This window comes from Ascaphus truei, unplaced genomic scaffold, assembly GCF_040206685.1.
Source record: "Ascaphus truei isolate aAscTru1 unplaced genomic scaffold, aAscTru1.hap1 HAP1_SCAFFOLD_1864, whole genome shotgun sequence".
Taxonomy (NCBI): Eukaryota; Metazoa; Chordata; class Amphibia; order Anura; family Ascaphidae; genus Ascaphus; species Ascaphus truei.
Window position 1 is genome coordinate 1 of NW_027454767.1, and position 60,943 is coordinate 60,943.

At 51.5% G+C, this 60,943-nt stretch overlaps 2 protein-coding genes across 2 annotated transcripts; both read right to left on the reverse strand.

Moving 5' to 3' along the window:
- Window positions 1-1,298: 1,298 nt before the first annotated feature.
- LOC142477015 (integrator complex subunit 3-like) lies at window positions 1,299-20,261 on the reverse strand. Its single transcript, XM_075582075.1, has 6 exons — window positions 20,115-20,261; window positions 17,366-17,449; window positions 11,268-11,351; window positions 10,725-10,808; window positions 1,656-1,769; window positions 1,299-1,410 (listed from the first exon to the last, which is right to left on the reverse strand). Exons 2-6 carry the CDS (start codon window positions 17,432-17,434, stop codon window positions 1,321-1,323), a joined length of 441 nt encoding a protein of 146 aa, XP_075438190.1. The 5' UTR covers window positions 17,435-17,449; window positions 20,115-20,261; the 3' UTR covers window positions 1,299-1,320.
- Window positions 20,262-37,377: 17,116 nt separating this feature from the next.
- On the reverse strand, window positions 37,378-60,336 carry LOC142477014 (atrial natriuretic peptide receptor 1-like). The gene is given in 12 exon segments (XM_075582074.1): window positions 37,378-38,061; window positions 38,200-38,291; window positions 40,428-40,526; window positions 40,930-41,104; window positions 41,974-42,042; window positions 42,846-42,969; window positions 46,353-46,499; window positions 48,397-48,565; window positions 55,132-55,239; window positions 55,242-55,286; window positions 59,016-59,175; window positions 60,238-60,336. Coding segments are annotated over 12 exon segments (1,350 nt in total). The 3' UTR covers window positions 37,378-37,998.
- Between the last annotated feature and the right edge of the window lie 607 nt (window positions 60,337-60,943).

A 60,943-nucleotide genomic window follows, 5' to 3' on the forward strand; every position in this document is an offset into this window, starting at 1 on the left:
TTGTGTGTGTGTGTGTTGTCGGTTCTCTGTGTGTGTGTGTGTGTGTGTGTGTTGTCGGTTCTCGGTGTGTGTGTGTTCTGTCGGGTCTTGGTGTGTGTGTTCTGTCGGATCTCTCTCTGTGTGTGTGTGTTCTGTGGGTTCTCTGTGTGTGTGTGTTCTGTGGGTTCTCTCTCTGTGTGTGTATGTGTGTTCTGTCGGTTCTCTGTGTGTGTGTTCTGTCGGTTCTCAGTGTGTGTGTGTGTTCTGTCGGTTCTCAGTGTGTGTGTGTGTGTGTGTGTGTGTGTGTGTTCTGTCGGTTCTCGGTGTGTGTGTGTTCTGTCGGTTCTCAGTGTGTGTTCTGTCGGTTCTCTGTGTGTGTGTTCTGTAGGTTCTCTGTGTGTGTGTTCTGTCGGTTCTCTGTGTGTGTGTGTGTTCTGTCGGTTCTCGGTGTTTGTGATCTGTCGGTTCTCGTGTGTGTGTTCTGTCGGTTCTCGGTGTGTGTGTTCTGTCGGTTCTCGGTGTGTGTGTTCTGTCGGTTCTCGGTGTGTGTGTTCTGTCAGTTCTCGGTGTGTGTGTTCTGTCGGTTCTCGGTGTGTGTGTTCTGTCGGTTCTCGGTGTGTGTGTGTTCTGTCGGTTCTCGTGTGTGTGTTCTGTCGGTTCTCGGTGTGTGTGTGCGTTTTCTGTCGGTTCTCGGTGTGTGTGTGCGTTTTCTGTCGGTTCTCGGTGTGTGTGTTCTGTCGGTTCTCGGTGTGTGTGTTCTGTCGGTTCTCGGTGTGTGTGTGCGTTTTCTGTCGGTTCTCGGTGTGTGTTCTGTCGGTTCTCGGTCTGTGTGTTCTGTCGGTTCTCGGTGTGTGTGCTCTGCTGGTTCTCGGTGTGTGTGCTCTGCTGGTTCACGGTGTGTGTTCTGTCGGTTCGTGTGTGTGCTCTGCTGGTTCTCGGTGTGTGTGTGCTCTGCTGGTTCTCGTGTGTGTGTGCGTGTGTGCTCTGCTGGTTCTCGGTGTGTGTGTGCACTGCTGGTTCTCGGTGTGTGTGTGCTCTGCTGGTTCTCGGTGTGTGTGTGCTCTGCTGGTTCTCGGGTGTGTGTGTGCTCTGCTGGTTCTCGGTGTGTGTGTGTTCTGTCGGTTCTCAGTGTGTGTGTGTGTGCTCTGCTTGTTCTCGGTGTGTGTGTGCGCTCTGCTGGTTCTCGGTGTTGTGTGTGTGTTCTGTCGCGCAGACAGCGAGTCGTTCCCAATAAATCACGTCCGCTTCCCATGTATTGTGCAGGAAGTGATTCCCTTATTGGACCTGCACGACACATCAGCAGCAGAACCGCACATCACACCAACTCCCCTGGTCCCAAACTCACCTGCGATCTGCTTCATGAAGGTCATACACACGCCGTCCACTCCCAGCACCCCCGCTCTTCACCAGCTCCCGCACCAACCACACCAGCTGCAAGGATGGGCAAGGCACAGGGTGGGCACAGGTTATACTGGTGAATAAGGTGCCTATGTATGTAATAGGGGGTGGTGGGGGGGACACAGACACACAATAATCCACATCACGTCATCAGAGGCAGGCGTCATTAATCCTGATAATGATACATCCATGTGTGGGATTAACCCTATGTTTGCTGCTGCCAGACCAGCCATAAGTGGGCGTGACTGTGCGACACACCCAGGGGGTCCTTTGCCTACCTGTGTCCGGCAGGTATCCTGCAGCCTTAAGTACTTCTCCATCAGGAGCTGGTTGATTTTGTTTAGGACGATGTTCATCCCGTCTCTGCTCACCAGAGCCAGATCCCGATAGCACTACGAGGGACGGGGAGAAAGAGAGAGAGAGGTAGGTATATACACACACAAATATAGATATGTACATATACATATTATACACACATACAGATATATTATAAATATGATCATACTCGCAGTGTATAAGGAGAAACAGAGAAACAAGTCATTAAATCAGCCTGAGAAAGCCGCCCCCCCCCCCGTGTACTCAGCCCATGCTCACGTGTGGATGTGACCCGTGTATCCTGCCTGTGCTCATGTGTGGATGTGACCCGTGTATTCAGCCGCGCACACATGTGGATGTGACCGTGCTCACGTACGGATGTGATCCGTGTATCCTGCCCCGTGCTCACGTACGGATGTGATCCGTGTATCCTGCCCGGTGCTCACGTATGGATGTGATCCGTGTATCCCTGCCCTTGCTCACGTGTGGATGTGACCCGTGTATTCAGCCAGTCCTCACGTGTGGATGTGACCCATGTATCCTGCCCTTGCTCACGTGTGGATGTGACCCGTGTATTCAGGCCAGTCCTCACGTGTGGATGTGACCCATGTATCCTGCCCTTGCTCACGTGTGGATGTGACGTGTGGATGTAACCCGTGTATCCTGCCCCGTGGTCACGTGTGGATGTTACCCGTGTATTCAGCCCGTGCTCACGTGTGGGATGTGACCCGTGTATTCAGCCCGTGCTCACGTGTGGATGTGACCCGTGTATTCAGCGCGTTCTCACGTGTGGATGTGACCCGTGTATCCTGCCCGTGCTCACGTGGATGTGACCCGTGTATTCAGCCTGTGCTCACGTGTGGATGTGAAACTTGGACATTAAATGCAAGGAAAGCAAAGAAGTATGGAGAGATGCATGCTGGGGTATTAACCAGAATATAGAGAAATGCATGCTGGGTATTACCTGAAGTATGGAGAGATGCATGCTGGGTACTACCCAAAGAGACAGGAAATAGAATGAATGGGTTGGAAACCAAACACAAAACATCATGACACGGGAGAAGAAACTGAAATGGCGGTGGAGCAGACATAGCACAAAAAGAAATTACCATCACTGGATAAAGATGGAGCTCGACTCAATTCAAAGCCAGATTCAAATATGTTTTGGCCAAAAGATTGAACTAAATGACCAGATACTTATGAGAAGAATAAACAGAGACAATGATATTAATGAACGACATCATTTGTCATTGTATGTAGTGTTGGGGCTTCTATGTCTATTGTTGAGAGATTAAAGGACCAAGAGAGAGAAAAGAGACAAGAGAGAGGTGAGGGAAAAAAAGAGACAGATGAGAGAGAAAAGAGAGAGAGAGAGAGAGAGAGAGGAGAAAGAAAAGAGAGAGAGAGGAGAGAGAAAAGAGAGAGAGGAGAGAGAAAAGAGAGAGAGAGGGAGAGAGAAAGAGAGAGAGAGAGAGAGAAAAGAGAGAGAGAGAGGAGAGAGAAAAGAGAGAGAGAGAGGAGAGAGAAAAGATGAGAGAGAGAGGAGAGAGAAAAGAGAGAGAGGAGAGAGAAAAGAGAGGGAGAGGAGAGAGAAAAGAGAGAGAGAGAGGAGAGGAGAGAGAAAAGAGAGAGGAGAGAGAAAAGAGAGAGAGAGAGAGGAGAGAGAAAAGAGAGAGAGAGAGAGAGGAGAGAGAAAAGAGAGAGAGAGAGAGAGAGAGAGGAGAGAGAAAAGAGAGAGGAGAGTGAGAAAAGAGAAAAGAGAGAGAGGAGAGCAAAGAGAGAAGAGAGGAAAGAGAGAGAGAAGAGAGGAGAGAGGAAAGAGAGGAGAGAGGAAAGAGAGGAGAGATGAAAGAGAGAGGAGAGAGAAAGAGAGGAAAGAGGAAAGAGAGAGGAAAGAGAGAGAGGAAAGAGAGAGAGGAAAGAGAGAGAGGAAAGAGAGAGGAGAGAGAGAGAGAGAGGAGAGAGATAGAGGAGAGGAAAGAGAGAGGAAGGAGAGAGAGATAGAGAGGAAAGAGAGAGGAAAGAGAGAGAGGAAAGAGAGGAGAGAGAAAAGAGAGGAGAGAAAAGAGAGGAGAGAAAAGAGAGGAGAGAGAAAAGAGAGGAGAGACAGAGAGAAAAGAGAGAAAGCAAGGAGAGAGAGGAGAGAGAGAGGAGAGAGAGAGGAGAGAGAGACACGCATTTCTGTCCCAGGAGGGAGATGTCCGGCTAATCCTCAGCCGGAAAGTGTGAAGATCTCCCGGTGTGGCGACAGGCCCTAAATTCCGGTTCTCCGTCTGGAAAACTGCCACGACTTCCGAAAACACGTCCGGGAGCCAGAGACCTCTCCAAATTATTAGCGCGCTTATAGGAGAGCAATAACATTATTTCACGTGGCTTTATATGTAAATGACGTCATTAACATGTTTTTCTGACCCAGCGCTGAGAAAGTAGCACTATAGGTAGGGTTTCCTAATCCGGAGAGCTAACCATCTAATTTGTGGTGACTGACGCACAGCGAGATACATCAACTTGCCAAAGGAGAACTGACATTGGGGTTCAAACCGGGTTCCCCCACTTCAGCGGCAGTGACATCACTGTGCAGGTATACAGCGCTTTGCTACATCTAGTATATATGCCTAACATATGATTGTGGGTTCAGACACATCTGGCTGTTCCCAGCTAGACATAGCCGCGACTGATACAGATATACCCGCTCCAGCACTGAGCGGGTTAATGTGAGGAGTGGCGCGTGGAGACTGGAAGACAGGGTAACAGCCATTTAACGTGTGAGATCCGGCTTCAAAGTGACAGATCTAATTATCCCGAGTCCAGGAACCTAACAGCAATCCTCAGCCTGGGATCAGTCACGTCAGGAAGAACGGCTGAGACGGGCTAATGAGAGCGAGAGGCGGAGAGGCGGCCGCCAGGGGGCCATCACTGTTCTGATTGGTTCGGGTCTCACTAGTGACAGACGCGGGATAACGGGCGCTCCATGTATCATTCTTCTTCAATGCATCCCACTCACTTAGCCCAGGTTATGGGGGGCTCGGGTTGGGGCTCTCTGGCAGTGAATGGGATCACTGGAGAAGGGATGAGATGGGTACCCACAGAATTATTCTCTGCCCCACCCCTCCTCCTCCTCTACGCACAGTTGGAGCTGTGATGTGATGGCTCTGCGCTCATTAGGGCTCCTGATCAATAACATGTCCCGCCCGCCCCCTTTCATGTCATTTCTTCTGTGTGCAGGACACGCATGGCAGCGCCTTCAGAGTGAGCATCGTCAGCGCTAACGAACCTCCCCATACGGAGGCACTCGCATAAAGACACAATTGCAAAGTGGGACATGGGGGCGGACACACACACGGACACACGGACACACACACCTCCAAAACAAATCTTCTACTCCTCAGGACTAACTCAGCACTATGTATACATTACTCCAGGCCAAAAACTGACATGGCCTGCGTACACTGCCAACCTGCCAACCGCTCCAGCATCCTAGGGGTTAAGGGCCGTATTAACTAAGCAGTGCTTGGACGTAAGGCACCTTAGGTCCCGTTTACCTGCAGACCAATAACTAAATATGGCCCTAAAGTAATCCCTGGCAGGGCGTGCTGCGATCTCTCTGCATCCTCTGGGGAACGCGGCAGCACACGGGTCAGGCCCACGGGTCAGGCCCACGGCCCACGGGTCAGGCCCACGGGTCAGGCCCACGCCGGGGAGAAGGCTCGGTCTCCAGTGACACCCAGCGTTCTGCCCACACGGCAGCAGCTTTCCCAGGGATAGTCACTGCTTGGTTAGCAGCAGAACAGACCCGCGGCTCCGCTCATTCACGGTTATTGATCACAAACTAATGTGCTACTTTAAGAGACCCTGATCCCCTTAGAATCACTGAGTGTGCGTGTCTGGTCCCCCCGCCTAACGTGTGTCCAACGATCGGGAACACGCTGGGCTTCTTCCAACTCTGGCCCTTAACACAGGGGGCTCAACTCCAGTCCAAGACCCCCCAACAGGACAGGTTTAAGGATATCCCAGCTTCAGCACAGCTGGCTCAATCAGTGGCTCAGTCGACTGAGCCACCTGTGCTGAAGCAGGGATATCCTAAAAACTTGACATGTTGGGGGTTTGAGTGGGGGGGGGGGGGATCGTGAAGATTGGAGTGCCCACCTCTGCCTTAACAGATCTAACAAGCAGCACATGTAGAACAGTGCCCCGGACATGCCACGCAGTATCATTTTAGTATAATGCCAGTCATTTTGAAAACTCCCCGCAGAAAATGAAATGATTATCCTTTGTTTGTACAGCACCAACCCAGCGACCCAGAGAATAAAATGCTGTTACAGCCGATTATCCAGATAACAATGCTGCTGGAGGACCAGGGTAAAAATAGGATACTAGAGGAACAGAAACGCTTACAATGTGTATCCGTCTGACCTAAAATCAACAGCGTGTGTTCGCAGGGAAAAGGAATGTATACGGATCTCGCTGCAGACCTGCACGCTATGATGACACCGAGTACCTCTACATATTGCCAGCGCCACAAACTACCTTCTCAGGGTCAAAGCCATGAAGTGACTGTCTCGCGCAGACCCTTGCCAGATCTACCATGTTAATTCTATGTGCTGCTTCAGCACGGTATCTAGCTTGCAATAAAATAACAAACACGAGAAGCCTCCCCGTGCAAATCTGCAGCAGGATGCTGTAAGGCAGGGAACGCCAGTCCTCAAGGGCCACCAACAGGTTGGGATTTCAGGAAATCCCTGCTTCAGCACAGGAGCTCAGTCAGTCCCTGCTTCAGCACAGGTGGCTCAACCAGTCCCTGCTTCAGCACAGGTGGTGCAGTCTTTGACTGACCCTGAGCCACCTGTGCTGAAGCAGGGATATCCTGAAAACCTGACCTGTTGGTGGCCCTTGAGGACTGGAGTTGCCTGCCCTTGTTGTAGGGTATTATGGGTAATTATTAGCAAAAGTCAGTAATGTTTGAGTTTCTAATAGAAGAGACATTAAATGGATAAAAGTCGGGCGCTGGGACTCAGTAGCAATGAGAAGACAGCATATAGTTTTGATATAGTGCTGATAAGGTACTCAGCACTACATATAGTTTTGATATAGTGCTGATAAGGTACTCAGCACTACATATAGTTTTGATATAGTGCTGATAAGGTACTCAGCGCTGCATATAGTTTTGATATAGTGCTGATACGGTACTCAGCGCTGCATATAGTTTTGATATAGTGCTGATAAGGTACTCAGCGCTGCATATAGTTTTGATATAGTGCTGATAAGGTACTCAGCGCTGCATATAGTTTTGATATAGTGCTGATACTGTACTCTGCGCTACATATAGTTTTGATATAATGCTGATACGGTACTCAGCGCTGCATATAGTTTTGATATAGTGCTGATAAGGTACTCAGCGCTGCATATAGTTTTGATATAGTGCTGATAAGGTACTCAGCGCTGCATATAGTTTTGATATAGTGCTGATACGGTACTCAGCGCTGCATATAGTTTTGATATAGTGCTGATACGGTACTCTGCGCTACATATAGATTTGATATAGTGCTGATAAGGTACTCAGCGCTGCATATAGTTTTGATATAGTGCTGATAAGGTACTCAGCGCTGCATATAGTTTTGATATAGTGCTGATAAGGTACTCAGCGCTGCATATAGTTTTGATATAGTGCTGATAAGGTACTCAGCGCTGCATATAGTTTTGATATAGTGCTGATACGGTACTCAGCGCTGCATATAGTTTTGATATAGTGCTGATACGGTACTCTGCACTGCATATAGTTTTGATATAGTGCTGATAAGGTACTCAGCGCTGCATATAGTTTTGATATAGTGCTGATACGGTACTCTGCGCTGCATATAGTTTTGATATAGTGCTGATACGGTACTCAGCGCTGCATATAGTTTTGATATAGTGCTGATACGGTACTCTGCGCTGCATATAGTTTTGATATAGTGCTGATACGGTACTCTGCACTGCATATAGTTTTGATATAGTGCTGATAAGGTACTCAGTGCTGCATATAGTTTTGCTATAGTGCTGATAAGGTACTCGGCGCTGCATATAGTTTTGATATAGTGCTGATAAGATACTCAGCGCTGCATATTGTTCTGATATAGTGCTGATACGGTACTCAGCGCTGCATATAGTTTTGATATAGTGCTGATAAGATACTCAGCGCTGCATATTGTTCTGATATAGTGCTGATACGGTACTCAGCGCTGCATATAGTTTTGATATAGTGCTGATAAGGTACTCAGCGCTGCATATTGTTCTGATATAGTGCTGATAAGGTACTCAGCGCTGCATATAGTTTTGATATAGTGCTGATAAGGTACTCAGCGCTGCATATAGTTTTGATATAGTGCTGATAAGGTACTCAGCGCTGCATATAGTTTTGATATAGTGCTGATAAGGTACTCAGCGCTGCATATTGTTCTGATATAGTGCTGATACGGTACTCTGCGCTGCATATAGAATTTTGCAGGTGGAAGAGCCTGCCCTGTAGAGTTTACAATGTAATGTTGGTGCCTGACGCACACGGAGATTAAGTGACCTGCCCAGCGGTCAGAAGGCCGTGACATTACCCCCGGGACACGACTGCAGCACTTGCAGCACGGCCTCTGACTGCAGCACGGCCTCTGACTGCAGCACGGCCTCTGACTGCAGCACGGCCTCTGACTGCAGCACGGCCTCTGACTGCAGCACGCTCATTTCAATGGGAACTGCGGCTTTAAGTGCAATTACCCACAAAAATGCCAACTACACAGTATCAAAACAAAGGCCTCGCTGGAGGTCGCGCCCTCTCCCAGGGTGAACGTGTTTGCTTAAAGTTTCCCGAAATATCGGTGCGTGCCTCCTCGCCTGCCCGCATATCTCCGAATGTTACAATAATAATCCTGCTCAGCACGGGGGAGGGGGCAGTGCTGGGAACTATTCTGCTTTTATTTCACTCGCTTTCTCCACCGCAGCGCCGTGAAACGAGCGCGGGAGGGGTTAGTCCCCCATCAGCCCCGGCACCATCATATTGTTCTCCCTGATGGGGAGGGATGTTCGTAAACGTGACGGCACATACACAATGTCCCGAGAAGCTCGCAATCTATTCTTTGGTGTACACCGGTCTCAAAAGGCGGCCATCTTGCACGCGTGATGTCACCTCTGACAGCGGAAGCAGCGGCTCACTCTCAGCACAGTGCACTGCCGGGGCAGCCCTCCCCGTCCCCTGGGGGCAGCCCTCCCCATCCCCAGGGGCTGCCCTCCCCGACCCCGGGGGCAGCCCAAGCAGCCAATTTCTCTGACACTTTAACACCGCTTCCCGTGATGGAGATTATATCACAGATTCACGATGCAATCACACTTAACTACCGCTGAAGTTACCCGTGTTACTTTGTATATTTGGAATGTAAAGGGCCTTCCAATGAGAAGCTGTTCTGTCATCACATGGTCTATCGACTCGCGGAACCCGCAAAACTTGGAGGACATTTTTTATTTCCCTGAAGCGAGCACAGACTTCAGTAACTTTACCGGTAAAAAAAACGGTTTCGTGCCACTGGACCCCTGGCTCCCACGTTGTGGAAATAGCAATATAAATATACATACATACATACATACATACATACATAATTCTGCTTACAAGATGGCTGCCTCCCGCGGCACATGTCTGCCTTCCAGTCCTATTAATCCTGGCAACCAGGTCGTGAAATCCTACAAAAGGTATTTCCCTGAAGATGAATAATTGCGAACCTCATAAGTAAAGACTTTAAGGAACGGAGATCTGTACTTTCTGCCTTTATAAGACTATGTGAGGCATGAAACCACCTAATCTCACATCAGATCAGGCGCTCGGTGACGGGGGGTTTTGGCTTGTGCACCATGTTTTTATGGCGCAGTGAGCAAAACGGGGCTTTAAATACAAGCTAAATAAGGAGATGGCTTCTTCCCATGAGGAATGCACAGAGTCCGACCTCAGGGGGCAGGGAAACCGGGAACTAATATCTCTGGACTTCCAATAAATATGTGGAGCTCGTGGCTGGGAAGGAACCTATACTGTCTGCTCCCAGTATACATACTCTGCTCAAACCTGGGAAGGAACCTATACCTTCTGCTCCCAGTATAGATCCTCCGCTCATACCTGGGAAGGAACCTATACCGTCTGCTCCCAGTATAGATCCTCCGCTCATACCTGGGAAGGAACCTATACCTTCTGCTCCCAGTATAGATCCTCCGCTTATACCTGGGAAGGAACCTATACCTTCTGCTCCCAGTATAGATCCTCCGCTCATACCTGGGAAGGAACCTATACCGTCTGCTCCCAGTATAGATCCTCTGCTCATACCTGGGACGGAACCTATACCTTCTGCTCCCAGTATAGATCCTCTGCTCATACCTGGGATGGAACCTATACCTTCTGCTCCCAGTATAGATCCTCCGCTCATACCTGGGACGGAACCTATACCTTCTGCTCCCAGTATAGATCCTCTGCTCATACCTGGGAAGTAACCTATACCTTCTGCTCCCAGTATAGATCCTCTGCTCATACCTGGGATGGAACCTATACCTTCTGCTCCCAGTATAGATCCTCTGCTCATACCTGGGATGGAACTTATACCTTCTGCTCCCAGTATAGATCCTCCGCTTATACCTGAGAAGGAACCTATACCTTCTGCTCCCAGTATAGATCCTCTGCTCATACCTGGGACGGAACCTATACCTTCTGCTCCCAGTATAGATCCTCCGCTCATACCTGGGAAGTAACCTATACCTTCTGCTCCCAGTATAGATCCTCTGCTCATACCTGGGACGGAACCTATACCGTCTGCTCCCAGTATAGATCCTCTGCTCATACCTGGGAAGTAACCTATACCTTCTGCTCCCAGTATAGATCCTCCGCTCATACCTGGGAAGTAACCTATACCTTCTGCTCCCAGTATAGATCCTCTGCTCATACCTGGGACGGAACCTATACCTTCTGCTCATGGCTGAGGAATGACCCCCGGATTTGTGTGCTAGGACACACCTGGCCTATCGCATCTTACCTTCTGTGCTTGCGCAGGCTCCGAGAGGACCAGAGTGAACAGGCCAAGGCAGATCTCTTCGTGCTGTGTGGCTCCTTTACAAACCTAGAGCAGGAAACCACAAACATCTCTCAGGTTACATTGTTCGTTACGGTTTTCAACCTGACACTAAATCAAACCCTGTGTACACGGCTGCCTTTTATCAGTGACGTGGTTCCAGAGACACGCAGAGCCATGATATTCCATGATGTACCTTCCAGATCACTTGAGCGAGCCAGGTGTCTTCCATTGCTAGAAGGTGCTTTATGGAGTAGCACTGCTTAGATAACATGTGCTCAGTGTCCTGCACATTACATTGGAGTGTCGTACCCTAACTACGCTCTCTTTTATTTATGAGCTTGGTATATGGTCGGGGCAGAGTTGGTTCCTCTTACCATATTTGTATTACTCCTAAACCGGCCATACTGGGCCCGTCGGAGTCAATGCTACACTGCAGTCGGCAGGTTACCCTGTGAAGTGTCACCTCCCACTGCTGACAATACGCGGGTTCATGGAGACACTTACGTAGGCGTTGAGCGCGTCGTTGGCCTCTCTCTCCGACACGCCGTTAGTCATGGAGTTGACAAGCCCCACGCATCTCTCCAACTTCTGAAACACACCACAGAACAGTGAACTGTCCGCCGGCAGCTACAGGCAAAGACATGGCAAGCAGACTCGGTGCCCCGTGTTATCCCAATGCCCGGGCTCTGTATGCACTGATCATGGGGGTGCGGATATACTGGGGAGCTGCAGCACAGAACTGCACTAGTGTGTCCTGGGTCCTATTACAGACATTCTGTGCAACACAAACACTACCAGGGCGGGGGGGGGGGGGGGGGGGGACGACTGGAGCTGGGGGGGCCAAAGCCGGGGGGGAGGCACTGACACTTGGAGCTGGGGGCGGGGGGGGGGGGGGGGGGGCAGGAGCGAAATCAGTGAAAGGGACAGGGAAAGAGAGGGGAAATTGGAAAACCATGTAGTGTATTACAGCCCCAAACAGAAATAATAACAGCAGAAGTGTCCATGGAGAAAGGCAGCTTCTGCATTAACCCCTCGGCTGCCAGAGGGGCCACGGTTTCTAGCCTCACAGGCAGATCTTCAATGGGACAGAATGATTATCCTGCTCAGGTTCCTTTTTCAGACAAGACTCTGCCCTGCAAAGCTTACAATCTAATTTGTGGTGTGTGTATAGTGCCACAGGGTTCATTTTCATGCAAGGGAGGCAGCACCACACATATGCTATAGGGTCTGTAACCCCTTTGCTGATGGAGAGGACAGCAATGCTTTCATTTAGGGTTAATAGTGAGCCTGCTCTGCACTGGCACTTACGAGGTTAACTGAATCTAGGTTAATACTTCAAAGAAACCCTTAGCAGGCAGGGCTGACAGCTTCAGCAGCACAGATAACATCGTGTGGAATAACACAGAGCCCCTGCGTGTACGGGGGTGCTTACGGAGGCACAGAGCGGTAATAAGCACCAATTACAGATTCCCTTTGAGCTGCATCCAGTCTAAAGATTAGCGGATCCTTTGGGCCGGTGAGAGAGTACAAAGAGACTTCCTGATTCCTCCGGCATCACAGGAGAAGCCGTCCAACCTCTGCCGAGGAACATCATGTTCTAATAGGGACTCCTACCACCCAGGGCCACCTGTCCCCAGGATAACGGGCACCGCGCCGGCCACGGCTCAAAGGGGCACCGCGCCGGCCAAGGCTCAAAGGGGCACCGCGCCGGCCAAGGCTCAAACGGGCATGCGTTGGCCAAGGCTCAAAGGGGCATGCGCCGGCCAAGGCTCAAAGGGGCACCGCGCCGGCCAAGGCTCAAAGGCCACCTAACCTAAGGATACTCTAAGTATGACATGGGCCGAAACGCACAGGGGCCCGGCCCAGTGATAGGGGCCCGGCCCAGTGATAGGGGCCCGGCCCAGTGATAGGGGCCAGGCCCAGTGATAGGGGCCAGGCCCAGTGATAGGGGCCCGGCCCAGTGATAGGGGCCCGGCCCAGTGATAGGGGCCCGGCCCAGTGATAGGGGCCCGGCCCAGTGATAGGGGCCCGGCCCAGTGATAGGGGCCCGGCCCAGTGATAGTGGCCCGGCCCAGTGATAGGGGCCCGGCCCAGTGATAGGGGCCCGGCCCAGTGATAGGGGCTTTCTATTATAGATCCCAAGCTTTCGGCTAAGAATTGCATCCTGAAAACGTCTCGCGGATGTGACGGGGTACCGGGATATAGATACAGGTTGCATACAGGTCGTGTAAACCGCTCTGAAGGAGGAATCTGCTTCTCAGGAAAAAAATTCAAATTCAATCATTAACAATGTATTTAAAATGACTTAGACCATCTGACTCTTTAAAAATGAAAAGTATTTAATGTATTTAAAATGACTTAGACCATCTGACTCTTTTCCCATGAAAAACGATCGCTGAAATGACCTCATGGGGCTATTAAACTGCACATCCATCGTTACCCTCCCCAAGAATTAAGTAAAGGCAGTGTGGGTCATCTAGATCGGGGGGCTCAGCTGCAGTCCTTAAGACCCCCTCAACAGGTTAGGTTTTCACGATATATCCCTGCTTCAGCACAGGTGGCTCAATCAGTGGCTCAGTCCCTGTGCTGAAGCTGGGATATCCTTAAAATCTGACCTGTTGGGGGGGTCTTGCAGACTGCAGCTGAGCCCCCCGATCTAGATCACTGTACTAAAACAATAAAATGCCTGGAACCCGTTCGGACAATTTTCAGAGTTGCGTCTTAATGGAACGTAACCGCGGCAATGAAAATACCCATTATACAAAACACATGAAACGCTCGACACAATGTCCCCTCCAGAGCAATTTGCTGCCGCTCCGCCACTAAACGAAATAACATTAAAATAAACGAGACAAACAAATAACCCCGAAATCAGGGCCAGGGAAAGTGCTCGGAGAAGGCAGAACGTCTCGTGGATACGGAATGGAAAAACCCAATCTCGGACACAGGCGGCCCGCCGCACGAGGGAAGCAAGAGCCAGGCGCCAAAACATGGAAGCAGGCGCCAAAACATGGAAGCAGGCGCCAAAACGTGGAAGCAAGAGCCAGGCGCCAAAACGTGGAAGCAAGAGCCAGGCGCCAAAACATAAAAGCAAGAGCCAGGCGCCAAAACATGGAAGCAAGAGCCAGGCGCCAAAACGTGGAAGCAAGAGCCAGGCGCCAAAACGTAAAAGCAAGAGCCAGGCGCCAAAACGTGGAAGCAAGAGCCAGGCGCCAAAACGTGGAAGCAAGAGCCAGGCGCCAAAACGTAAAAGCAAGAGCCAGGCGCCAAAACGTGGAAGCAAGAGCCAGGCGCCAAAACGTGGAAGCAAGAGCCAGGCGCCAAAACGTGGAAGCAAGAGCCAGGCGCCAAAACGTGGAAGCAAGAGCCAGGCGCCAAAACGTAAAAGCAAGAGCCAGGCGCCAAAACGTGGAAGCAAGAGCCAGGCGCCAAAACGTGGAAGCAAGAGCCAGGCGCCAAAACGTGGAAGCAAGAGCCAGGCGCCAAAACGTGGAAGCAAGAGCCAGGCGCCAAAACGTGGAAGCAAGAGCCAGGCGCCAAAACGTAAAAGCAAGAGCCAGGCGCCAAAACGTGGAAGCAAGAGCCAGGCGCCAAAACGTGGAAGCAAGAGCCAGGCGCCAAAACGTGGAAGCAAGAGCCAGCCGCCAAAACGTGGAAGCAAGAGCCAGGCGCTAAAACATGGAAGCAAGAGCCAGGCGCCAAAACGTGGAAGCAAGAGCCAGGCGCCAAAACGTGGAAGCAAGAGCCAGCCGCCAAAACGTGGAAGCAAGAGCCAGGCGCTAAAACATGGAAGCAAGAGCCAGGCGCCAAAACATGGAAGCAAGAGCCACGCGCCAAAACATGGAAGCAAGAGCCACGCGCCAAAACATGGAAGCAAGAGCCACGCGCCAAAACATGGAAGCCATACACTGCGCCTTCTTGTTTAAGAGGTTTTACAGGCTTTTTACACCCAAAACCTGACGCATACCAGACATTACAAAATACACGCGGCTTCTGTTAGTGGCTCAGACCAACTAGATCAAATAAAAGGTAGCAGTACCGATCCCAAGGCGGAAACCACTGTGTATGTACCCACGCCATACACAGGTTTTATTTAGATAAATATATGCAAGTACACAGGTTTTTATTTAGATAAATATATGTAAGTACACAGGTTTTTATTTAGATTAATATATGTAAGTATACAGGTTTTTATTTAGATAAATATATGTAAGTACACAGGTTTTTATTTAGATTAATATATGTAAGTATACAGGTTTTTATTTAGATTAAAATATGTAAGTATACAGGTTTTTATTTAGATTAAAATATGTAAGTATACAGGTTTTTATTTAGATAAATATATGTAAGTATACAGGTTTTTATTTAGATTAATATATGTAAGTATACAGGTTTTTATTTAGATTAATATATGTAAGTATACAGGTTTTTATTTAGATTAATATATGTAAGTATACAGGTTTGTATTTAGATAAATATATGTAAGTATACAGGTTTTTATTTAGATTAAAATATGTAAGTATACAGGTTTTTATTTAGATTAATATATGTAAGTATACAGGTTTTTATTTAGATTAAAATATGTAAGTATACAGGTTTTAATTTAGATAAATATATGCAAGTATACAGGTTTTTATTTAGATTAATATATGTAAGTATACAGGTTTTTATTTAGATTAATATATGTAAGTATACAGGTTTTTATTTAGATTAATATATGTAAGTATACAGGTTTTTATTTAGATAAATATATGCAAGTATACAGGTTTTTATTTAGATTAATATATGTAAGTATACAGGTTTTTATTTAGATTAATATATGTAAGTATACAGGTTTTTATTTAGATAAATATATGTAAGTACACAGGTTTTTATTTAGATTAAAATATGTAAGTATACAGGTTTTTATTTAGATTAATATATGTAAGTATACAGGTTTTTATTTAGATTAATATATGTAAGTATACAGGTTTTTATTTAGATTAATATATGTAAGTATACAGGTTTTTATTTAGATACACAAATATATTGCTTCCTTCCTATACATTTGTATCTTTGTCTCGATTTCATACTTCCTCCTATATGAGATGAACAATTATTATCCTTGTGAGCAACTCCAGTCCTCAATGATCACCTTTTCAGGATATCCCTGCTTCAGCACAGGTGGCTCAGTCAGGAGCCACTGATTGAGCAGTCTGTGCTGAAGGAGGGATATCCTGAAAACCTGACCTGTAGGCTGTAATGCTTTGCTATGCGCAACAAGAAAGGGCTTAGAGAGAGGTCACTGAGCAATGACAGCCTGATGCCAAACATTTGGGGTGACAGAAGTCCCGTGTGCGCCGTCACTCTGCCTCCGGTCTCTGTGTACCTGGAGTGTCCCACTGGCACATAGCAGCAGAATATAACTGGAAGCCAAACCTCTGCTCTCTGGTCAGCCCGATGCCCGCTACCTGCACCCCCTCCAAAAACATACACTGCAGAGACATTACCAGAACAGGAACCCCCTGCAGTCAGACTCCAACAGACAGTGTACTGGGGGGTAACTCGGGGGAGATGCCTGCTAAATAGTGAGAGGACACCTAATATTTACCCAGCAAAGAGACAGCGCGATACAGGATGGCTGTCAGAGTGCAGAAAACGTGATCAGGATATTATAAGAGTGCAAAAAAGGAATAACTACGACGCTCCCCAGCAATGTAATAGACAATGTCTTGGCCAGAAATCAGGGCACAAACACCAAGGGGGAAGTAAATGCAAAGAAAAACCATCTAAAAATACCAAATCGTAGTATTTATACTAGCCCTTAGTTGGATCTGCTGCTCAACCCGAGGAGGATCATCCCTTGATCCTCAGATAATGATGGAAAGGTAGAGGTGGTGAGCGCACATATAAGACAAAATATACAAAATCTGTTACAAACAAAGCCTTGAGAGGTCAATCAAACGTAAGCAGAATACTCCACAGTAAACACTTAATCAGGGTGTCAGGTACACTGGAGAAGGTACACAGAAGGCTTCCCTAGCCGCCCGCGTTCTCCCGTCGCGGTCCTGTTGTCGGACGCGACAGTAGGAAGACACTGCGGCGGAGTCCACCGGACGGCTGTCGGAGCCAGAGTGTGTACCTATATGTAAGTGCACACCTATATGTAAGTGCACACTTGCTTTGTTATTTGGAATAAAGTTTATGTATTTGTTACTCCCTGCCTGTACTATCCTTTCCTGGGACGGTTTGTGGGACTCTGGATGTCCCATAGTACTGGCATCAAGTGACTGTTTCCCCAGGACGGTGAAAAGATACCATCTGTTGTGATAAGGCTCACACACGGCGGCCGTGTGAGTACGGATAGCATTGATCTTATATTGCATCCCCTGACCCTCTGATTAAGTGTTTACTCTGGAGTATTCTGCTTACGTTTGATTGACCTCTCAAGGCTTTGTTTGTAACAGATTTGGAATATTTTATCTCACCACCTCTACCTTTCCATCAGGATATTATAGGATGACAGCTGTCAGCAGCTTGCCCCTGAGAGAGCGCACAGATCCCCACAGAGCTGCTCTGACAGTGGGGAATCCCAGAGGAAATAGGGACCATCGCAACGTTACCTCTTCCAGCTCATCCTTCGCATCTAGACTAGTGGAGACAAGCAGCTTTGCTTTGAATTTCTGCTCCATTGCCGGGGTTGGGATCTGAGGAGAGTCAGGGGGAATAATGGGAATTGAGGGAAGCTTCAGGGAATATGATCGGAGGAGTGAGGGGATGTGAGGTTCAGGAATCTGAAGGGATGACAGGTGGGCGACTGTGAAATGTAGAACGGTTCTGGGCAGGGTCATAAAGACCGTACAGGGATAATAGCGTTACAGGGTATGAGCGGAGCGTTACAGGGAGATAACAGGCAATTTCAGGGTGCTGGGCCCAATTTTTTTATGGAGAGAAAGTGGAGCCGATTTAAAATAGGGGTTTTAAGATATTTAGGGTACTCAAATTGAAGGATAGTAATCGGCTTGATTTATGAAGGTACTGGACAGAGTTAGGGATATAAATTGTGGGATGGATATATAAGGAAAGTGTTGCTATTGTTTATAGTTATATGGTGCTGGGGATACAAAGACAGAGACTGTGACGGTTTAAAAGCTATTGAATGCGGGTTTAAAAGATATAGGGTGGGATATGGTGGGGGTTACAGGATATACGGTTTAATACGTTGTAAAGGCATAGGGTTATAGGGAGTTGGGGTTAAAGTTTATAGGGTGTGATACAGTATTGAGGTTAAAGTTTACAGGATATCATAAGGCATTGGGGTCAAATGCTACAGGGTTTAATAGGTTGTAGGAAATTAATGATATAGGGTTAATAGAGTGTAATAGGATTCTGGGGATATAGTAGAGTATAGTAATAGGATTCTGTGGTTATAGGATATAGTATAGTAATAGGATGCTGGGGTTATCGTATAGTAATAGGATGCTGGGTTATAGGATGCTGGGGCTATAGGCTATAGTAGAGTATAGTAATAGGATGCTGGAGTTATAAGATATAGCAGAGTATATTAATAGGGTGTAATAGGATGCTGGAGTTATAGGGTAGAGTATAGTAATAGGATGCTGGGGATATAGTAGAGTATAGTAATAGGATGCTGGGGATATAGGATATAGTAGAGCAATAGGATGCTGGGGATATAGTAGAGTATAGTTATAGGATGATGGAGTTATAGGATATAGTAGAGTAATAGGATGCTGGGGATATAGTAGAGTATAGTAATAGGATGCTGAGGTTATAGGGTAGAGTATAGTAATAGGGTGTAATAGGATGGTGGGGTTGTAGGATATAGCAGAGTATAGTAATAGAGTGTAATAGGATGCTGAGGTTATAGGGTAGAGTATAGTAATAGGATGCTGGGGATATAGTAGAGTATAGTAATAGGATGCTGGGGTTATAGGATATAGTATAGCAATAGGATGCTGGGGATATAGTACAGTATAGTTATAGGATGATGGGGTTATAGGATACAGTAGAGTAATAGGATGCTGGGGATATAGTAGAGTATAGTTATAGGATATAGTAGAGTAATAGGATGCTGGGGATATAGTAGAGTATAGTTATAGGATGATGGGTTATAGGATATAGTAGAGTAATAGGATGCTGGGGATATAGTAGAGTATAGTTATAGGATGATGGGGTTATAGGATATAGTAGAGTAATAGGATGCTGGGGATATAGTAGAGTATAGTAATAAGATGCTGGGGTTATAGGGTATAGGATATAGTATAGTAATATGATGCTGGGGTTATCATATAGTAATAGGATGCTGGGGTTATAGGATATAGGAGAGTATTGTAATAGGATCCTGAGGTTATAGGGTATAGTAGAGTATAATAATAGGATGCTGGGGATATAGGATATAGTCGAGTAATAGGATGCTGGGGATATAGGATATAGTCGAGTAATAGGATGCCGGGGCTATAGGGTATAGTATAGCAATGGGATGCTGAGGTTATAGGGTATAGCAGAGTAGAGTAAGAGGATGCTGGGATTATAGGGTATAGTATAGTAATATGATGCTGGGGTTATATGATATGTGGTATAAGATATAGCAGAGCATAGTAATAGGATGCTGAGGTTATAGGATATAGTAGAGTAATAGGTTGCTGGGGATATAGTATAGTAATAGGATGATGGGGTTATAGGATATAGTAATAGGATGCTGGGGTTATAGGGTATAGTAATAGGATGCTGGGGTTATAGGGTATAGTATAGTAATAGGATGCTGGAGTTATAGGATATAATAGAGTAATAGGATCCTGGGGTTATAGGATATAGTAGAGTAACAGGATGCTGGGGCTATAGGGTATAGTAGAGTATAGTAATTGGATACTGAGGTTATAGGGTATAGGATATAGTATAGCAATAGGATGCTGGGGTTATAGTATAGCAATAGGATGCTGGGGTTATAGTATAGCAATAGGATGCTGGGGTTATAGTATAGTAATAGGATGCTGAGGGTATAGGATATAGTAGAGTTATAGGATGCTGGGGTTATATGGTATAGGATACAGTAGAGTATAGTAATAGGATGCTGGGGCTACAGGATATAGTATAGTAATAGGATACTGGGGCTATAGGATATAGTATAGTAATATGATGCTGGGGCTATAGGGTACAGTAGAGTAATAGGATGCTGGGGCTATAGGATAGAAGAGTATAGTAATAGGATGCTGGGGGTATAGGATATAGTAGAAGAGTATAGTGATAGGGTATAGCAGAGCACTGGGGATAGCGGCTATGGGGTTAATAGGCTGTGTGGCTGTAGGGTGCAAAGGGGTGTGAGGGTTATAGGGTTAAAGGCCAGAGGGTGACCTGGTCCCGGGGGGCGGGGTTTGTCGGTTGAGGCCCCGCCTCGCTGTGCCGGCGGAGGGTAACGGGAGGGCGCAGCCAGCAGGCCCCACCAGCCCGCTTCTAGCACACACAGGAAGCCATACCGAGGCTAGCAACCGGCCGGAAGCTTCCGCCTCTCCCACGCGGCCAACCAATCACAGAGCGCAGCCGCGCGTGATTGACTGCCAGCGAGCCCGCCCAGGGCTTCGTTCCACCAATGGCAGCGCGCATCGGCTGACGAGCAAAGGAAGCGCGTGCTTCTCACGTCACAAGAAGGCGAAAGCTGGGCCGCCATCTTGGTTGAGGGAAGATACCCTTGGTTTCCATACTGATGGACTTTTTTGGGCCATTGTGGAAACTCCTATTGGGGGGAATGCTGGGTATTATGGGTATGGGTATTACGGGGTCTCATTGTCTTTACTATATTAAGGGGACGGTTATCAGGGAGAAGATATAACACATTGAAATCAATGTTAAGTATATAAAACATTAAAGTAATGTCAGAGATGTAATTTTTGGTTTGGTAGACTGTCTCACTCATTGGGAGACTGTCCCACTCATTGGAAGATTATCTAACTCATTGGGGGACTCTCACTCAAAGAGAGACTGTCTCACTCATTGGGGGACTGTCTCACTCATTGGGGGACTGCCCCACTCATTGGAAGATTATCTAACTCATTGGGGGACTCTCACTCAAAGAGAGACTGTCTCACTCATTGGGGGACTGTCTCACTCATTGGGGGACTGTGTCACGTAAAGGGAGATTCTCCCACTCAAAGGGCGACTGTCCCACTCAAAGGGGGACTGTCTCACTCATTGTGGGACTGTCTCACACATTTGAGGACTGTCTCGCATTGGACGGGTTCTCATTTGGGAGAGTCATCTCACTCATTGGCAAACTGCCTACTCATTCAGAATGACTCTCAGTAAACTGATTACAGTCTCGCTCATTGGAAAGAAAAGTTTGCGAGACACAGCCACTCAGTGTGAGTTAGTCTTGGGCACGGCAAGTCATTGAGAGGGCAGGTTCACCTAAGTGAAGACTGTCACTCATTCTTACCATCACAAGCCATATAGTCTTGCATAAAATATCACCCACAGAAGTCATAATAATTATATTGAAACTATGGTAATTATCAGAATCATGGCCTATTGATATAATATCTGTACTGGTTCATTGGAGAAGTTACAATTGTAAGGTGCTGTATTTATCTTGAGTACAGTGGGAGGGTAATATATATATTGAATGGATTGTTTATGTAAAAATGATTTTCCAAGAAAAATCCATTGCGTTACCGCTCGTTTAGAAGCGTGTCCTGGGAATGTCACTATAAAGAATGTATCCCATGGGCACAGAAATCTGGAACTGCTTTATTCTCTTTCAGTTCACAGAGACAATATATCTGCGAGGGTTTGTGTTGTAAAAATAAGAAACAATAACGTTTTAACCACTTCCCTGTTAGTCAGGACAGGAATGATTTGCTTCAGTACAATCTCCAGGCCCTTTTGGCAGGCAAGAGGTTAACTCTAAAGGCGCCTGCTTTGCCTAAAAATATAACGATGTCTGTACAGTACATGCCCATAAAGATTTGACCTTGGGAAAGCCACTCGTGCCTGAAACACTAACAATGTCATTATAAGCAGCACAGGGCAGGGACCTGTATCTGTACGTTTTAGGTGCAGCTAGCTGAACGCACTTAAGAAATATCATCTTCAGCCCTGACGATTTCAGTGCTGGATAAAGGCCCTCCTAATGATGTGCCAGGTACTGCGGTTGCAAACCTCTCTTCCACATTGCTGTTATATATCACAGAAATGTGTATATACAGCATAGATATATATATCTATGCTGACACACAAATTTACCTTTTTAACTCTGACCTTACGCCTGCGTCCAGACCAAAGCCTCTGAATGTCTCTCCACTATATTATCCTGGTTAGGGTGGCCAGGCAGCTTGTCCAAAAATACTGGACACAATGGTGCAAACACACACACATTCCATGCTGTTTCCTCCTCTCCTTTGCCCCACCCACAGGCTCTTGACACCTCCTCCTGATTGGCTGCATTACCCAGCGGCAGCCAGTAGGATGGAGGAAGCTGCCCAGCCCCCTAACAGACCCGCTCTCTCCCTGCTCGGGGAAATCCTGTGCCCCCCAAGCCGGTCAGATCACTATGTCCAGAGAGGTAATACCGGTATACACATACACGCCCAGAGAGGAAATACCGGTATACACATACACGCCCAGAGAGGTAATACCGGTATACACATACACGCCCAGAGAGGTAATACCGGTATATACATACACGCCCAGAGAGGTAATACCGGTACACACATACCCAGAGAGGTAATACCGGTATACACATACATGCCCAGAGAGGTAATACCGGTATACACATACACGCCCAGAGAGGTAATACCGGTATACACATACACGCCCAGAGAGGTAATACCGGTATACACATACACACCCAGAGAGGTAATACCGGTATACACATACACGCCCAGAGAGGTAATACCGGTATACACATACACACCCAGAGAGGTAATACCGGTATACACATACACACCCAGAGAGGTAATACCGGTATGCACAAACACACCCAGAGAGGTAATAACGGTATACACATACACGCCCAGAGAGGTAATACCGGTATACACATACACGCCCAGAGAGGTAATACCGGTATACACATACACACCCAGAGAGGTAATACCGGTATGCACAAACACACCCAGAGAGGTAATACCGGTATACACATACACGCCCAGACATCCAGAGAGGTAATACCAGTATACACATACAGGTCCAGAGAGGTAATACCGGTATACACATACACGCCCAGAGAAGTAATACCGGTATACACATACACGCCCAGAGAGGTAATACCGGTATACACATACACGCCCAGAGAGGTAATACCGGTATATACATACACACCTAGAGAGGTAATACCGGTATTCACATACATGTACAGAGAGGTAATACCGGTATACACGTACACGCCCAGAGAGGTAATACCTGTATACACATACACGCCCAGAGAGGTAATACCGATATACACATACACGCCCAGAGAGGTAATACCGGTATACACATACACGCCCAGAGAGGTAATACCGGTATACACATACACGCCCAGAGAGGTAATACCGGTATACACATACACGCCCAGAGAGGTAATACCGGTATACACATACACGCCCAGAGAGGTAATACCGGTATACACATACACGCCCAGAGAGGTAATACCGGTATACACATACACGCCCAGGGAGGTAATACCGGTATACACATACACGCCCAGAGAGGTAATACCGGTATATACATACATGTCCAGTATTTCCGCTAATTTTTTTACTGGACAGTTCGGTTCAATACCGGACACTTGGTAACAATATCCTGGATGTCCCTCGGAGCTCCTCATACTTCTTCCCAAACTTGGCCCTACTGCCCCCTTCTACATCTTTTTAGGAAGTATAGTCATACATCCAGTATCACAAGCACGCTGCCTGGGGTCACATTTGACTCCTCCCCCACATTCACAATGTAGTTAAAACCTGTCGCTTTTTCCTCCGAACATTGCAAAGATTCGCCCTTTTCTGTCCCTCTACTGCTAAAACTCTGACTCAGGCCCTCATTCTCTCCCGTCTTGATTACTGTAACCTCCTGCTGTCCGGCCTTCCTACCTCTCACCTGTCTCCCCTACAATCTATCCTAAACGCTGCTGCCAGAATCACTCTACTCTTTCCTAAATCTGTCTCAGCGTCGCCCTTGCTGAAATCACTCTCCCGGCTTCCTATCAAATCCTGTATCACTTACAACAGGGATGCGCAAACTGGGGGGCGCAGCAGTTATAGAGGTCCCGCACTCTCCCCCCAGGCATTTAAATTAAATGCCGGGGGACCGCGCGAGGCCTCTATAACACACTTACCTTCTCTTCCAGTGATGTGTCGTCATGGTAACCCGGCATGAAATGAGGCTGTGGGGTCACGTGACGTCACTCACCGCCGAGACCTATCGCTGCTTCGCGCTAAGGTAAGTCCCCCTTACCCTAAAACTTCCTAATGTTAACCCTTAATAGTACCCGTACCCTAAAAACCTCAACCCCTTACCTTAAGACTCCTAAAGTTAACCCTCTAATGTAACCGCTAAAACCCCTACCCTAATCACAGAAACCCCTAAAGTTAACCCCCTAAGCACTAAAAACGTACCTTATTACAGAAGCGGCCGGCGGCGGAGATTCCAGTGACGGAGATTCCAGCGGCGGATGGGGAAACTAAATCAAATGTCCACGGAACGAATGACTTGAAAACAAAGTCTCTGGGCACCCCTGCACTCATGCAAATGGGTGCGCGATTTGAGCCGTGCGACAGTCCTCGGCTAGGGGCACAAGTTGCCACCCCTGTATCTCCGGCGGAGGAAAGATGTTAGTTTAGTCCTTACAGGATTCGTTCGGGAATCCTTAGCTCAAACGAATTCTGGAAGAGGGGTGCGAATCTTCGCTACGATGTAGTTAATCCCCCACACTCCGGAACCGCTGACGCTATAACTTAGACGTATCTTGGTTGAATCAGGTGAATTTCACTAGGACTGGTCTGCAGGCATTTTTATAGGGTTAAGGGTCCTATCTTTAGCCAATCCTCATATGGGAACAACTTTTCCCACCTATCCCCGACTTGCCAGTAGCTCACAAAAAGGGCAGAAGTTGCTTCCCGGTCTGCTAACAGCATGCACTAAGGTGACACCTAAGCTGCATAGCATACCGGGCCCAACCTCTTACCTGGTGACAGCAAGTCTGGGGTTTGGCTACCAAGTGTGAATAGCCCATACTTCGCACCGGTATCTGGTGCTTAGCAATATCCCGGCCACCCTAACACCTGGGGTCTCTGAGGCTTTTCAACTCCGGACTTCTCTAGACACTGGGGCACAATTTAGCAGGGTGCCCTTCGAAATACAGAGATGAAAACTCCCTCAGCTCATTCATCCATAACATATTGACATGTTAATGGATTTATTGCCGGACTGGCAGGAAAGGGTTCCTGCCTTCACATTTTAAAACCCCACTGAAACACATTATATTTTTATATATATACTTTCTGTATGTGTGGGGGACATAAAAACAATATGTAAGTGCATGTTATATTTGCAACTAACTGCAATAAACAAATTAGAGTGCTAGCTCCTTCCTAGCACAAGTTAGCCACTTAATTGAATGGGCTCTGTGATGTGGGTTGCAGTTTGACCTATAATCGTTCTGGGTTACAAGCCGACCTACAATGTATCTGTGCTGGCTTTGATCGGTAACCGCAGACGCACTTCACCAATTCACATTAAGTGGATAACAAGACGGCTTGATACATTGTAGCGCTCAGCAAGACCACAGACCACTTATTCAATTGACTTTGTGGTTTAGACATTCTGTGGTTTAGAAAATGATACCCATCTTCAATGCAGCCACTAACTCGCAGGCACACTTATGCAATTAGCGCTTGGCACAGCGAATACAGTAAACACATTTTCCCATTCATTCATAACACTGCAGCTAGCTTCTGAGCTGCAAAATAGGGCCAATAAAGATATGGTATAGGGGAAACATGGCATTTTGGTGGCCACACAATTAACCCCTTCAGTCCCAACAAGGTTTAGAAGTAAAAATAGGATGAGAGGCAGTCACTGCAATTTGGAACTCGGCCAAACTTGAAGTAAAAAATAAGCTTTATTAAGACAAAATGCTGCACATCACAGAGAAAGAAACTCTGACGCGTTTCATCCCGACATGGGACTTTATCAAAGAGTAACTCCAAATTGCAGTGACCGCCTATCATCCCATTTTTACTTCTATCTGCATCGGCTGGAGCACGCAGGTTTCCCACTACAATCAGGGGATACGTTCCCTTCCCAGCGCGAGTGCTGGCGCCACTCCTTTGAATCTGTGGACGCGCCAGAGCGCTCGGCATGCTGGGACATAGCCGGATCAACAGCTCTTCATTCACATAGGTGACGGCACCCTTTCAACTATCGTGAGCTTGGACTGGCTAGGCGGGCAGCGAGGACACCGGGTCGGGTAAGGGCAGCAGTTTGTGGGCTCTGTTGAGTACATGGGGGACGTGTCTGCGGATGCTCCGCCCTCTGTCTCTATCCACCATCCTGTACACTAGCCCCCCACCCAGGGTTTAGTCGATATACGCCACCCTCCCTCATGACTTGGATCATTTTACACTTGTAGTGGGATTCTCCTATATTGTGGTTATATATGGATTGGAGGCTTTAGCTAAATAGCCAAATACATGTGACTTTAGTAGCATCGGATATATGGGATTCATTTCCCTTTCTTTCTACACACCAACAAGGTTTAGGGTTAACCAGCCGGGTATAATACCTTTATTATTGGCCTGGTTAACCCCCTCACCGCCCCATATATACACAAACATTCTCTCCCAGCCTTACTTGTATGTCAAGGCCCTAAAGCAGGTGCAGGTCCTTAAATCCTTGCTGGGCAACAGGTGGCCAGGCGGGGGCTGCATGCGGCTCTCTGGGGATTCACCTACAGCCCACAGCCACCGGCCACACCAGCAGCCCGCTCTCTGTCTCGCCCCAGTGCAGAGGTAGTGCAGATGTTGTGGGTGTGAATCCCAGCTAGTGCAGATGTTGTGGGTGTGAATCCCAGCTTCTTCCTGTTCCCTCAGCTGCCTAATGGCCGTGCTAATCAGTAATGTCCAGCGTACTGAGGGGCATGGGACAGTATTCACCAATGTGCTGGAGGGCCAGGGAGAAGCTCAGACCTGCGCCTGCAACGTCCCTTCTGCGTGTGCACATTTAATAGGGCATATACCGTATTGGCCCGAATATAGGGTTATGCTTTTTTCCTAAAAATGTCCTTCCGAAAACTGCCCAACACCTTTTATTTTTCATGTAGAACACCTTCAAAACTTTAGGGTCGTATTATGTGCGAGGCCGTGCTATATTCAGGCCAATATGGTATATATTATATATATATATATATATATATCGTTGCCAACCACTGCCTTAGGGCAAGTGTGCTTAACTCCAGTCCTCCAGACCCCCTGACAGGTCAGGTTTTTAGGATATCCCTGTTTCATCACAGGTTGAGCCCCCTGTGCTGAAGGAGGGATATCCTGAAAACCTGACTTATTGGGGGGTCTTGAGGACTGGTGTTGAGCCCCCCTGGGTTAATGGACACTGAATTACTGCCCACTTTGGGTCCTTCGTTTAATACCTCTGCAGTTATATACAGGACATATCCAGACCATAGATACCGTTTATTTCAGTGTATTATCTTCTGCCTGGAAGGCGCACCAGGAAGGGCTCAATTATTTGTAATTAAACTCAAGGAGAAGGGCAGCGTTGGAAATGCTGCTGGACAGGGAGTCCATAACGAGAGAGGATACTTACAACAGCAGAGAGAGACCCTCACTGCCAGCCAGGGTACCAACTGGGGGCTGAGTGAGTACCAGGGGAAGAGGAGTGGCAGGGCACACTGACCCAGAGGGAGGAGGGAGGAGGAGCCTCGGGGGGGTGGGGGTTTAAATTGTGAGAGAGAGATATACAGGGGAGTAAAAAAAATGAAGGAAAATAATGCAGGAGAGAAAAAGAGGGCACATTTAACTGAAGGAGGAAGGGGCGAGAGCAACCACAGGAGGGGGAGATGTAATCAAGAGAGAGAGAGAATATGAGATGGGAAAATAGAGGCGAGAGAGCTGGAAATTAGCGGACGGGTGAGGAGAATTAAAAAGACTGGCAGGGAAAGCGGAGCAAGGAAGGAAGATACGGGGAGCGCGAGACTGCGGTGACATTAGTGTGTCACACTCCCTCTGCACTGACATCCTTCCCAATGGAAGTGACAGCAGATAGATATGAAAGGGACCCCAACACGTACACTGAGGAAGCTCGTACTAAAACCTGCAGCGCTGCTCCCCTCCCCAATGCTGCTCCCCTCCCCCCAGCGCCGCTCCCCTCCCCCAAAGCTGCTCCCCTCCCCCCAGCGCCGCTCCCCTCCCCCAACGCTGCTCCCCTCCCCCAACGCTGCTCCCCTCCCCCGCTGCTCCCTTCCCTCAGCGCTGCTCCCCTCCCCCGCTGCTCCCTTCCCTCAGCGCTGCTCTCCTCCCCAGCGCTGCTCCCCTCCCCCCAACGCTGCTCCCCTCCCCCAATGCTGCTCCCTTCCCCCAACGCTGCTCCTCTCCCTCAGCGCTACTCTCCTCCCCAGGGCTGCTCCCCTCTCCCATTGCTGCTCCCCTCCCCCAGCACTGCTCCGCTCCCCGTGCTGTTCCTCTCCCCAGCACTGCTCCCTCCCCCAGCGCTGCTCCCCTCCCCCTCACAGTTCCCCTCCCCCCGGAGCTGTTCCCTGCTCCCAGAGCTGCTCCTCTCCCTCCCCTGGCGCTGTTCTCCTCACCCAGAGCTGCTCCCCCAGGGCTGCTCCTCTCCCCCAGCACTGCTCCGCTTCCCGTGCTGCTCCTGTCCCCCAGCGCTGCTCCCCTCCCCCGCACTGTTCCCCTCCCCCCTGGAGCTGCTCCTCTCCCTCCCCCAGAGCTGCTCCTCTCCCTCCCCCAGGGCTGTTCCCCTCACCCATACTGTTCCCTTCCCCTGGAGCTGCTCCCCCAGCGCTTCTCTCCTCCCTCTCACTGCTCCTCTTCCTCCCCCCGCACTGCTCCTCTTCCTCCCCCGGCGCTGCTCCTCTGCCCCAGCGCTGGACAGAGGTCAGTTAATGATCAGCAGATAGTCCGCAGTGCGCCGACACACTCCGATCTCCCCAGCTGCCAATCTGACAGATGATCTGACACAGCCTCCCCCTGCTGTTGTGCAATATCAGAGCAGCTGGGGGGGGAAATAGCGAGACCCCTGTACACTCCCCCCCAGCCCCCCTCGCACATGGTATAGCCGTGTAACCCGCCTGCTGCCTGCGAGATCTGGAGAACCTGGCGTGGCGCCCAGGCCCTGGATATCCAGCACCACATGTTCTGTGCACCAATTAGTGTCACACGCCGGCTGCAGCACCAGGTGTGAGCACCGCGAAACCCACCGTGAAGACCCTCGCGCCTCCCAACATATTCAAAGGCACTTTGACCTACTTTTGGTTATAAACAGGCCTTACAATGCACAGGCTGGGATAATGTCTGCTCCTGTACAATGCACAGGCTGGGATAATGTCTGCTCCTGTACAATGCACAGGCTGGGATAATGTCTGCTCCTGTACAATGCACAGGCTGGGATAATGTCTGCTCCTGTACAATGCACAGGCTGGGATAATGTCTGCTCCTGTACATTGCACAGGCTGGGACAATGTCTGCTCCTGTACATTGCACAGGCTGGGATAATGTCTGCTCCTGTACATTGCACAGGCTGGGATAATGTCTGCTCCTGTACAATGCACAGGCTGGGACAATGTCTGCTCCTGTACATTGCACAGGCTGGGATAATGTCTGCTCCTGTACAATGCACAGACTGGGACAATGTCTGCTCCTGTACATTGCACAGGCTGGGATAATGTCTGCTCCTGTACAATGCACAGGCTGGGATAATGTCTGCTCCTGTACAATGCACAGGCTGGGATAATGTCTGCTCCTGTACAATGCACAGACTGGGACAATGTCTGCTCCTGTACAATGCACAGGCTGGGATAATGTCTGCTCCTGTACAATGCACAGACTGGGACAATGTCTGCTCCTGTACATTGCACAGGCTGGGATAATGTCTGCTCCTGTACAATGCACAGGCTGGGATAATGTCTGCTCCTGTACAATGCACAGGCTGGGATAATGTCTGCTCCTGTACATTGCACAGGCTGGGACAATGTCTGCTCCTGTACAATGCACAGGCTGGGATAATGTCTGCTCCTGTACATTGCACAGGCTGGGATAATGTCTGCTCCTGTACATTGCACTGGCTGGGATAATGTCTGCTCCTGTACATTGCACAGGCTGGGACAATGTCTGCTCCTGTACAATGCACAGGCTGGGATAATGTCTGCTCCTGTACATTGCACAGGCTGGGACAATGTCTGCTCCTGTACAATGCACAGGCTGGGACAATGTCTGCTCCTGTACATTGCACAGGCTGGGATAATGTCTGCTCCTGTACAATGCACAGGCTGGAACAATGTCTGCTCCTGTACAATGCACAGGCTGGGATAATGTCTGCTCCTGTACAATGCACAGGCTGGGATAATGTCTGCTCCTGTACAATGCACAGGCTGGGATAATGTCTGCTCCTGTACAATGCACAGGCTGGGATAATGTCTGCTCCTGTACATTGCACAGGCTGGGATAATGTCTGCTCCTGTACAATGCACAGGCTGGGATAATGTCTGCTCCTGTACATTGCACAGGCTGGGATAATGTCTGCTCCTGTACAATGCACAGGCTGGGACAATGTCTGCTCCTGTACAATGCACAGGCTGGGATAATGTCTGCTCCTGTACATTGCACAGGCTGGGACAATGTCTGCTCCTGTACAATGCACAGGCTGGGATAATGTCTGCTCCTGTACAATGCACAGGCTGGGATAATGTCTGCTCCTGTACAATGCACAGGCTGGGATAATGTCTGCTCCTGTACAATGCACAGGCTGGGATAATGTCTGCTCCTGTACAATGCACAGGCTGGGATAATGTCTGCTCCTGTACAATGCACAGGCTGGGATAATGTCTGCTCCTGTACAATGCACAGGCTGGGATAATGTCTGCTCCTGTACATTGCACTGGTGTTTGTTTACAAACACATTTCTTGCAACAACTCCATCATATCACTTGACGCATTTCCATCCTATATCAGCTAGTCTTCTATATAGAGACGTCATCGTCGCTCGCCGACGTCCTCTCCGCCCCCACTCGCGTTTTACATCGAGGTGACGTTCTCCGCGAGCGCGTTCCCGGAAAGTCGGCAGGTTCCTGCATCTCCAAACCATGGTTTATCCTCCACCCTCCAAGCGCTGCGGTGCGTATCCCGCCGTTTCGGAGCGGCCAAATGACTGCCGCCGGGACACTCGGCCACCTCCCACTTCGCCGCTAAGGTTAGGATAGACTACCCCCTAAACTAAAACTATAACCCCTTACTCTAAAACCCCCTCCCCTAACCACTGAAACCCCTAAAGTTAACCCCCTACCCTAAAACTTACCTTCTCTAGAACCCGGCCAGTGGCGGAGAACCCCCCTGCGGGTAAACGCCGGCGGGAGTTGGCGTGGCGGGACGGCCCATTACGTTATCCCACCGCCCCCCACTCCAGAAGTCTTAATTAGGCCACGTCCACAGAGGGGGTAGCAGTGCTGAGACCGCTGACGCTGAGGCTCGCCTGCTGAAATCTGTGCGATTTCGTGCACATGCAGGCGAGCCAGCGGGCGCGATCGGGAGGCGGGGGGAGACTGGGGGAGGTGGGGCAGTGACGTCGCTGGGCCAATCGCCCACGATGCACCTACGTCAACGTCACGGCGCCGTGACGCTGCTTCGCGCTGATTGGATGTTTTCAGCCGACAGCGCGCTGAAAAACAGCTTGGCTGTCGGCTGAAAAATTCAGCGCCTCAGCACGCCTGCGGACGCTCGCGTGAGCCCCCTCTCAAGGCATCCTCATTGAGGATGCAGGGGCTCAGCGCGGCGCATCCACACGGCTCATGGACGCAGCCTTATGCGTGACTTCGAAGCTTACACTTGAACCGGTAATGAATCGCTCTTCTATCGGACACTTTACGACTCGTTTTACGTACGCAGCGCAGGAAGTGCAAATACAATACTATCTCACGCGTTCGCTGGGTCCGAAGTACGTCTTTAATACGCTCTTTCTGTGCTCGGCCGCTGACCTCACTGCCCCCACATGGGAGAACGTTCGGAATCAGTGAGATCACCTCCCCATTCCCCCTGCGATGGATACACATTCTGGCCGGCTGCTGGACGGCACATACAGATGTTTTCCTTCAGACCAGATGTTGCTCACACACTCACACACCTCTCTCTGTATCACTCCCTGCAGCTCACACCTCTCTGTATCACTCCCTGCAACTCACACCTCTCTGTATCACTCCCTGCATATCACACCTCTCTGTATCACTCCCAGCAACTCACACCTCTCTCTGTATCACTCCCTGCAGCTCACACCTCTCTGTAGCACTCCCTGCATCTCACACCTCTCTGTATCACTCCCTGCAACTCACACCTCTCTGTATCACTCCCTGCAGCTCACACCTCTCTGTAGCACTCCCTGCATCTCACACCTCTCTGTATCACTCCCTGCAACTCACACCTCTCTCTGTATCACTCCCTGCAGCTCACACCTCTGTATCACTCCCTGCAACTCACACCTCTCTCTGTATCACTCCCTGCATCTCACACCACTCTGTATCACTCCCTGCAACTCACACCTCGTCTCTCTCTGTATCACTCCCTGCAGCTCACACCTCTCTGTATCACTCCCTGTAGCTCACACCTCTATCTGTATTATTCCCTGCAACTGACACCTCTCTGTATCATTCCCTGCAACTCACACCTCTCTGTATCACTCCCTGCAACTCACACCTCTCTGTATCACTCCCTGCAACTCAGACCTCTCTCTGTATCACTCCCTGCAGCTCACACCTCTCTGTATCACTCCCAGCAGCTCACACCTCTCTCTGTATCACTCCCTGCAACTCACACCTCTCTCTGTATCACTCCCTACAACTCTCTCTGTATCACTCCCTACATCTCACACCTCTGTATCACTCCCTGCAATTCACAACTCTCTCTGTATCACTCCCTGCATCTCACACCTCTCTGTATCACTCCCTGCAACTCACACCTCGTCTCTCTCTGTATCACTCCCTGCAGCTCACACCTCTCTGTATCACTCCCTGCAGCTCACACCTCTATCTGTATTATTCCCTGCAACTGACACCTCTCTGTATCATTCCCTGCAACTCACACCTCTCTGTATCACTCCCTGCAACTCACACCTCTCTGTATCACTCCCTGCAACTCACACCTCTCTCTGTATCACTCCCTGCAGCTCACACCTCTCTGTATCACTCCCAGCAGCTCACACCTCTCTCTGTATCACTCCCTGCAACTCACACCTCTCTCTGTATCACTCCCTACAACTCTCTCTGTATCACTCCCTACATCTCACACCTCTGTATCACTCCCTGCAATTCACAACTCTCTCTGTATCACTCCCTGCATCTCACACCTCTCTGTATCACTCCCTGCAACTCACACCTCTCTCTGTATCACTCCCTGCATCTCACACCTCTCTGTATCACTCCCTGCATCTCACACCTCTCTGTATCACTCCCTGCAACTCACACCTCTCTCTGTATCACTCCCTGCAGCTCACACCTCTCTGTATCACTCCCTGCAACTCACACCTCTCTGTATCACTCCCTGCAGCTCACACCTCTATCCGTATTATTCCCTGCAACTGACACCTCTCTGTATCATTCCCTGCAACTCACACCTCTCTGTATCACTCCCTGCAACTCACACCTCTTTGTATCACTCCCTGCAGCTCACACCCCTCTCCGTACCACTCCCTGCAGCTCACACCTCTCTCTGTATCACTCCCTGCAACTCACACCTCTCTCTGTATCACTCCCTGCAACTCACACCTCTCTGTATCACTCCCTGCAACTCACACCTCTCTCTGTATCATTCCCTGCAACTCACACCTCTCTCTGTATCACTCCCTGCAACTCACACCTCTCTGTATCACTCCCTGCAACTCACAACTCTCTCTGTATCACTCCCTGCAACTCACACCTCTCTCTGTATCACTCCCTGCAACTCACACCTCTCTGTATCACTCCCTGCAACTCACAAATGTCTGTATCACTCCCTGCAACTCACATCTCTCTCTGTATCACTCCCTGCAGCTCACACCTCTCTCCGTATCACTCCCTGCAACTCGCACCTCTCTGTATCACTCCCTGCAACTCACACCTGTCTGTATCACTCCCTGCAACTCACAAATGTCTGTATCACTCCCTGCAACTCACATCTCTCTCTGTATCACTCCCTGCAGCCTACACACCTCTCTGTATCACTCCCTGCAGCCTACACACCTCTCTGTATCACTCCCTGCAGCTCACACACCTCTCTGTATCACTCCCTGCAGCTCACACCTCTCTCAGTATCACTCCCTGCAGCCTTCACACCTCTCTGTATCACTCCCTGCAGCCTACACACCTCTCTGTATCACTCCCTGCGGCTCACACACCCCGCTCCGTATCACTCCCTGCATCTCCTGCATTCTGTCACCCTGTATCTCACAATAACTGTTCTGTATCTCTGTTCCCATTTCTCCAGTCTGCATAGCTAATTAATGCTGCTCTGAAAATACATGGCGTGTACACACACGCGCACACACATGTACCAACGTGCAATGACATTCTCTCTAACATAAGTGTTGGAAAGGAAGAGAAGTAATTGGGAAAAGGGGATATGTCTTTCCTCCCCCCAAATACTACCTCTGTATCATACCCAATGCTCGCTGCGCTCGTCTGCAGCAGGGGGGTGGGGTGTGTGAGAGAGGAGGCAGGGGGGGAAGTGAGAGAAGAGGGCAGGGGGGGATGTGAGAGAAGGGGGCAGGGGGGGGAAGTGAGAGAAGGGGGCAGGGGTGAAGTGAAATAGCAGGGCAGGGGGAAGTGTGAGAGGAGGGCATGGGGGAAGTGTGAGAGGAGGGCAGGGGGAAGTGAGAGATGGGGCAGAAAGGATGTGAGAGAAGAGGGCAGGGGGGATGTGAGAGGAGGGTAGGGGGAATGTGAGAGGAGGGTAGGGGGCATGAGAGAGGAGGGCAGGGGGGATGTGAGAGGAGGGCAGGGGGGATGTGAGAGAGGAGGGCAGGAGGGGCTGTGAGAGAAGGGCGGGGGGGATGTGAGAGAGGAGGGCAGGGGGGATGTGAGAGTGGAGGGCAGGGAGGATGTGAGAGTGGAGGGCAGGGGGGGACGTGAGAGTGGAGGGCAGGGGGGGACGTGAGATTGGAGGGCAGGGGGGGGATGTGAGAGAGGAGGGCAGGGGGGGTGTGAGAGAGCAGGGCAGGATGTGAGAGGGCATGGGGGATGTGAAAGAGGAGGGCAGGGGGGATGTGAGAGAGGAGGGCAGGGGGGGCTGTGAGAGAGAAGGTAGGAGGGCTGTGAGAGAGAAGGGCAGGGGGGATGTGAGAGAGGAGGGCAGGGGGGATGTGAGAGAGGAGGGCAGGGGGGATGTGAGAGAGGAGGGCAGGGGGGATGTGAGAGAGGAGGGCAGGGGGGGATGTGAGAGGAGGGCAGGGGGGATGTGAGAGAGTAGGGCAGGGGGGGATGTGAGAGAGGAGGGCAGGGGGGATGTGAGAGAGGAGGGCAGGGAAGGTGTGAAAGAGGAGGGCAGGGGGGATGTGAAAGAAGGGCAGGGGGGATGTGAGAGAGGAGGGCAGGGGGATGTGAGAGAGGAGGACAGGGGGGATGTGAGAGAGCAGGGCAGGATGTGAGAGAGGAGGACAGGGGGGATGTGAGAGAGGAGGGCAGGGGGGATGTGAGAGAGGAGGGCAGGGGGGATGTGAGAGAGGAGGGCAGGAGGGATGTGAGAGAGGAGGACAGGGGGGATGTGAGAGAGCAGGGCAGGATGTGAGAGAGGAGCGCAGGGGGGGATGTGAGAGAGGAGGGCAGGGGGAAGGTGAGAGAGGAGGGCAGGGGAAAGGTGAGAGAGGAGGGCATGGGGGGATGTGAGAGAGGAGAGCAGGGGTGATGTGAGAGAGGAGGGCAGGGGGGGGTGAGAGGAGGGCAGGGGGGGATGTGAGAGAAGAGGGCAGGTGGGGATGTGAGAGAAGGACAGGGGTGATGTGAGAGAGAAGGACAGGGGTGATGTGAGAGAGAAGGACAGGGGTGATGTGAGAGAGGACAGGGGTGATGTGAGAGAGGACAGGGGTGATGTGAGAGAGGACAGGGGTGATGTGAGAGAGGACAGGGGGGATGTGAGAGAGGAGGGCAGGGGGGGATGTGAGAGAGGAGGGCAGGGGGGATGTGAGAGAGGAGGGCAGGGGGGGATGTGAGAGAGGAGGGCAGGGGGGATGAGAGAGGAGGGCAGGGGGGATGTGAGAGAGGAGGGCAGGGGGGATGTGAGAGAGGAGGGCAGGGGGGATGTGAGAGAGGAGGGCAGGGGGGATGAGAGAGGAGGGCAGGGGGGATGAGAGAGGAGGGCAGGGGGGATGTGAGAGAGGAGGGCAGGGGGGATGTGAGAGGAGGGCAGGGGGGATGTGAGAGAGGACAGGGGTGATGTGAGAGAGGGCAGGGGGATGTGAGAGAGGAGGTTTGGGGGGATGTGAGAGGAGGGCAGGGGGGGGATGTGAGAGAGGAGGGCAGGGGGGATGTGAGAGAGGAGGGCAAGGGGGATGTGAGAGAGGAGGGCAGGGGGGATGTGAGAGAGGAGGGCAGGGGGGATGTGAGAGAGGATGGCAGGGAGGATGTGAGAGGAGGGCAGGGGGGATGTGAGAGAGGAGGGCAGGGGGGATGTGAGAGAGGAGGGCAGGGGGGGTGTGAGAGAGGAGGGCAGGGGGGATGTGAGAGAGGACAGGGGGGTGTGAGAGAGGAGGGCAGGTGGGGATGTGAGAGAGGAGGGCAGGGGGGGATGTGAGAGAGGAGGGCAGGGGGGGATGTGAGAGAGGAGGGAAGGGGGGATGTGAGAGAGGAGGGCAGGTGGGGATGTGAGAGAGGAGGGCAGGTGGGGATGTGAGAGAGGAGGGCAGGTGGGGATGTGAGAGAGAAGGACAGGGGTGATGTGAGAGAGAAGGACAGGGGTGATGTGAGAGAGGAGGGCAGGGGGAAGGTGAGAGAGGAGGGCAGGGGGGATGTGAGAGAGGAGGTGCTGCTGTGCGTGTCTCGGCTCTTGCTTCCAAAAGCTCTTATTTCCGCTACAAAAAAACATGTTTCAGAACAAATTGTCCAATTTCTCCGGCCTCCTGTTCACTTAATCACCCAAACAGCTCCGTGATAATGAGGAACAGCGCTAGAGGCGGAGAGACACATGACATACAGCTGGGAGAGGTGTGTGTGCGTGTGTGCCTGGGTGTACGTGTGTCTGGATGTGAAGTTATGTTTGCAAGCGTGTACCTGTGCATGTAATGTAAGCTTGCCCCCGTACGCAGAGCTGTATGTGTGGCAGTGTGAGTGTGTTTATCTGTGTCAGGCATGTGGGTACAATGTGTGAGTGCAACACAGCTTCTGCACATGTAACAGTGTCACACATGTAACGCATGTAACACGCCTCCCCCCTGGAGAGTCAGGAGTCTCAGAGAATGTAGAAATCTTTATGACAGTAAAATAAGGGTGTTTCACATTTCTGGAATGGTACTATACACAGGTATGCCACTATACACAGGTATGCCTCTCTGGGCCACGCTCCGCAGAGAATTCCAGGCTGCAGCTCCGCGCTGGACTTCACACGGAGCGGTCAGGGAGAGGGCTGCACAAACCCTTCTAATACCCGACGCTCCCCACCACGTGTCAGGCTGCACACGGGGTCACAGTTCAACGATGTTTGGGTATCCTGATCATGCCCGGCACGGAGAGGGTTAAGCGAGCGATGCTCTGCAGTTGTCCATAGCAGGCACTGGTTATTCAGGGATACTCCGCTGGTCTTTGTAGCAGGAGAATGAAGCAACGCGCTGCAGGTCGTGTCAGTCTCTGTGGCGCTACTCCTTGGCTTGTGCCACCATGTGGGGTGCATGGTCACTGCACTGCCCCCTGTCCTGGGTCACTCCGTATGGGGGTACCGAGCCCTGCCATTGTGCATTGAGTGGGGGCCGCTCCTCATCCCCAATAAAGCCATTGAGAGGGGACAGGGGGTCCCTAAATCAGCCTCCGTCACAGTCACCCATCCCCATAGCAGTGACTCGCCGGAGCATCCTGGCACTGTCACCCATGGGTGCTGCTGCTCCTCTCACCCAGGAGCCAGTAAGTCCTCATCTTCCCTTTGCCCTGGGGGGGGGAGAAGATAGCGTGAGGGGGGAGGGGATAAAGGTCACACGAGGTCACAGCGCAGGTGGCAGAGCCAGAATCCAGTCCCTCCCCCCGGGGTCCGAGGCATGAACCCCTGTCATGACACACGCGTGTTACCTTCATCTCCATGTCTCCTCGTAGCTCCAACTCAAAGCAGCTGAACTCCTCTAGGACACCGTGCGTGGCCGGGGACACGTGGATCTTTAATGCTAAAATACACCAAGCCACGTATATAACAAGACTGGTACCGCTGGGACTGCAGGAAACAGAGTCATAACACGGCACCTCTAGGACTGCACACCACATGGGACAGACACAGATATACAGTGTAACACCTCTAGGACTGCACACCACATGGGACAGACACAGATATACAGCGTAACACCTCTAGGACTGCACACCACATGGGACAGACACAGATATACAGTGTAACACCTCTAGGACTGCACACCACATGGGACAGACACAGATATACAGTGTAACACCTCTAGGACTGCACACCACATGGGACAGACACAGATATACAGTGTAACACCTCTAGGACTGCACACCACATGGGACAGACACAGATATACAGTGTAACACCTCTAGGACTGCACACCACATGGGAACTGACCTCTCTCATAGTTATATAGTTACATAACAGATGAGGTTGAAAAAAGACGTACGTCCATCAAGTTCAACCTATGCTAAATTTACACAACAGATACTTTATCCTATATCTATACTTACTTATTGATCCAGAGGAAGGCAAACAAAAAACCCCAGTGTCATATCATCCAATGATATCTCATAAGGGGAAAATAAATTCCTTCCTGACTCCAAGAATTAAGATTAAATAATCCCTGGATCAGCATCCTTTCCATGTATATTTATTTGGTATATCCCTGTATACCTTTCCTATCTAAAAATATGTCCAACCTGTTTATTGAACAAACTTATTGTATCTGCCATCACAGTCTCCATGGGTAATGAATCCCACATTTTAACTGCCCTTACTGTAAAGAACCCTTTCCTTTGTTGCTGGTGAAATTTCCTTTCCTCCAACCTAAAAGGATGGCCCCCGAGTCCTTTGTACTGCCCGTGGGATGAACAGTTCTTTTGAAAGCTCCCTGTATTGTCCCCGAATATATTTGTATATAGTTATCATATCCCCTCTTAGACGCCTCTTTTCTAATGTAAATAAATCTAATTTAGCTAGCCTCTCCTCATAAATTAGATTGTCTATCCCCTTTATTAATTTGGTGGCTCTTCTCTGCACTCTCTCTAGTTCCATAATGTCTTTTCCATGGAGTAGTGCCCAAAATTGTACTCCATATTCAAGGTGTGGTCTTACTAATGCGTTATAGAGGGGATAATTATGTTTACTATCCTTCTATCCATTGCCCGTTTATTGCAAGATAAGATCTTGTTTGCCTTTGCAGCTACAGCCTGACATTGGGCACTATTGCTAAGGCTGCTGTCTACAAGCACTCCTAAATCCTTCTCCATCAAGGATTCCCCCAATGTATCCCCATTTAATATGTAAGTCTCCTGTTTATTCTTGTTTCCAAAATGCATAACCTTATATTTATCTGTATTAAATCTCATCTGCCATTTACCTGCCCCCGTTTCCAGTCTCTCCAAGTCCTTCTGAAGAGAAATTACATCCTGCTCTGATTCCACTACCTTACACAATTTAGTATCATCAGCAAAGATGGAGACTTTGCTCTCGATCCCAACCTCAAGGTCATTAATAAACAAGTTAAAAAGCAGGGGTCCCAGTACCGATCCCTGAGGTACTCCACTCACGACCTTAGCCCAGCCTGAAAAAGTTCCATTTATGACAACCCTCTGTTGTCTGTACTTTAACCAGTTTTCAGTCCAAGTGCAAATATTTTTACGGCGTCCAATTTGCTTTATTTTGTACACCAACCTCTTGTGTGAAACCGTATCAAAAGCCTTTGCAAAATCTAAGTGGACCACATCAACTGCATTACCCTGGTCTTAATTCCTACTTACCTCCTCAGAGAAACAAATAAGGTCAGTTTTTGCACGACCTATCCATCATATTTTCAGGCTGACTATTACTAATAATGTTATCCAGGTATTCCTGAATTTTATTCCATACGAAACCTTCAAGTAGCTTCCACACTATTTATGTCAGGCTTACAAGTCTGTAATTCCCCGGTTGTGATCTAGCTTCCTTTTAAAATATAGGAACCATATCTGCTTTACGCCAATCTTGTGGTACTGAGCCTGTGGAAATGGAGTCCTTGAATATTAAATGTAATGTTTTGGCTATTGCTGAGCTTAACTCCTTGAGAACTCCTGGATGTATGCCATCGGGGCCAGGTGCCTCTCACCTTCTCCATTAGACTCCATCCGTGACGCCGTGTTCACCGTGTCCCCAAACAGACAATACCGTGGCATCTTCAGACCCACCACGCCGGCACACACCGGGCCTGGGGAGAGGACAGAGTGACACGGATGGAAAGGGGTTCACGAGGGAGAGAGGAGGGGTACACCTCTCTCCAGTACTCTGTACATGCACCTACCCTACAGGGAGCTGTGGGACACCGGTTGAAGGAGGGACGCTGCCTTTGAAGTGGGTGAACCCAAGCCCCAGGTCTCCTCTGTGCCCCAGACACTAGAATCAGACTGTAAGCTCTTTGGGGCAGGGAGTTTTATGCACAGCAGACACTGCCAGCGCTATTTAAGGAAAATGACCATGCTGTGTCCATCCCTGCCCCCGATGTGCACGCACCATCCCTGCCCCCCCGATGTGCACGCACCATCCCTGCCCCCGATGTGCACCCCCACTCTCCCCCCCCGATGTGCACACATCCCCCCTGCCCCCACTCTCACCGCTGTGAATCCCGATCCGGAGGCAGAGCTGCTGGTTGGGCCGGTGCCGAATTTTGAACGTTTTGACGGCGTCGAGGAGAGCGAGCGACATGTGAGCGATCTCTCGAGCGTGAAGCTTCCCATTCCGCACCGGCAGTCCGGAGACCACCATGTAAGCATCACCTATCGTCTCCACCTGAGGGGTGGGAGGAGAGGGAGGGGCGGGAATAGAGAGGGGGAGGGGCGGGAATAGAGAGGGGGAGGGGAGGGGCGGGAATAGAGAGGGGGGAAAGGGGGGAGAGAGGGGGAGGGGGGAGAGGAGATGGGGGGGAGAGAGGAGGAAGGTGAAGAGGGGGGGAGAAGAGGAGGGGGTGGGGTGAGAGGGGGGATAGAGAGAGAGGGGTGGTAGAAGGGGAGTGGGGAGGAGAAATAAAGGGAGATGGGAGAGGTCATAAAGAGGGAGGGATGGAGGGAGAGATGATAGAGAGGGAGGGAGGGAGGGAGGGAGAGGTGATAGAGAGGGAGGGAGGGAGGGAGGGAAAGGGGAAAAGAGTGAAAGTGAGAGGGGGAAGAAAGAGAAAGAGGGGCAAGGGGAGAGAAAGAGGATGGAGAGAGAGAGGTGAAAGAAAGGATGGGAGGTAAGAGGGAGGAGGGGGAGTGGAAATACAGAGTTACAGAGGGAGAGGGCAAACGAAAGATGGAGTGAGAGCGTAAGAAAAAGCAAAAGAAAGAGTGACAGCAATGGAGCAAGTGTGAGAGAGAGTGACAGAGAGAGAGTGAGTGACAGAGAAAAAGTGAGTGAGACAGAGAGAGTGAGTGACAGAGAGAGACAGTGAATGAGAGGTAAACAGATATGTATATTTCCTTTGTGTACAGTCTATGTGCAGGTAATGGGGGTGCAGGTAATGGGGGCACAGGAAATGGGGGCGCAGGTAATGGGGGCGCAGGTAATGGGGGCGCAGGTAATGGGGGCGCAGGTAATGGGGGCGCAGGTAATGGGGGCGCAGGTAATGGGGCGCAGGTAATGGGGGCACAGGGCATGTTAAGGTGCATGAGAATACCCACTTTGTACACGTCAAAGTTGTCTATGATGGCATCGAAGCAGGTGTATAAATCATTCAACAAGGTGACCACCTGCAACACAGGAAGGTTCATATGGGAGGGAGCTCATAGAGCCAGGGGAGTTAGGGGGGTCCGAGAGTGAGAGGTGGGACAAACCAGGGGGGGGGGGTCCAGAGCAGGGAGTACGAGGTGGGACAAACCAGGGGGAAGGGAGGGGGTCCAGAGAGCGGGGAGTGAGAGGTGGGACAAACCCACCAAGGATGGAGAAGGCGTCCAGACAGGACAGTTGGGCCGGTAAGGGGTAGGCTGGGTGTAAGGGAGTCTTAGGGCGAGGGGAGGCTGAGTATAGGGGGAGTGTTAGGGTGAGGGTAGGGCGAGGGTAGGCTGGGTGTAGGGTAGGCTTAGGGTGAGGGAAGTGTGAGGGTAGGGTGGGGGTAGGGTGAGGGGAGGCTGGGTATAGGGGGAGTGTTATGGTGAGGGTAGGGTGGGGGGAGGGTGACGGTAGGGAGAGGGTACGCTGGGTGTAGGGGGAGCGTTAGGGCGAGGGGAGTGTGGGGGAGGCTGGGTATAGGGGGAGCGTTAGGGCGAGGGGAGGCTGGGTGTAGGGGGTGTTAGGGTGAGGGTATGCTGGATGTAGGGGAGTCTTAGGGCGAGGGGAGTGTGAGGGTAGGGCAGGGGGAGGCTGGGTGTAGGGGGTGTTAGGGTGAGGCTATGCTGGGTATAGGGGAGTCTTAGGACGAGGGGAGACTGGGTGGGCTCAGTGTAGGGGGTGTTAGGGTGAGGGTAGGCTCAGTATAGGGGGGGTAGGGCGAGGGTAGGCTCAGTATAGGGGGTGTTAGGGTTGATATTAGGGCTGGATCAGGGGGCGGAGGTACCTGCATTGGGGTGCTCTCTGCGGATAGCGCTGTGAACCCCACTATGTCACTGAAGTAAATGGTGACGCTGTCAAAGGCCTCGGCCTGCACGGTCTCCCCTCTCTTCAGCTGCTCAGCAACTGAGCTGGGGGAGGGGGGTACAAAGAATGAGGGGGGGTACAGAGAGTGAGGGGGTGTACAGAGTGAGGGGGTACAGAGAGTGAGGGGGGTACAGAGAGTGAGGGGGTGTACAGAGAGTGAGGGGGTACAGAGAGTGAGGGGGGTACAGAGAGTGAGGGGGGTACAGAGAGTGAGGGGGGTACAGAGAGTGAGGGGGTACAGAGAGTGAGGGGAGTACAGAGAGTGAGGGGGGTACAGAGAGTGAGGGAGGGTACAGAGAGTGAGGGGAGTACAGAGAGTGAGGGGGGTACAGAGAGTGAGGGGGGTACAGAGAGTGAGGGGGTACAGAGAGTGAGGGGGGTACAGAGGGTGAGGGGGTACAGAGAGTGAGGGGGGTACAGAGAGTGAGGGGGGTACAGAGAGTGAGGGGGTACAGAGAGTGAGGGGGTACAGAGAGTGAGGGGGTACAGAGTGTGAGGGGGGTACAGAGAGTGAGGGGGTACAGAGAGTGAGGGGGTACAGAGAGTGAGGGGGTACAGAGAGTGAGGGGGGTACAGAGAGTGAGGGGGGTACAGAGAGTGAGGGGGTACAGAGAGTGAGGGGGTACAGAGAGTGAGGGGGTACAGAGAGTGAGGGGGTACAGAGAGTGAGGGGGTACAGAGAGTGAGGGGGGTAAAGAGAGTGAGGGGGTAAAGAGAGTGAGGGGGTACAGAGAGTGAGGGGTACAGAGAGTGACGGGGTACAGAGAGTGACGGGGTACAGAGAGTGACGGGGTACAGAGAGTGAGGGGGTACAGAGAGTGAGGGGGTACAGAGAGTGAGGGGGTACAGAGAGTGAGGGGGTACAGAGAGTGAGGAGGTACAGAGAGTGAGGGGGTACAGAGAGTGAGGGGGTACAGAGAGTGAGGGGGGTACAGACAGTGAGGGGGGTACAGACAGTGAGGGGGGTACAGAGAGTGGGGGGGGGTACAGAGAGTGAGGGGGGTACAGAGAGTGAGGGGGGTACAGAGAGTGAGGGGGGTACAGAGAGTGAGGGGGGTACAGAGAGTGAGGGGGTACAGAGAGTGAGGGGGTACAGAGAGTGAGGGGGTACAGAGGGTGAGGGGGGGTACAGAGAGTGAGGGGGGTACAGAGAGTGAGGGGGTACAGAGAGTGAGGGGGGTAAAGAGAGCGAGGGGGGGGTAAAGAGAGCGAGGGGGGGTACAGAGAGTGAGGGGGGTACAGAGAGTGAGGGGGGTACAGAGAGTGAGGGGGTACAGAGGGTGAGGGGGGTACAGAGGGTGAGGGGGTACAGAGAGTGAGGGGGGTACAGAGAGCGAGGGGGGTACAGAGAGCGAGGGGGGGTACAGAGAGCGAGGGGGGGTACAGAGAGCGAGGGGGGTACAGAGAGCGAGGGGGGTACAGAGAGCGAGGCGGGTACAGAGAGCGAGGGGGGTACAGAGAGTGAGGGGGGTACAGAGAGTAGGGGGGTAAAGAGAGTGAGGGGGGTACAGAGAGTGAGGGGGGTACAGAGAGTGAGGGGGGGTACAGAGAGTGAGGGGGGTACAGAGAGTGAGGGGGTACAGAGAGTGAGGGGGGTACAGAGAGTGAGGGGGGGGTACAGAGAGTGAGGGGATACAGAGAGTGAGGGGGTACAGAGGGTGAGGGGGTACAGAGAATGAGGGGGGTACAGAAAGAGGGATGTAGTAGTGTCACACAGCGCAGGGATGTAGTGTCACACAGCACGGGGATGTAGTAGTGTCACACAGCGCAGGGATATAGTGTCACACAGAGCGGCGGTGTAGTAGTGTTACACAGAGCGGCGGTGTAGTAGTGTCACACAGAGCAGCGGTGTAGTAGTGTCACACAGAGCGGCGGTGTAGTAGTGTTACACAGAGCGGCGGTGTAGTAGTGTCACACAGAGCAGCGGTGTAGTAGTGTCACACAGAGCGGCGGTGTAGTAGTGTCACACAGAGCAGCGGTGTAGTAGTGTCACACAGAGCAGCGGTGTAGTAGTGTCACACAGAGCGGCGGTGTAGTAGTGTCACACAGCGCGGCGGTGTAGTAGTGTCACACAGCGCGGCGGTGTAGTAGTGTCACACAGAGCGGCGGTGTAGTAGTGTCACACAGAGCGGCGGTGTAGTAGTGTCACACAGAGCAGCGGTGTAGTAGTGTCACACAGAGCGGCGGTGTAGTAGTGTCACACAGAGCGGCGGTGTAGTAGTGTCACACAGCGCGGCGGTGTAGTAGTGTCACACAGAGCGGCGGTGTAGTAGTGTCACACAGAGCGGCGGTGTAGTAGTGTCACACAGCGCGGGCGGTGTAGTAGTGTCACACAGAGCGGCGGTGTAGTAGTGTCACACAGAGCGGCGGTGTAGTAGTGTCACACAGAGCGGCGGTGTAGTAGTGTCACACAGAGCGGCGGTGTAGTAGTGTCACACAGCGCGGCGGTGTAGTAGTGTCACACAGCGTGGCGGTGTAGTAGTGTCACACAGAGCGGCGGTGTAGTAGTGTCACATAGAGCGGCGGTGTAGTAGTGTCACACAGCGCGGCGGTGTAGTAGTGTCACACAGAGCGGCGGTGTAGTAGTATCACACAGCGCGGCGGTGTAGTAGTGTCACACAGCGCGGCGGTGTAGTAGTGTCACACAGAGCGGCGGTGTAGTAGTATCACACAGCGCGGCGGTGTAGTAGTGTCACACAGAGCGGCGGTGTAGTAGTGTCACACAGAGCGGCGGTGTAGTAGTGTCACACAGCGCGGCGGTGTAGTAGTGTCACACAGAGCGGCGGTGTAGTAGTGTCACACAGCGCGGCGGTGTAGTAGTGTCACACAGAGCGGCGGTGTAGTAGTGTCACACAGAGCGGCGGTGTAGTAGTGTCACACAGCGCGGCGGTGTAGTAGTGTCACACAGAGCGGCGGTGTAGTAGTGTCACACAGAGCGGCGGTGTAGTAGTGTCACACAGCGCGGCGGTGTAGTAGTGTCACACAGAGCGGCGGTGTAGTAGTGTCACACAGAGCGGCGGTGTAGTAGTGTCACACAGCGCGGCGGTGTAGTAGTGTCACACAGAGCGGCGGTGTAGTAGTGTCACACAGAGCGGCGGTGTAGTAGTGTCACACAGCGCGGCAATGTAGTAGTGTCACACAGAGCGGCGGTGTAGTAGTGTCACACAGAGCGGCGGTGTAGTAGTGTCACACAGAGCGGCGGTGTAGTAGTGTCACACAGAGCGGCGGTGTAGTAGTGTCACACAGAGCGGCGGTGTAGTAGTGTCACACAGAGCGGCGGTGTAGTAGTGTCACACAGCGCGGCAATGTAGTAGTGTCACACAGAGCGGCGGTGTAGTAGTGTCACACAGGCGGCGGTGTAGTAGTGTCACACAGAGCGGCGGTGTAGTAGTGTCACACAGCGCGGCGGTGTAGTAGTGTCACTCACTGGGGCAGGATCTGGTATAGCAGAGCCTCGGCCTTGCGTTTCTCCTCCAGATAAGCCTGAGTCCGATCCTCCACCAGCTCCTCCAGGTTATTGGCATATTGCTCCATACGAGACAGCAGGTTGTCCAGGATGTTTGAGCTGCTCTCCCTGGGGGAAAGGAGACTGTGTGAGGGCCTGCGTGTGCGAGGGCCTGCGTGTGCGAGGGTGAGAGGGCCTGCTTATGCGAGGGCATAAGTGTGCGAGGGCCTGCGTGTGCGAGGGCCTGCGTGTGCGAGGGCCTGCGTGTGCGAGGGCCTGCGTGTGCGAGGGCCTGCGTGTGCGAGTGTGGGAGGGCCTGCGTGTGGAAGGGTATGAGGGCCTGCGTGTGCACGGGTGTGAGGGCCTGCGTGTGCGAGGGTGTGAGGGCCTGCGTGTGCGAGGGTGTGAGGGCCTGCGTGTGCGAGGGTGTGAGGGCCTGCGTGTGCGAGGGTGTGAGGGCCTGCGTGTGCGAGGGTGTGAGGGCCTGCGTGTGCTAGGATGTGAGGGCCTGCGTGTGCTAGGATGTGAGGGCCTGCGTGTGCGAGGGTGTGAGGGCCTGCGTGTGCGAGGGTGTGAGGGCCTGCGTGTGCGAGGGTGTGAGGGCCTGCGTGTGCGAGGGTGTGAGGGCCTGCGTGTGCGAGGGTGTGAGGGCCTGCGTGTGGAAGGGTATGAGGGCCTGCGTGTGCGAGGGTGTGCAAGGGCCTGCGTGTGCGAGGGTGTGAGGGCCTGCGTGTGCGAGGGTGTGAGGGCCTGCGTGTGCGAGGGTGTGAGGGCCTGCGTGTGCGAGGGTGTGAGGGCCTGCGTGTGCGAGGGTGTGAGGGCCTGCGTGTGCGAGGGTGTGAGGGCCTGCGTGTGCGAGGGTGTGAGGGCCTGCGTGTGCGAGGGTGTGAGGGCCTGCGTGTGCGAGGGTGTGAGGGCCTGCGTGTGCGAGGGTGTGAGGGCCTGCGTGTGCGAGGGTGTGAGGGCCTGCGTGTGCGAGGGTGTGAGGGCCTGCGTGTGCGAGGGTGTGAGGGCCTGCGTGTGCTAGGATGTGAGGGCCTGCGTGTGCGAGGGTGGGGGGGCCTGCGTGTGCAAGGGTGGGGGGGCCTGCGTGTGCAAGGGTGGTGGGCCCTGCGTGTGCAAGGGTGGGGGGGCCTGCGTGTGCAAGGGTGAGAGGGTCTGTGTGTGTGAGGGTGGGAGCCGGCCCCTCTGATCTAGGAAGGACCCCATCGCAAATGGAGCTTACCTCTATACTGTAACATTAGATGCCTGAAAATCCTTCCCCACCTGGTGCAACTACCCCCCTCTCCCTGTCCCTCTTTCTCTCCACCACTCTCCCCCATTCCTGTCTACCTCCTCCTCTCCTTCCCCTTCCCCTTCCTCCACCCTCCTTCCATCCTCTCTTCCTTCCCCTCATCCCCCTCTCTCTCTCACCCCTCATCCCCTCTCCGCTCTCCTCCCTGCCTCCACTCTCCTCCCACCCTTCCTCCTCCTCCTCCCCCCTCTTCTTCCTCCCTCCCCTCCTCCTGTATCCCTCCCTTTTCCTCCTGCTCTCTCCCCCCTCCTCTTTTCTCCCCCATCCCCCCTCCTCTTTTCTCCCCCCTCCTCCTCTATCCCATCTCCTCCTCTCTACCCCCTCCTCCTATTCCCCCCCCTCCTCCTCTACCCCATCTCCTCCTCTCTAACCCCCTCCTCCTATTCTCCCCCTCCCTCCTTGCTCCTTTCCCCACCCCCGCCTCCTCCTCTCCCCCCCTCCTCCTCTACCCCATCTCCTCCTCTCTACCCCCTCCTCCTATTCTCCCCCCTCCTCCTATTCTCCCCCCTCCCTCCTTTCCCCACCTCCTCCTCCTCTCTCCCCCCCCCTCCTCCTCCTCTCCCCCCTCCTCCTCCTCCTCTCCCCCCTCCTCCTCCTCCTCCTCTCTCCCCCCACCTCCTCCTCCTCTCTCCCCCTCCTCCTCCTAGCTTCCCCCCCTCCTCCTCCTTGCTTCCCCCCCTCCTCACCCCCTGCTCCTCCTCCCTCCCCCCTTGCTCTCTCCCTCCCCCTCACCTGTTGAACTTGCGTAGCAGTCCTTTGATCTGGTGGAAGTCGGGTCTCTCCAGCAGATCCTCCGCCCAGCACCGCTGCATGAGTAGCCCCAGCTCCTCAATGTGACAGTACTGGTTGGTGGAGGGTCGGAAGCTCGGCTTCTCATGGCTCCTTACTCGCTCGATGATCTCTGGAGAGGGAAGGGACGTGAGAATGAGGGAGAGAGATGGGAGACCGAGGGACAGGGAGACGGAGAGGGGAGACCAAGGGAGAGGAAGAGATGGGAGACAGAGAGGGAAGACCAAGGGAGAGGAAGAGAGGAAGACCAAGGAAGAGGAAGAGAGGGAAGACCAAGGGAGAGGAAGAGAGGGAAGACCAAGGGAGAGGAAGAGACAGGAGACAGAGAGGGAAGACCAGGGGAGAGGAAGAGATGGGAAACCAAGGGAGACAAAGAGACAGGAGACCAAGGAGAGGAAGAGATGAGACCAAGGAAGAGGAAGAAACGGGAGACGAAGGGAGAGATGGGAGACAGAGAGGGGAGACCAAGGTAGAGGAAGAGATGGGAGACAGAGAGAGAAGACAAAGGGAGAGGAAGAGACGGGAAACCAAAGAAGAGGAAGAAACGGGAGATGAAGGGAGAGTCAGAGACGGGAGACCAAGGTAGAGGAAGAGATGGGAGACAGAGAGAGAAGACAAAGGGAGAGGAAGAGACGGGAAACCAAAGAAGAGGAAGAAACGGGAGATGAAGGGAGGTGAGAGACGGGAGACAGAGAGGGAAGACCAAGGGAGAGAAAGAGAGGGGAGACCAAGGGAGAGGAAGAGACAGGAGACCAAGGAAGAGGAAGAGACAGGAGACAGAGAGAGAAGACCAAGGAAGAGGAAGAAATGGGAGACGAAGGGAGAGGGAGAGACGGGAGACAGAGAGGAGAGAGGAAGAGAGAGGAAGAGACAGGAAACCAAGGGAGATGAAGAGACAGGAGAGCAAGGAAGAGGAATAAACGGGAGACGAAGGGAGAGGGAGAGACGGGAGACAGAGAGGGGAGACCAAGTGAGAGACGGGAGACAGAGAGGTTAGACCAAGGAGAGGGAGAGACGGGAGACAGAGAGGGGAGACAAAGGAAAAGAAGAGACGGGAGACAAAGAGGGAATACCAAGGGAGAGAAAGAGATGGGAGACAGAGAGGGAGACCAAGGGAGAGGAAGAGACAGGAGACCAAGAAGAGGAAGAGACGGGAGACCAAGGGAGAGGAAGAGACGGGAGACCAAGGGAGAGGAAGAGACGGGAGACCAAGGGAGAGGAAGAGACGGGAGACCAAGGGAGAGGAAGAGACGGGAGACCAAGGGAGAGGAAGAGACGGGAGACCAAGGGAGAGCAAGAGACGGGAGACCAAGGGAGAGGAAGAGACGGGAGAGAGAGAGGGGAGACAAATGGAGAGGAAGAGGTGGGAGACAAAGGAAGAGACGGGAGACAGAGAGGGGACGGGAGACAGAAACCAAGAGAGGCAGAGAGCGAGAATTAATGTGGAAGAGCAACAAAGACAGAAGACGAGAGAGTGAGGGAAAGAGACGGGAGACTAAGAAAGAGAGGCAGGGAGAAAGAGAGTCAGAGAGAGAGCGAGAGAGAGGCAGAGACAGGAGTCAGAAAGAGAGAGACAGAGAGAGAGGCAGAAACAAAGAGAAAGAGAGAGAGAGCGAGGCAGAGACTGGAGTTAGAGAGAGAGAGAGAGAGTGAGAGAGTCAGAGAGAGAGACAGAGAGAGAGAGAGACAGAGAGTGAGAGAGAGAGACAGAGAGAGAGAGGCAGAGACTGGAGTCAGAGAGAGAGAGAGAGAGAGACTTAGGGGTTTATTCACTTAACTTCGATAAGTTCAGTGCATTGCCGAGCGATTTTGCATGTTCTTACCGCACTACAAAAAATGTGTGTAAAAACGGTATTCACTAAGAAAAATCACAACTTTTTTAACGTTCGGTAAAAAAATGCAACATTGTACTACTTGTTTTTGTTGTTTTTTTCCAAGACTTATCGCACTGAAATGAAATGAAGCTGCTTTAATGTTAAGTTTAATAACAGAGTGGAAGCAGCGGGTCTCCCGTGCTGAACCGCATTCATTTCAGGTCTGGGGACCCCCTGCTTCCCGAGATACAGGACCCAGTATGGGGTGCGGTTTACTCTGCGCAGAGCTACGCCAACCTTTTCATGGGATTGTGGGAAGATGAATACATTTGGTTTGAGCGGGGCCCGGCGCCCAATATGGGCATGGATTGTCGCACTGACAATGAATGGGCAAGCTAAAAAAAACAGCCACAAAATAAAACACATTACATTTAAATAAAACCAAGCATCTGACAAAGCCATTGATTGGCACAATGGTAAAACAATGCCCATAATATGGGCATGGTTTGCCACTATGGCAATGAATGGGACAGCTACATATAAAAAAAAGCAAGCACCAAATAAAATACATTACATTTCAATCAAAAAACAAAAATGCCAATAAGCCAATTGATTGGCACAGTGTTTTGCCACTATGGCAGTCCACAGGCAAGCTAAAAAAAACAAAAAAACAAGCACCAAAAATACAATACATAACAATTAAATAAAAACAAGCATTTGGAAAAAATGCATTGCTTTTCACTGTGCTTATTTATACCCAGAAAGGGGCATAGAGAAACAGCCGAAGCGAAGAAGTCCGTGATCATATGTTGATTGAAGAGACGTCTCTCTGGTGAGTTCTTTCTTCTTTCTTCATTCTTTTCTTCTTTCTTTGTAATCCAATGGGGCGGATGTTGTCCCGTCGTCTCTCTTGGCTTCAAATGAGACAGGACAGGCCTTCTATAAGGCCTGTGTTGTCACATTTGTGCGTCAAATGGTACACCCCCAAATCCGATTGGCTGGTTTACCACATGACTGTGCCCATTTTTTCATTAAAGGATGTGACATCATCAAAAAGGAAGGGAAGCCAGCCAATCAGGAAGGATATGCTTCCCTCCCTTTAAGATGAAGTCACCAGAAAAAAATGGATGCCATCACATGGTACTCCAACCAATTGGATTGGGAGATATACCATGTGAGGCATCACATGGTACACCCCCAATCTGATTGGTTGGAGTACCATGTGACAGTTTCCATTTTTTTTAAAGGATGTGACGTCCCTCCCTTTAAGACAGGGGCGGGGAACCTTTTTTCTGCCAAGGGCCACTTGAATATTTATAACATCGTTCGCGGGCCATACAGACACAGACAGGCAGGCACACAGCAGGCACACAGGCAGGCACACAGCAGGCACACAGGCAGGCACACAGCAGGCACACAGGCAGGCACACAGCAGGCATGTACACACAGAACCCCGCCCCCCCTACCTCTGGTAGTTGCTGATGCTGCTGGGGGGATCGTGTAGAACGGATGCTGGCGTAAGTGCGGGGGGAACTGCTGGAGAAGCATGGGGGAAGTACGGGGACGGCAGCGGGGACTGCTGCGGGGCTAGTACGGTGGCTGCTGGGGATCGTGTAGGGCTGACGGCGCCTCACACCACCTTCCGATCGGGCGCGCGGCGGCCATTTTTTTTTCCAATTAGCGCGACTCCGGTTATAGCAGTTGCCTTAGCAGGGCCAGACCAAATGATTCGAGGGCCTTATACGGCCCTCGGGCCTGACGTTCCCCACCCCTGCTTTAAGATGACATCACATCCTTTAAAAAACAAATGGAAGCTGTCACATGGTACTCCAACCAATCGGATTTACCATGTGATGCCTCACATGGTATATCTCCCAATCCGATGGGTTGGAGTACCATGTGAAGGCATCCATTGTTTTTTCTGGTGACGTCATCTTAAAGGGAAGGAAGCATATCCTTCCTGATTGGCTTGCTTCCCTCCCTTTAAGATGACTTCACATCCTTAAAAAAAAGAAGAACCCTGTCACATGGTACACCAGCCAATTGGATTGGGGTGTACCATTTGACACCACAGGCCTTATTATAAGGCCTGTCTCGTCTCATTTGATGCCAAGAAGATGACGGGACAACATCTGCCCCATTGGATTACAAAGAAAGAAGAAACAAATGAAGAAAAAGAAGAAAGAACTCACAGGGAGACGTCTCTTCAATCAACATATGATCACGGACTTCTTCGCATCAGCTGTTTGAGGAGCATTGCGTACAAGGGTGAAGAGATGGTGCTCGCGTAGGACGGGGGTGAAGACATCAAAGGTAAGAAACACATTGATGGTATGTTATTTCATTGTGTATTATTTTGGGATGCCCATTGACTGCCAATGTGTTTATCTACGCCCCTTTCTAGGTATAGATAAACACAGTGACAAGAAATGCATTTTAGGCAAATGTTTGTTTTTATTTCATTGTAATGTATTGTATTTTTTGTTATGTGTTCTTTTAGCTTGTCCATTCACTGCCATAGTGGTAAACCATGCTCATATGATGGGTATGGTGTGCCACTGTGCCAATCAATTTGATTACTGTCAAATGCTTGGTTTTATTTAAATGTCATGTGTTTTATTTTGTGGCTGTTTTTTGTTAGCTTGCCCATTCATTGTCAGTGTGGCAATCCATGCCCATATTGGGGGCATTGTTTACCACTGTGACAATCAATGGGTAACGGGGGTGGTGGGTGGGGGTAGTTGTGCCGGGGAGGGTGGTTAGGCCTCCTGGGTAGGTAGCCGGGGAAGGGGGGATTAACCTCTTAATTACTATGGCGATTACTAACCGCTAGGGTGATTAAGGGGTTAGTGGGCAGTAGGAGGATGGGGAGGAAGATGAGGGTGGCCTTCATCCTGGCAGGGGTAAGTGCAACTTTAATTACCATTATGCCGGCTGGATAAAGTTTTATTTTAATGGTCAAATGCGCTACTATCCAGATTTGGATAATAGGAATTGTGCCCTTAATGTCCTGTAAGTGTTGGGGTTCGGCAGGGGGGGGGGGTTTGTTGTATTTACTTCTTTGTATTGCACTGTAATGTTTTTTTTTTAAATGGGGAAAAGCGCTATTAGTGTTTTTAGTACATGGGGTGGGTGAAGGCGGTAGTTGCCCTGGGTGGGTGTTTAGGCCTTGCAGGAGCAGTACCTTACCGGTTAACTTCTACCGCCACCCTCCGCAAGGCCTAAATACAAACCTGGGGCAAATGCAAGCGTCACCCACCCCCCTATACCAACAAGTATGCAGTGCTATTTAACCCTTTCATTACCTTAGAGGTTAGCCACTAAGGTAATGAAACTGTCTGTAATTGTGTTTTTTTACTGCATAGGATTGATACCGTTGACCCCCGGTGACCCGATCCGTGGGGACCCCCAGAGACCCCGTGGGGACCCCTGTATCAAGACTATGCAGTAAAACTAAAAGAAACTCCTTTTATGCATATTGCAATACCTTTCGCTGGCGAGAAAAGGATGCGAGTTTTTATAGTTATATATGCATATCGGAGTTTAGTGAATAGCAGTTTCTGACAAAAAATGCGATTTGGGGCATTTTTTGTCTTATCGCACGGCTTGTTTTGGCCAGAGTGTTATTGTACTATAAAAAGCCATTTTAGTGCGATATTGTCCTGTTATCTGAGCTTTGTGAATAGCTGCACAGGCAATATCGCACTAGCAGGGCATTTATAGTGCTATAAGTCACTTATCGAAGTTCAGTGAATAGGCCCCTTAGAGTCAGAGAGAGAGAAAGAGAGAGAGAGAGAGAGAGAGAGAGAGAGAGAGAGAGAGAGAGAGAGAGAGAGAGAGAGAGAGAGAGAGAGAGAGAGAGAGAGAGACAGAGACAGAGGGAGAGACAGAGACAGAGGGAGAGTCAGAGAGAGAGAGTCAGAGGGAGACAGAGAGAGAGGCAGAGAGAGAGAGAGAGGGAGACAGAGAGAGAGAGAGTCAGAGAGAGAGGGAGACGGAGAGAGATGCAGAGAGAAAGTGAGAGAGAGAGAGAGAGAGAGAGAGAGAGAGAGAGAGAGAGAGAGAGAGAGAGAGAGAGAGAGAGAGAGAGAGAGAGAGAGAGAGAGAGAGAGAGAGAGAAAGAGAGAGAGGCAGAGAGAGAGAGAGAGTCAGAGAGAGGGAGAGAGTCAGAGAGAGGGAGAGAGTCAGAGAGAGGCAGAGAGAGAGAGAGTCAGAGAGAGAGAGTCAGAGGGAGACAGAGAGAGAGGCAGAGAGAGAGAGAGAGAGAGAGGGAGACAGAGAGAGAGGCAGAGAGAGTTAGACAGAGAGAGAGGCAGACTAAGAGAGACAGAGAGAAAGTCAGAGAGAGAGAGAGAGTTAGACAGAGAGAGACAGAGAGAGAAAGAGAGAGGCATAGAGAGAGAGAGAGAGTCAGCGAGAGGGATAGAGACAGAAAGAGAGACAGAAAGAGAGGCAGAGAGAAAGTCAGAGAGAGAGTTAGACAGAGAGAGAGAGAAAGAGAGATAGAGAGAGGCAGAGAGAGAGAGAGAATAATCAGAGAGAGGGAGAGAGGCAGAGAGAGGGAGAGAGGCAGAGATAAAGTCAGAGAGAGAGAGAGGCAGAGAGAGGGAGAGAGGCAGAGAGAGGGAGAGAGGCAGAGAGAGAGAGAGAGAGAATCAGAGAGAGGGAGAGAGTCAGAGAGAGGGAGAGAGGCAGAGATAAAGTCAGAGAGAGAGAGAGGCAGAGAGAGGGAGAGAGGCAGAGAGAGAGAGAGAGAGAATCAGAGAGAGGGAGAGAGTCAGAGAGAGGGAGAGAGGCAGAGATAAAGTCAGAGAGAGAGAGAGGCAGACAATGAAAGCCATAGTCACAGCCCTATGTTATTTACCTTTGGGGCTGTAATCCACACTGTCTATGTAGAAGACCCCATTGCGCAGTGCGATCTCCTGCAGGATAATCCCAAAGCTGTACACATCCCCTGTCTGTGTGCCCTGGGGGGAGGGATCACCATTCTCAGCAGCTCGGGGGCTGTCCACAGCTTCTCTAAGGCACAGAGGGTAAGAGAGACCACTGCTGAGATAACAGGGAGCAGGAACCTCAATGCAGAGCCAAATAACAGCAAAGCCCCCCGCTGCACTGCGACTGTAATGTGTGAGAGGGCAGGGCGCTCTGTGAGGAGGTGATGGGGAGAGAGGGCAGGAGAGGGTGAGAGAATTAGAGAGAGAAGGACAGGGTAGAGAGGGAGGGAGAGAGAGAGGGACAGGGTGAGAGAGGGAGAGAGAGACGGGGGGGAGGGAGAGAGACGGAGAGAGAAAGAGAGAGAGAGGGAGGAAGAGGGTGAGAGAGGGAGTGAGAATGAAAGGGTGAGAGAGAGAGAAAGAAAGAGAAGGGTAAAAGGGAGAGAAAGAAGGACAGGGTGAAAGAGGGAGAGAGAGATGGACAGGGGAGAGAGGGAGAGAGAGAGAAGGACAGGGGAGAGAGAGAGAGAGAGATGACAGGATGACACAGGGAGAGAGAGAGAAGGACAGGGGAGAGAGAGAGAGAGATGGACAGGATGAGAGAGGGAGAGAGAGAGAAGGACAGGGGAGAGAGAGAGAGAGATGGACAGGATGAGAGAGGGAGAGAGGACAGGGTGAGAGAGGGAGAGAGAGAGGACAGGGTGAGAGAGGGCAGGGTGAGAGAGGGAGATTCTCACTGCACACACAGGTACCCTCACTGCACACACAGGCACCCTCACTGCACACGCAGACACCCTCACTGCACACACAGACATCCTCACTGCACACACATATCCTCACTGCACACACAGGCACCCTCACTGCACACACAGACATCCTCACTGCACACACATATCCTCACTGCACACACAGGCACCCTCACTGCACACGCAGGCACCCTCACTGCACACGCAGGCACCCTCAACTGCACACGCAGACATCCTCACTGCACACGCAGACATCCTCACTGCACACGCAGACACCCTCACTGCACACGCAGACACCCTCACTGCACACGCAGACACCCTCACTGCACACGCAGGCACCCTCACTGCACACCACGCAGGCACCCTCACTGCACACGCAGGCACCCTCACTGCACACACAGGCACCCTCACTGCACACACAGGCACCCTCACTGCACACACAGGCACCCTCACTGCACACACAGACCTCCTCACTGCACACACAGACCTCCTCACTACACACACAGACCTCCTCACTGCACACACAGACATCCTCACTGCACACACACAAAGACATCCTCACTGCACACACATATCCTCACTGCACACACAGGCACCCTCACTGCACACGCAGACATCCTCACTGCACACGCAGGCACCCTCACTGCACACGCAGACATCCTCACTGTACACGCAGGCACCCTCACTGCACACGCAGACACCCTCACTGCACACGCAGGCACCCTCACTGCACACGCAGACATCCTCACTGTACACGCAGGCACCCTCACTGCACACGCAGACACCCTCACTGCACACGCAGGCACCCTCACTGCACACGCAGACATCCTCACTGCACACGCAGACACCCTCACTGCACACGCAGGCACCCTCACTGCCCACGCAGACACCCTCACTGCACACGCAGACATCCTCACTGCACACGCAGACATCCTCACTGACATCCTCACTGCACACGCAGGCACCCTCACTGCACACGCAGACATCCTCACTGCACACGCAGGCACCCTCACTGCACACGCAGGCACCCTCACTGCACACGCAGACATCCTCACTGCACACGCAGACATCCTCACTGACATCCTCACTGCACACGCAGGCACCCTCACTGCACACGCAGGCACCCTCACTGCACATGCGCACCCTCACTGCACACGCAGGCACCCTCACTGCACACGCAGGCACCCTCACTGCACACGCAGGCACCCTCACTGCCCACGCAGACACCCTCACTGCACACGCAGACATCCTCACTGCACACGCAGACATCCTCACTGACATCCCTCACTGCACACGCAGGCACCCTCACTGCACACGCAGACATCCTCACTGCACACGCAGGCACCCTCACTGCACACGCAGACATCCTCACTGCACACGCAGACATCCTCACTGACATCCTCACTGCACACGCAGGGCACCCTCACTGCACACGCAGGCACCCTCACTGCACACGCAGGCACCCTCACTGCACACGCAGGCACCCTCACTGCACACGCAGGCACCCTCACTGCACACACAGGCACCCTCACTGCACACACAGGCACCCTCACTGCACACACAGGCACCCTCACTGCACACACAGGCACCCTCACTGCACACACAGGCACCCTCACTGCACACACAGGCACCCTCACTGCACACACAGGCACCCTCACTGCACACACAGACCTCCTCACTGCACACACAGACCTCCTCACTACACACACAGACCTCCTCACTGCACACACAGACATCCTCACTGCACACACAGATCCTCACTGCACACACATATCCTCACTGCACACGCAGGCACCCTCACTGCACACGCAGGCACCCTCACTGCACACGCAGGCACCCTCACTGCACACGCAGACATCCTCACTGCACACGCAGACACCCTCACTGCACACGCTGGCACCCTCACTGCACACGCTGGCACCCTCACTGCACACGCAGACACCCTCACTGCACACGCAGACACCCTCAGTGCACACGCAGGCACCCTCACTGCACACGCAGGCACCCTCACTGCACACGCAGGCACCCTCACTGCACACGCAGACACCCTCACTGCACACGCAGACATCCTCACTGCACACGCAGACATCCTCACTGCACACACATATCCTCACTGCACACACATATCCTCACTGCACACACATATCCTCACTGCACACACATATCCTCACTGCACACACATATCCTCACTGCACACACATATCCTCACTGCACACACATATCCTCACTGCACACACATATCCTCACTGTACACACATATCCTCACTGCACACACATATCCTCACTGCACACACATATCCTCACTGCACACACATATCCTCACTGCACACACATACCTCACTGCACACACATATCCTCACTGCACACACATATCCTCACTGCACACACAGACCTCCTCACTACACACACAGACCTCCTCACTACACACACACAGACCTCCTCACTGCACACACAGACATCCTCACTGCACACACATATCCTCACTGCACACACAGGCACCCTCACTGCACACACAGGCACCCTCACTGCACACACAGGCACCCTCACTGCACACACAGGCACCCTCACTGCACACACAGGCACCCTCACTGCACACACAGACATCCTCACTGCACACACAGACCTCCTCACTGCACACACAGACCTCCTCACTGCACACACAGACCTCCTCACTGCACACACAGACCTCCTCACTGCACACACAGACCTCCTCACTGCACACACAGACCTCCTCACTGCACACACAGACATCCTCACTGCACACACAGACATCCTCACTGCACACACAGACATCCTCACTGCACACACAGACATCCTCACTGCACACACAGACATCCTCACTGCACACACAGACATTCTCACTGCACACACAGACATCCTCACTGCACACACAGACATCTCACTGCACACACACATATCCTCACTGCACACACACATATCCTCACTGCACACACACATATCCTCACTGCACACACACATATCCTCACTGCACACACACATATCCTCACTGCACACACACATATCCTCACTGCACACACGTGCCCACTTCGGTAATAGCTGGGTCTCACTGGCAAAGTAAGCGTGTGTGTCTTCCGAATCCAGAGCGCAGCGGAAACTTGCAAGTCCGTAATCCGTGATCTTCAGCACGAAGCGACCGTCCACCACGCAGTTAGAGGACTTGAGGTTTCCGTGAGATAGGATGACGCTGTTATGCAGAAAGAGCATCCCCTGGAGAGAGGGAGAGAGAAAGGGGGTGAGAGAGAGAGAGAGAGAAAGGGGGTGAGAGAGAGAGAAAGGGGGTGAGAGAGAGAGAGAGAGAAAGGGGGTGAGAGAGAGAGAGGGAGAGGGGATGAGAGAGAGAGAGAGAGAGAGAGAGAGGGAGAGGGATGAGAGAGAGAGAGAGAGAGAGAGAGAGAGAGAGAGAGAGAGAGAGAGGAGAGAGAGAGAGAGGAGAGAGAGAGAGAGAGAGAGAGAGAGAGAGGGAGGGAGAGGGGGTGAGAGAGAGAGGGAGAGGGGGTGAGAAAGAGAGGGAGAGGGGGTGAGAGAGAGAGAGAGCGAGAGAGAGGGGGTGAGAGAGAGAGAGGGAGATGGGGTGAGAGAGGGAGAGGGAGAGGGGGTGAGAGAGGGAGAGAGAGAGAGAGAGATGGAGAAAAAGGGTGGAGAGAGAGGTGGTGAGAGAGGGAGACAGGGAGAGAGAAAGGGTGAGAGAGAGAGAGAGAGAGAGAGGGGTTGAGAGAAGGAGACATGGGGTGATAGAGGGAGATAGGGAGAGAGAGAGGGAGGGCTGAGAGAGAGAGGGAGAGTGGAAGAAGGAGGGATGGAGAGATAGGGTGACAGAGGGAGAGAGACAGAGAGAGAGAGAGAGAGAGAGAGAGAGAGAGAGAGAGAGAGAGAGAGAGAGAGAGAGAGAGGGGGGATGAGAGAGGGAGACAGGGACAGAAAGGGTGAGAGAGAGGGGTGATAGAGGGAGACAGGGAGAGAGGGTGACTGAGGGAGAAAGGTAAAGAGAGAGGGGTGAGACAGGGAGCAAGAGGGAGGGAGAGAAAAGATGAGAGAGATAGGGTGAGAGAGGGAGAGGGTGAGGGAGAGGATGAGAGAGCTAGGGATAGAGAGAGGAGGAGAAGGGGTGAGAGAGGGAGAGCTTGAGAGAAGGAGAGGGTGAGAGAGATAGGGATAGAGAGGAGGAGAGAGATAGAGAGGAGGAGAAGGGGTGAGAGACAGGGACTAGTCCTGGTCAGAGGACAATGTTTAGGTTTAGTGGATAGAAAACGTGTGACGTATGATGTATACCTTCACAATGTCATTTGTCAGCGAGAATCGGAACATCCAGTCCAGGGTGATGCTTTCGTTCTCCAGAATGTCCTGTGCGGAGAAATAACAACCAAACATTTTCCACTGGCCCTGGTAAAGATGCCCCCCCCATGACTTTCTGAAAACTGCTTAATACTCAGCCCTGGCCCCTGTCCTTAGCTTGTTACCAACTCCCAAAGCAGCCTATATCCCATATATCCAGTATATCCCATATATCCCATATATCCAGTATATCCCATATATCCAGTATATCCCATATATCCAGTATATCCCATATATCCTGCATATCCCGTATATCCCATATATCCTGTATATGCCATATATCCCGCATATCCTGTATATCCCATATATCCTGTATATCCCATATATCCTGTATATCCCGTATATCCTGTATATCCCATATATCCCGCATATCCTGTATATACCATATATCCTGTATATCTCATATATCCGATATATCCTGTATATCCCGCTGTATTCTGCGCTGCAGGCTCTGCCGCCAGCCAAAGGGTTAACACAGACCCTGCCACAAGCATTACCAATGGTAGCGAGCGTTGTGTCGCTGAGCGCTTTGCGGGGATCCCAGTATCAGTGCGATGTTTCTGTGTGAGACCCTTTATCCCAGGGGTGACAAACAGTCCTCAACGGCCACCAACAGGGATGCAGGGATATCCATGAAACCAGG

Coding starts and splice junctions, on each gene's coding strand:
- LOC142477015 (XM_075582075.1), bottom strand. CDS start 17,434: ATGGAGCAGAAATTCAAAGCAAAGCTGCTTGTCTCCACTAGTCTAGAT. Junction 10,809..11,267: donor ACGACGCGCTCAACGCCTAC/GTAAGTGTCTCC, acceptor TTCCTGCTCTAG/GTTTGTAAAGGAGCCACACA. Junction 1,411..1,655: donor AGGATACCTGCCGGACACAG/GTAGGCAAAGGA, acceptor CCATCCTTGCAG/CTGGTGTGGTTGGTGCGGGA.